Source organism: Suricata suricatta, chromosome 7, assembly GCF_006229205.1.
Source record: "Suricata suricatta isolate VVHF042 chromosome 7, meerkat_22Aug2017_6uvM2_HiC, whole genome shotgun sequence".
Classification (NCBI taxonomy): domain Eukaryota; kingdom Metazoa; phylum Chordata; class Mammalia; order Carnivora; family Herpestidae; genus Suricata; species Suricata suricatta.
In genome coordinates, this window is record NC_043706.1 from 109,925,602 (window position 1) to 109,992,240 (window position 66,639).

At 38.9% G+C, this 66,639-nt stretch overlaps 2 protein-coding genes across 2 annotated transcripts in view; both read right to left on the bottom strand.

Moving 5' to 3' along the window:
* KIAA0408 (KIAA0408 ortholog) overlaps positions 1-2,618 on the bottom strand; it is a 12,372-nt gene extending 9,754 nt beyond the window's left edge. Inside the window, exon 1 of the mRNA XM_029945005.1 lies at positions 2,468-2,618. Coding sequence (XP_029800865.1) covers positions 2,468-2,602 — 135 coding nt within the window. The 5' untranslated portion in view covers positions 2,603-2,618. The remainder of the gene's footprint in view (positions 1-2,467) is intronic.
* A 19,055-nt stretch (positions 2,619-21,673) lies between these two features.
* Positions 21,674-58,726, bottom strand: SOGA3 (SOGA family member 3). Its single transcript, XM_029945004.1, has 6 exons — positions 57,558-58,726; positions 56,881-57,105; positions 54,686-54,844; positions 30,153-30,224; positions 23,227-24,402; positions 21,674-21,809 (listed from the first exon to the last, which is right to left on the bottom strand). The coding sequence occupies exons 1-6, from the start codon at positions 58,647-58,649 to the stop codon at positions 21,699-21,701; spliced, it is 2,835 nt and encodes a 944-aa protein (XP_029800864.1). The 5' UTR covers positions 58,650-58,726; the 3' UTR covers positions 21,674-21,698.
* Between the last annotated feature and the right edge of the window lie 7,913 nt (positions 58,727-66,639).

Consider the following 66,639-nt stretch of genomic DNA (forward strand, 5'->3'; position numbering starts at 1 on the left):
CCAGATTTCAAATAATTCAAGTATATACATAGCAAATGATTTTGCAATAGCAAATGGTTTTGCAATAAAGAGCAAATGCAATGACTGTGGTTAGTGGCAAAGAATCATTAGCATCTTAATACGCAATGGTGGACCCTCTCACTAGAAGATATCACTTGGTGGCCTGCTTTGAAGGCTCAGTTGGCTCAGTCAGTTAAGTGGTTAAGCATCAGATTTCAGCTCAGGTCATGCTCTCACAGTCCGTGAGTTCAAGCCCTGCATCAGGCTCTGTGTAGCCTCTGTGCAGAGGGATTCTGTGTTTCCCTCTCTCTCTGTCCCTCCCTCACTAGTGCTCTGTCTCTCTCTCTCTCAAAACTAAACTAAAAATGTGAAAAACTTTTAATAAAATAAAAAGATATCACTTGGTTACATGTGCACATTTGGGAATCTACAATTCTCTAGTACATGACTTAATAACTTGTGTCTGAATTAATACACAGAACTTAGTGATATATGTTAAACAAATACAGTCTGTTATGCTTGTGGCATGTTATATAATTTTTTCAAGTGTTGATGTTTAATTTTAGTTTTAAAAAATGTCTTGATTCTCTGTGACATGTGAAAATACTGAAAATACTTTCCTCGTCTTCACCAAAATATTTTTACCCTCATTTGTAGCCTGTAAGATGGGTATATAGGTTTTTTGAGTAGGCTACACACCCAGCGCAGAGCCCAAACTCATTATCCTGAGATCAAGACCTGAGCCAAGATCAAGAGTTGGCTGCCCAACCGACAGAGGCACCCAGGCACTCCAAGATGGGTGTATTAAAAAGTACATTCTCACAGGTTACAAAGCTGGAAGTAGAAGAATATATATCAGTATGATAAGGGGAGTACAATGTTAGTATTCAGGTATTAAAAAGCATTGTCTATGGGTCTTCTGGGGTAAGCACATTATCCAAACATATTCCCAGTACTGGAACTGATACTTCAGGCAGCAAGATATAAATAGCTTACAGTTACTCTTCACGATAAAGAAAAAAATATTACTGCTTTCTATCTTCTTGATGCAGAAAGGAACAGCATTTCTAAAAAGTATCATCCTATGTTTAAAATATATTTAATGCCTGCTAATCAAAAAGGGTAATATTTACCATAGATAAAATTTACAGAGTTGTCAGAATGACCATTTAACTTTAAAATATCTAGCCAGACAGCAGATTATTTTAGCTACATGGCTTAAACAATTGACTAGACTAGTCCCGACTCCTTCCATCCTTTTCACTTTGATGATAGAATTACCTGAGTGTTACTCATTGGCCTTCTAAACCTTTGGGAACCAATGTCCCAGGACTTCGGGTTTTTGTTTGGGATTTTGGATTCTGACTTGACTTAGACATCTCCTTGTTGATGCAATCTTGGTCTTTGGGTAAAGGAGTTAAGAGAGTAAGTAGAACACATTTTCTAAACTTTAGAGGTGTGAGCAGGGGCGTCTCCTTATAATATAAACATGCACTACCTACCTGCTTTCTCAGTTCTGTGTTAGAGGAGCAGTTCAATAGCTACTCTTTTTAATTTTTCCTCCTAGCATGTCAATTTATATTTTATTTACAACCAATTACATGGCTGCTAATGAAAACAAATTTGCACTATAAACACATAAAGCATCAGCTTTGATTGCCTGTGAACAAAGGCCAAAGTGTCTGTTAAAAATAATCACTTTGGCAATGTGCACAAATCATATTATATCATGGATGTCACTAGAAGAAAGCAAGATAAGCATAAATAATTTTCAGTTGAAACAAGCTTAAAAGTACATCAGTGTAAATACTTAAAGGAAATATTCCAGGGCCAACAAGCTGAGGGATGGTTAATGGTGATAAAATGGCTATTTGTAGCAGACTCATGGCACGTCGTTTTTCATAACCCTTTTCCTAACAAATGTGCCAATAAATGTGGCACATTTTGTCAGAATAAATATCATGTCTACTGCCATTTTCTGTTTGACATACGACACTCCTTTTGATTATACTAAATTATCTAATATGTATTTTTCTTTAGTAGATATCATTCATAAATCATTTCAGGAAAGATCTGTATTTTAATCCTCCATTGTGATTTTGCTAATACACATTTTACCAAATATGCTTTTCTTAGATTTTCCTCCTGGACCCTGTGTTTGAAAACTCATGCAAAATACATACCTCGCTTTTGATACCAAGGCACTTTAGTCAGGAAATAATAAATTGATATACTTTAGAATGACATATTAAGTTCTTAATTTTCATGCAGGGCTATAAAAAAACATAGTCCCTTGGATACCACTGGATAAGGTTTGCTATTTTTGATCTCGCAATTGTCATTGAGACATGCATCCCTCAGGCAAAATAAGGAAAATAGAAATAGTTTCCAATACAACACAAATTTGAAACAGCATTTTCATTCTCAGCTTTAAGTTTCAATATATTCAAAACAAATCAACTTGTACCTCTTCTATCTTCTTCTGCATGATTTTCCATTGACTCTCCCATTCCTTTCTTTCATTGTCAAACTGGTCCAGTAATTCCATCTTTTCCTTGTGCCAGTTAGTCTCTGTGTTCTCCCATTGCTTATGCAGGTCCATGGCAACCGTGTGAGTGTTAGTGAAGGGGTATTTCTGCTTGTCTCTGCCTTCTTAACTGTTTCTTGGAAGCTTGGAGTTGTTTTACGTGACGCAGTCTCACTTGCCTTTAAAATAAAGCCTAATATAAACATAACAAGTAAGAGTTCCAAATCCATTTGCTTTCTGAAAACGCGTTATCATTTTATTAAGAGCCATCACATAAACAAACTGTAGGAAAACTATCCTTAAAAGAAGAGAGGAGATGATTAACAATCTGCTTAAAACAGACTAGCACAGTCAAAACGTAAGTATTGTCCAAAGACTTTTTTCCCCTTTCTGAAATCAGACAGCAAAATTAAATACATACATGAAATGTAAGCATTCTTTTAACTAACTATCTGATCTAAAGTTGGAATTTTTTGTGTGACTAAGAGTGGTCGTATGAAATTCAACTGTATGGTTATTATCTACACAACCGTGGTAGATTCTACTGCAACAGAATTACTCCTGTTCTGATGCAACCAGGTTATATGTTTCTACAATTTAAAGTCCTAGAACGGGCTGGACTACAATGTCAATTTTATATTCAGAGAGTTCAAGCCCTTTCCAAATGGGATTATTGTATTAATAAGAAACCTGAGTTGGGACTGATGTATCAGCAAAAACAAAAAAGACAAACTAAATCATAAAAATATCTTTATTATTTTACTTCATCAAGTAATATGCAAAAAAAGCAAAGTTATCCTGGGAGCCACATGTTAAAATTTATCTCTACTTTTCTTCTAATGATTATATACTCAAATCTGTTTAGGCTACGGAATACAAAGCACTGAAAAAAAACAGTTTGCTCATTTTGCAAGGATATCCTTGATCACATTAAGCAGTGATTGAAATAGATTTCTAACATTTAGGGTATGTGTATTTAGTGCTTGAAGACGCGATTTAAAATACCATGTTGGTAACTCTGTTATGTATGAGTCATCTAAAATTTCTGAGATTTAGTTTATTTATGTTAAAATGGAAGATACAGGGTTGTTAGAAAGATTAAATGACATATGGCATACAAGATAGTTTGAAAATTTTAAACATCTTCCCTATTTTTTACTTAAAAAATATTGGTCTGATTTCTACTAAAAATAAGTTTTACTAAGAAAGTCATATGGGGTGCCTGGCTGGCTGGGTCAATGGATCAGGCGACTCTTGATCTTGGGGTCATGAGTTCAAGTTAGGTGTAGAGAGAGTACTTAAAAAGAAAAAAAGAAAGATGTAGACCTTTATTACTGGGTAGAAAAGCATATTTAAAATGTTTAAAACACCATCTAAGATAATCACGTCTACTAAAAGTCTGTATCTTCAGGTTTCTAGGCCATGACCAAAATGTGTTAATTTACCAGGTGGCGGTTTATGCTAATTATGAGGAAAGTGCCCCCGGGGCATACCTGCCTGGATGCTGGTGCTACGGAATGAAGCCAACACAACCAGTCAGCAAGCCCCAGTTTTTGGTGCCGAAGATGACAGCATATTTCGTGTCTCAAATATAAGATAAACATTGAAGATTAATTTTACTTTTATCATACTGTTTTGAACATGCATATGCATGCAAACTGTTCCAAATATAGTTTTGAGCTGCAATCTATCAATGAATTATAAGAGACTAATAAGGATAAAAAATGTCAGTGCTATATGAGGGCTCCACTTTCAAAAACAGCCTAAAAATATTGAGATCTGCATTGTTATTCTTCTCTTAAACTATTTCCCAGAGATACTTTGGTCCTTTCAACCTACTTCTTGGACACAATACTATGATTAACCCAGTCAAAAATAAGTAATTTCAGATTTAGCCACTTGAGATGCTTTTGTCTCATCTTATCCACTTAGCCATGCTCTTTTTCTAATCTCATTTTCTATCTTCTCTGTCATCCTTCCTTCCTTTGGCTACCTCCCACACCAATGAGCCAGGGCCCAAATGTACTTGCCATTGCCAAAGCAAGTTGCCCAAAATAAATGCATCAATGCCCAAAATGAAGATAGTAAAGAATATACATGATTTTGTTTTCTGCTTGTTTTGGAGACTCTGTCATTAATCTTGATTACCTAGTAATCTTTTAAGTTCATATAATAACTATATTCACAGGAAATGTAAGCAGCGCTTATTTTTAGACTGGTAGACTGCTTTAAAACTATATGTAATTAACTGTGAGCTGAAACTATCTTGCTCACTCGCAGGTCCTTAACACTAGGACTTCTTAGGAAGGGTGGAGTGAGTGGTTTAAGACCTCAAGAGATGGTTGGAAATGAACCAAGGAAATCATAGGAAAAAAACATAGTTCTTTCAAGCTAGCTGGAAAAAAGGTGCTATGACTGTCCATGTTTCATCCTATCTTTAAGCACTGGAAATGTTCAGAAATCATTATAAAGTTTCCCCTACAGTTAGTTATGCAACAAATGGCTCCAATTTTTCTTTCAATTGCTAACTCTTCTAGAACCACTTCCAGGCCAGGGTTAAAAGACTTAAAAGATGCCAGGGGCACCTGTGTGGCTCAGTCGGTTAAGCGTCCGGCTTCAGCTCAGGTCATGATCCCATGGTTTGTGAGTTTGAGCCCTGTGTAGGGCTCTGTGCTGACAGCTCAGAGCCTGGAGCCTGTTATGGATTCTGTCTCCCTCTCTTTCTGCCCCTCCCCCACTCATGCTCTGTTTTTCTGTCTCAATAATAAATAAACATAAAATATTTTTAAAAAAAGAGTTAAAAGACGCCAGACTCTTCCTCCCTTCTTTTCTTTTTCTTCTTCTTCTTTTTAAACCTACTTGAAGATCTTCCAGGAAAACTCTAACTCAGACTTGCTCCCTGTAACAGCACTATACATGAACCCAGGTAATGTTTCCACAGCAGACGGAATCCTGCACGTAACTGCAAAGAGCCACTCATCACTTGCTATGGGGAAGAGCCAATCCACAGAGCTTCCCCTTTCCAGGGCCAGACCCATATCTAGTGCCAGGACATGTAATGGTTATGGGTCAAAACCAAGCCTTTGAAAGAAAATTCCTATAGAGCAATATCTGTGCCAATTTTTGTGGGAAGATTTATTTTGCCTTCCTAGCATCTATATTTCTTCATAAATATCAAGTATAATATGACTGAATTTATTGCTTTCTCTTCCAAAAATAAAATGGGGTCCATAGCGTCATTGTGAGGATTACATGAACAAAAGAGAGAATGCTTAATAAAACTCTCACTTCATTTTAAATCATAGTAGGTGTCCAATAAATGCCTGTTCCTTGGTTTCTCCCTTCTGTCCTTCACTTTTTTTTTCTTCCCTCCCTCCTTCCTTGCCTTCAATTATCCTTCTTTATGTTTTCTTCTCTGAAATAAAACTGAAGATTTTCACCTTTATTTAGTTAGAAAAAATTAATAGAAGCAAATCTAATTGTGAGAACTCTCATGCTTTCAATGACTTTTGTTTGCTCTTGTTATTTTTCGAGTATTTTTGGATACATGGCAAGTTGAATAGTCAGAAAATTTTTTATTGTTAGTAAAGATTTGGATAGATAAATCTACATAAAACTGTTATTATAATTTTCCTTAAAAATTAAAAAAATCAACTAGTGGGGCAACTTTGGGGAGACATAACGCTCTATGATGAAAAGTTATGGGGTAAAGTGGTCCAGCAGATTCTAAAACTCAATACAAAAGTTCCCTTTGTTCCTAGATGTCATTGTTTTTTGCCCACAGATATTGGCATCTATGTGGGAGAGAAGGAAAGATTTCTGCTGTTTGCATCCTTGCCTGTGTCTCTATCAATTCGCCCCATGCATAATTTCATTCAGGATAAAAATTTATTAGAGGAACTGTAAATGGGAAGAGTGAGCTGCAGGACTTAGTCACACACACTTTCTTCTCTCAACAACTCCACAGCAGCAGTATGCCTTTTGTGTAATCTACTTCCAAGCTCCTGAGGGGAAAGGCAGAATCGCTGGGGTGTGAGTAGGTTGCAAGAGTACAGTGATCTGAGGAAGATAGTTCTGCGCTACCTTGTGCCCTACTAGCAAGCAGCATTTAAGAGCAATGCAGTCTCACAATGAATTGTTTTAATTTCCCAATTAGTCTCAGTTTGGTCATGGGAACATTTCTACGGGAGCTGACTCTCGCTACTTCTCCGTTCTGAGATTTTTGTTCAGGGTATTTGTTTCTCGCTCTCCTATCTCCTTTTTCTAAACATACTAATTTTCATATCACCGAAGATTTTTCATTTGTAGAAGGTTACAAATGAAGGTAGGCACGCTTTGCACAGTGGTACAGGAAATCTGACAATTCCTAGAGGAATTATTGGTCCTGGAAATGCTTTGCTTCTTCTTAACTTTGAGGGATTAGGAGTTTCCTTGTCTATATCCACCAGAGTTATCACCATTTGCCTCCAAGGTTTTCTATTCTTGAGCTCTTTTTCCAGGCTATCAATCATTTGCATCATTTCAGCTAATTAACACACCTATTCCTTGCCTATTGTTTCACTAGCAAATGCGTCTTTCCAAAGACAACCACGACTTGATTTGATTGCAAGGCAAAAAAGGAATACTTTTTAAAGTGCTATTTCCTGCTATTTCAACATGTTCTTCATGTTCCAACAGGGTCAAAGAGATATTATTACATAAGTGTCTGAAGAAATACTCTTTGCCTTCTCATTTTATTACCTTCTTCTTTCTTGTTTTTCCCCCCAGTTATACACTCAAACTATAAAACATCCAAAATTATAGGTGTACTGATTTTACTTATTATGAAAGAAATGCTTTGAAAGAGACTTTAAGTATCTAAAATTAATTCACTTAAACAATAGGAGATATAGTGGTAAGGCTCACTTTTAAATACAGATTTGTCAGTTATGAATGGCACACACTTACACTAAAATTACAGAAACACTACTCATATAGTGAGCGAACCATCATCTTGAATGAACTCCATTTATTTTTCATTGTCATTTTCAAATACCAATAATCACATGGATTTTGAACTTTACTCATAAATGTAGGATGTGTTCATCCTAATGAAAAACAGCATTCTAATAAATATATTTAGTGAAATCCTACAGTAGGCAAAGGGTTGTTCAAAGTACTGAGAAGCAGAACCAGTGTTTGAAAAACAGTTTCAGAGGGCGGATGTCATTGTCAGTCCAGAGTTGAGAAATCCACTCACTGCAGCTGGACCTTCTCTTCCCCAGGCATCAGTAAAATCCGTTATGCACCCCGCCCCGCTGTTTGTAAAGCTCAGACACAGACACAGAAACAGTCAGAAGTTGAAATAATCCTACATTTAAACAGTGCCCATAGTTTAAAACATGTCAGCATTAGCCCCTCTATATTTTGCCACAATGAATCACCCGATTTCAAAAGGTTAGGAAGAAACCTACCTTTCAGCTCTGGAAAGAAATCTTATAGATGTTCCACCATTGGCCAATCTAGCAATGGAAGGATAGCTAGTTGTTTTTTGTTTCTTAAGACAAAATCTCAGCTCGGTGAATTTTGCTTCTTTGCAGGAAATGGGAATGCGAAATACGTCCAACCATGCAACAGAGCGGTACTGACAAGTCCCTTTGAAACCTTCACTTCTTTCACAAATCAAGAAGCTGCTCGGCTCAGTGTCACAGCAGCAGCTGAGACTCCTGTGACGTCAGTTACTTGGAGGCGGCCTTCAGACCACTCTTCCAACCAGAGCTCTGTAACCTTAGAGCAGCTCATACTCTGGGTAAACAACTCCAGGTCCAGGACATTTTTAGCTTTTATAATGGAGCCCAGTCTTTTCAAACTTCCCAAAAGGGCTGGTGTCAATAGCACACAATGACAATGGCCAATTTTACATTTTATTTGAAAAAGTCAACTCCTTTTTTATAGTCAAGAATTATTTCCTTGCATACCCCTCTCTTTCCCTTTTTCAGCAACAATCAGAATGCACTCTTTAGTGCCTTGAGAAGTTGGAGTCTGGATGTGGCATAACATATGCAACAATCTTATATACATACACATATAATACATATATATACATACATATATATAATATTTAAGCTCCAAAGATTTGTGAAAAACATATCAAACGTCTGTCCTTAAATAAAGTAGGAGTGGGACATATATAAAGAACAGCCTCATACCCTTTGTGTTTCTATGACAGCTGGTCATCTGTATCTACAACCAATGTGATGTCTTTCTGCCAGAAAAAAATCAGAGACAATGGAGGAGAAGAACACTTATTTTGGGAGGAAAAAAGCCAATGAGATACCCATGTGTTTGTTTCCAATTGAGGTGTACCGCAACCCGAGAATACGGAGAGGCTCCCTCAACTATTGCCAAATCGACGTCTTCTGGAAATGCCAGGGAAGATGCCTCTCTCCAGCAGCATCTGCGGGTTGCTTGTGAACTAGAACATGCATCCATCTGCTCGTGTTTGGTTTAACTGAGTTAAAGAAAGTGTCTAAACTACTTTTGTGTCTATTTTAGCAAATAAGCCATTTAAAGGTTTAAATACTAAGGTCTTATCCTCACGTCTGAAGAATTTCCTCTGTGTGATCATTAAAATGTTACATATTCGCTTTGACATTATTTTTGCCCACTTCCAGATGAATATATTTCATAAGGACCTCAATTAGTTATAGTAACCTGCCCATGGTAGTACTTTAGTACCTATAGTACAACTGAAGGAAATCATGCTCTGTTTTTTGAAAGCCTGGCATCATAATTTCAAAAGTAGTTAACAGTAATAGCTATAGCAATAATAGTGGTTACTCATGGAGAGACAGCTCTCTGCAAAACTCTGGGCTAAGTACTCGGAATACATCTTTATCCTAGTTCACCCTCATAGCAAATATATCTGTTGATATTATTACCCTGATCTTATTGATAAAACCATGGCTCAGAGATGTCAAGTATCTTGCTAAGTTCGTAGAAAAACACCCATGTGGAGGAATAGGACTTGGAACCATTTTTTTTCCTTTTCTGTTTAAATTTTTAAAAATGTATTTATTTGTTTTGAGGGGAGGGGCAGAGAGGAGAGACAGAATCCCAACTATGCTCCACACCATTGACACAGAGCCCGATGCAGGGCTTGAACTCACAAACTGTAAGATCATGACTTGAGCTTAGATCAAGAGTGAGATAGCTACAGATAGCCACCCAGACACCCCGGGACTGGGTTTTTTAACTGAAGACACAAGAATTTTGTCACAGACGTCTTGGTTTCAATTCTATTGCCACCCCTTATCTGTGTGACTTTTCAAGTGTGTTTCTTCTGTAAAGGGAGAATTATATTTACTTTATGAGGTTGTTGTGAGAGTAGGAGGGGTACTTTTAGTGACAAGCACACAAAAAATGTTGTCTGATTTCTGCCTCTATCCTTACCAGGACAGGAGGATAATCCTGAGGTGAGGCAAGGGATTGCCTTAAAGCACCTCTACGGAATTATCTAATAACCTTGTTCCCCCTACACTCTTTTCCATTCCAAACCTCTTAATTTCCATGAGTCCTTTGTGATTTGAATCAAGACTTTTCTAAATCCTATCAGAACTTCAGATAATATGTGGCAAAGTATGGGAGAAATGATGTTGGGCTATACTCTATAGTATCACTCAATAGTACCTATTCCGGTGGCTCCTCTCATGGAAGCTTCAGTAATTATTTATTGCAGGTGCTTTTCTCTGCTTCTTGTCATGGTAAAGCCGACCTTAAGTTATACAGAACCAAAAACTAAGGAGAGACTTTGACAAGAATATCACTCCAAGTATATCATTTATTTTAGTATTTACCAATTCTTTCTGTTGGATAATTTTTTTTTGTATGCAGTAGCTTCTGGGTATGTTATATATCCAGAAATTGAAAGCATACAAAGGCAAGAAGTATTCAGTTCAGGTGCTTTTGAATGTTTCCACTAAAACTTTTAAGAAAACTTTGAGGGGCGCCTGGGTGGCTCAGTCGGTTAGGCCTCCGGCTTCGGCTCAGGTCAGATCTCACGTTCGTGGGTTCGAGCCCCGCGTCGGGCTCTGTGCTGACAGCTAGCTCAGAGCCTGGAGCCTGCTTCTGATTCTGTGTTTCCTTCTCTCTGCCCCTCCCCCTCTCATGCTCTGTCTCTGTCTGTGTCAAAAATAAATAAAACATAAAAAAAAAATTAAAAAAAAAAAGAAAACTTTGAGAAACATTCCTACTGGTATGCATGTAAAAGGAATGGATTAGATGCTGGTGTATTCAGCCCTTGAGTGATATTCAGATACCTTGAAGTGCCTGACATTTTCAAGCAGCTGTCAGAATGGCTGAAAACATTAAGGCAAAAATGCGATTTGTTGTATAATCTAGATTTACTTTTAAACCAGTTCAATATTTATGCCTTCAGATATGAAACTGGCCCAAATAATTGCTCTGTATATTGGAGAGAATTTGGAAGAATCATGCATATCTGGTGACATACTGATCCTATTTCAAAGTATAGCTAATAGATAAAGACATGCATAAAATAATACTTAATGTAAAGTAAATGCAGCAACATGAGCTACTTCAAGAAACATAAAAGAAAGTTCTGAAAAGGATTTGAAAAGGTCTACATGCATAATGATATTAGGCCACAAACTATAAGAGTTTGGAAAGGGTGAAAGAAGAATATTGAGTACATACATGTTTCTAGATGCAGGTGTTTCCAGATTTAGAGAAATTTAGAGCCAGAAAGAACCTCTGAAATCATCCAGTCAACCCTCTCATTTTATAGCTGAGGAAAGAGGCCCTGACGTTAAGTCATCTGCTCAAGGTCACAGGTCCTAGCAATGCCAGGAAAAGAATTCTGGTCTTCTCATTCTTGGTGGAGTGCCCTGACATTTAAAATTCCAAGGAGTTCAACGGAAGGGAACAGAACCAAAGGACAGGGGGCTGTGGCATAAGAGGTTGAATTCTGGCCTTGTCAACTTTTAAATATAGTTTTCTGCTACATCCATATGAGGGAGATCACATTTCATCTTCCAAGTACAACATAGGAATCAAATAGCAGAGTATTTACCTTGATGACTGCTTCTCTAAAGAGGCCTGTGTCCTGAGACAATATAAATCTTGTGTCAAAATGCAAAGACAAATGGATTTTATTTAGTGGTTGAAGGAAATCTGGGGATAAACACTACAATTTTGCCTTTAGCAGGTCAGTACACATTTAATTTATAGTTTGCATCTAAGTGATGATCTTGAAGCATCACAAAGCAGTTATTTATTTAATCTCTTTATGCTGTGACAACCATGGCTGTATATGAGGCTGGGTGGCTTCTGATTTCTTGCTTGTATAGTTTTTTCTGTCCCTTTTCTTTTTCTCTTGAACCATATGTATCAGTTGAAAGGGTACTGTGCTTCTACTTTCCTTGGCAAGGAGATGGAAAAAATTGGAAAAGAGGTGACTTTGAAACACCAAAGTCATTCTCATGCATATTAAAATTTAGAGGTTCTTATACAGGTGATATATTTAAAATAATCCTTCCTTCTAGAATAATGCATGTTTTGCAATTTTCATATACTTTATGATACAGGATCTTAGTTGCTTAGCAGGACTCTCTTGACTCTTAAATTATCTTCCATTCCTAGGGAGAGGTCTTGGGCACTCCAATTAGCATTCCATGTAACAAATATGTGTGAAAACCAACTCTGGGCTAGGTATACTGTTGGACCCTGAGTCCCAGAAGAAGAAGAAGACAAATCCTTGTTCACAGCAAGCTCTGTCAACTCTGAGGACTCCCGAGATGTAACCTGTGGCATTGCCTGCCCACATTCTGAGCAGCTCACGACCTTGAAATAAACTCACAGGCACAAGCAAAGAGACTCTCCGGGTAGTCCCCATTCCGTCAAGGTGACCACGGACTTGTAGTCTGACAGACTTGCAATCACTCAGAGAATTATTTTTTTAAAAATTATAAAAGCTGGAACTTGCCCTCAGACGTTTGGAATCAGGCCATCCAGGGATGAGGCTAGTTTCTTAATTTTTATAAAGTTCTACAGCTAATTCTGTCAAACTTGGTCCTGTGTTATTTTAGTCCTAGAATGTCAGAGTTTGGATTTTGTGTTAGCAACAGAAATATAATTTTGACTTACAAGAGTCTGTTTTGGTTTATAAAATTATGAGAGTCACACTCAGAGTATTTATTACCCATGAAAGTTAACATATTTAGATTGTTGCGTTTTGGTGAATGTGCTTATTTCCCCTGTGCCAGAATCATGGGTTGCTGGCTCTCTCTTCTATTCTGAGGGCTGGTGGCATGTCAACAGAGTTTTTAGCCAAGAAGATCGTCGTGGGGCTCATGTACAGGCATTTCCAGATGACAGAAATATTCAAAAGAAACAGTTTTAAACTATCTGTTCTTTTTAAGTACTGGTCTGTATTCTGAAGAAAGAAAATAATAAAAACTTTTAGACGTATGGGCTATTTAAAACTAGAGATAAATCTTGCTTACTGTTATCAGATCAGTTTTTAGAACCTCATTATATTATTTCCAGATTCTAGAGTTGGGAGATTTTGATAACGATGACAACAAAATCTAAATAATAAAGGGACTGACTACTCTAGGGCTACCTCTTATTCTAGAAAAGGGCCTTGGGAACACCAGTCCACCACAAGAGGGCTGTCCTGAGTCACTTCTCACAGGGAGGAAGTTCTGGCAGTAATGTGGGCTGGGAGACACCACTTAGCAAGTATAATTTGAAGATAGAGCACTAAGTCCCAACTCTCTCTTCTTTCCTCACCCGCTTTCTCTGTGAATTGCTAGACCCCTATATCTTCTCCATAAATGTTCAATTTATCATTATTAGGTGGCAGCACTATATTTCCCGTTTGTGATTGTCTAATAAAACTTCATTGACAAAGGAAGCAGTTACTATAGCTAAATCACAGGAGGGACTGGAAGGAACAAACAAATATAGGTAAGCTTTGACTGGAGTCTGGGAGAAGAGTCTGTTTCACGAGACAAGGAGTGGGGAGACAGACAGAAGGTCAGAAGAGCAAGCTGTATAGATGGGTGCCCAGGTGAAAAGAAATGTGACATTATGGTGTGGGAAGGCTACAGTAAAAAATCTAAAGATAGGGGTATAGACAGGGAGGCTGAAAGCCCCAGTTCAGTGCAGCCTTCCCCCCACCCAATCAGAGCTTTCTACAGAGCCCCCAAACCCACGGCCCACACCAAGGCCTCTCAGTAAGTCCACATGAGATAAAAACACTGTACCCGCAAGGCAGCGCTTGCCCTGACACTATATTCTTTCGTTGATGTTGTTGCCACTGAAATATTTCACACAGGAAGAGTCCCACGACTTCATTCTTCTCTATTTTGAGTTTACCCTGCGTGTCTGAATCTCTCCACTTTCTACAAATATCAGTACTTCAAACAAATAGCTACTTATGAACAAATTATATTCCTTCTAAGGTGAGGACATGAGTTTTGGTCTCCTGAAAAGCTTTCTACCTCAAGGCTGAAGGATCCTTACTTTCTATCAACCACCTCCTTTGGCTGTTTCACCGTGGCTTTTCTCCCTACCTGGAATCTAAGCAGTTAGAGTAGTGCTTAGACCCTCCACGCAGGGGCCCTGGGGCCTCAGCAGATATGCAATTCCTTTCAAGTACAGGAGCTCAGATTCCCGGGAGCCACCTAAAATCCAGAGTACAATAATTTTGCTCACTTGTTAATATCTCCCTCTGAAGTTCTAAATGACTGACTGAAGCTGACATCTCTGTTGTTCTATTTAAAAAGCCGAGTTGTTTTATCTACCCAGGAATTAATGCTACAGAGGAGATGAGATGGATTGTGCAAAAGTTGCACATGTTCATGAAGAAGAAAAAAGGGAATTATAAAGTAGATGCTAAATGAAGTTTTCTGACTTTAAGAAATAATAGACTCTATAAGTCTCTTTCAAAAAATAAAGCTCTTGGGCACCTGGGTGGCTCAGTCGACTGAGTGTCCAACTTCAGCTCAGGTCATGATCTCACAGTTCGTGGGTTCAAGCCCGGCATTGGGATCTGTGCTGACAGCTCAGAGCCTGGAGCCTGTTTCAGATTCTGTGTCTCCTTCTCTCTCTGACCCTCCCCTGCTCACGCTGACTCTCTGTCTCTCAAAAATAAATTTAAAAAATTTTAAAAATTAAAAAAAAAACCAAGCTCTTAAATTCTCTTTCCTTACTAAATCATTTTAAGCCAGTAGGCAAACTGATGCACTTCTCTCTGCTCCTCATGCCCTCTTAATTGTCAATGCGTAGGTTAAGGCAGGTACTTGCAACATGAACTTAAAAGAGCTAACGTGCTGACTTTCAAGGTAAATTATGTTGGACAACTTCAGAGGGAAACAAATGCTTTTTGGCAGTCTTTGATAATTGCTTAATGCATCTTGTTTGTTAACATACATATTTAAGCAACTCACTCAAAACACTCAGAAGGTAATAGAGAAAATAAAGAACACACTTTTTTTTTTAGAATCAATCATTTCCAGAGCTCTATCTTTGGAGTATGCAGGATAAAAACTCCTGAAATAGTTGCTTCATTTCTTTTTTTTTTTTTTAAGTTTATTTATTTTGGGAGACAGAGAGAGAGAGAGAGCATGAGCAGGGGAGGAGCAGAGAAAGAGGGAGATAGAAAGAGTCCCACGTAGGCTCTGAACATCAGCACAGAGCCCTACACGGGGCTCAAACTCATGAACCATGAGATCATGACCTGAGCGGAAACCAAGAATCAGACGATTAATTGACTGAGCCACCCAGATGTCCCGTTGAACCATTTCTTAATATTGCTGAGGCATCTGCATTTTATGCAGTGACTTAGGGTTCTAAACTTTTCTAAAAGGTTCTAATTTAAAAATTTTTGTTATCCTCCATATTTAATATTTAATATTTATTTTGGTACAAGATAAAAACTTTTAATCATTTGCTTAATATATCTCAAAATACACTAATAGCTTAAAAGAAAAATAATCAAAACAAAAGCAAAATATTATGCACTGAGCTTAAATTTTGGTTTAGACAAACATTCAAAGAAACATTCTAAAACACAAGTCAATAAAGTAACATGAATATTTTTAAAAGGCTGAATAACTGCTAAAATCACTAATTAGATATCCTTATATCACAGTAAAATTTATACTTATAAGATTTTGAGATTTTATTTTCAGATATTGAGTTTTGATGGCACTCTATTTTGAAAAATAGCTATAGAAAAACAAACAATTATGAACTAAAAGCCTTTTGTAATTTTAACAATAAAACTGAACAATCAGGAAATTCAACATATTTAAGTTCATTAAGTACAAATATCTGAGATATGCAATAAGGCTCTTTGGGACAACACAGCCAGGCTTAACAATGGGCAGTGAAAGGTGGAAATTTCTGAAGTTCCTCTCTATTTATTTTTAAGTGGAGGTCACACCTGCTGCTCCGATTCTCTGATCACGTGAAGTTCTAACAGTACTCAAACGTTGTTCCTGGAAGTGTTTAAAAATTAACTCAGAACTTCACTAGGAAAGCCGAAGAGTTATTTTAAAACTGAGAGTGAGTATTATGAGTGAGTGACTCTAAGCAGAGAAGACATGGGTTGAAATGTATTAAATTCCATGGAAAGGATCTTGAAAGACTCTAGGATTCTGAACCAACTTGCAGAAGAGCCAACATTTAAAACATCTACCACCACTTCCCCTTCTCCCACTGATCACACAAAAGTACTACTACTGAGAAGCATTTAGTATGTTATTATTTTCCCTACAGAGGTTTTCCTGTCATGTCCAGGCCAGAAAGCTTTCTTACCCTGTCCGAGTTTCCCTTTGAAATCCCACAAGGACCTATACATGAAAGGTTAATCTAATCAAAATATGGATGCAATCACTTCCCCGCCCAAAGCTACTTCAAAATTATAGAGAATCAAAATGATCTTTCATTAGACCTGATTGGTTTATAACTAGAGTTCAAACAGTAGTGTCTTTACAAATACTAGTTTTGAACTGTACCAAATTCCAGTAGTTTAATGACCAGTCAACTTTTCTCATTTTCTGATATCATTCTCCACCACATTCTCTTCAATCCTTACATTCAGTGAGAGCATCTGACCCGAAGCATGGCTACCAGATAGAAGTGGGCTGTAGTTCTACTGGAATTCAGCTATGAACACTCCAATATGTGGAGTTCAGACTTAGCCACCAAACTGACATTGGCTGGCACCTGATTAAATAACCGTATCCCACTCTACCACACGAATTGAAGTGAAGGTTGGAGAATGCAGGCCAATACACATTCCAGGCTCAGCACTGAATTTTCCTTTGTTTTATGAGTTTGAGTAGTTGTGCTTAAAAATAGCCAGCTAAATTTTTTCCTTAAATCCAGGCCAAATTACCAAAGACACTCCTTTCTACTCCCAAGAATGTGCATGCAAGGGAATTTTCTACAATAAGGTTTGCTTGTTTGAATTTATCTTCAGTGTAATGTTTAAAAAGCACAGCTTTTACAAACAGCAAAGAATTCCTTTTCTCAATAATTGGGGGACTTTTTCTGTTGATGAACAAAGCCTGGATGTTGCTCTTTTAGACTGGCTTTGCACAACAAACATAAAGCAAGTAACTGTATCAAAAGGGAAGGGAAAAAGATACAGGGGACTTTCTTTCTGAGGTCTTGGGTACTATCTTGGTTAAGTTCTCTTCCCATACCCATGTCCTGTGATGCACCATAGATGGTGGGCGCCTGCAGCATAGCCTGTTGTTCCAGGGAGAAGGCAGCAAAACACAAGGTCACCTTGTGCCTGCTGGCGATTTGCTAAGACCACTTCCCAAATACTGGCCCCCAGCAGTCTGGTGAGATAGAGGCAGGTCTGAATTCCCTGATGCTGGATGCAGCTTTCATTGTACACTACCGTGTGGCAGAGGTGTGTGCTTACACACAGCCACAAACTGGAAAGTAGGCTATGCAGCCTGTGGGGCAGAGCTGTCAAGAGTCTCCCTGGATGGAATTGGACCGTATGGTAAAGTTGCTTCATTAACTTCAGAGAAGCTGTCAGAGTGACCCCAATTTCCTGAGATTCTGTGAGCAGTAGCCAAGTCAGTTCTGTTTCCCCTCATCAATATCTTTCTGGCGTTCCATGTATGGAGGGCCTGGATGGAGTTCAAGATTCTCATAAAATTCTTCTATAAAACTAATGCTTTCAAAGTTCGTAGGTAAGATTAATATCCCTGTTGCTAGAATGACTTTAACTCCTAATGGAGATCTAAAGATAAGGCTGGTGTTTTGATCAGCACAGACCTCTTTCGGTTAGCCTCTCCTTTCTTATTCAGGCCACAAGGTATTGTTGAGATATTATGCAGCACCCCTGTTTTTATTTATTTAATGGTATCATTCCATCCAAGAATGTCTCAGGGTTTTATTGCTTTTGGGGGAAAATCTAACATGTTATCAAGTGTCCAAAATAAATTGCAACCATGAGCCTTTTTGTTTTTACACTTCAGTACATGTTAGAATTAGCTGTTTACATATCTGTCCTGGTCAGTCAACTAATAAAAAGTGCTAAAAGAGTAAACCAAACGTCACTTTATACCTCACAGCCATCACATTACAATGTTTGTTAAACAAAGGATCTATGCTCTGTATTTCTGCTGCATTATTGCGTCTCTTGTGTATGCTTTCTCATCTTGGTTTGGATGAAGAGCCACTTGGCACCCATCATTCCCAGAGCATTTGTAGTGCACCACATGGGAAGCTCTGTGGCAGAGATAACTGTATAAAAATCCATAAAATGGTAGATGGCCAGGGTGTATGTGTGGGGTCATCTTGAGGCGTTAATGGAGTGTGTGCATGTGCCTATGTCTTCAGGTGTGTGCATGACCCTGCACACACACACACTGCTTATCGGGGTTCTCCTTTCTGTCATCTATTATTCCTATTTGTCTATTCTGATTATGTGTGTTGATATTGAGAACATGCACTAAAAGAAGAGTTTTCTAACACTGCACCAGTGTGGAATCAGAACCGTTTTGTCATTAGAGGCAAAGGCAAATAATGAAACTTCAAGGTTTACTGAAACCTAGACAACTTTTGAGTCTATATAGTTGGTATCACATAGTTTACTATAGCTGTAGTTTAGTCTGTGTGAAATAACTCAAACTATCTCAAGAAATGCCTCTTCAGGGTTTAAGAAAATACAAATGCCTGGACTCAAAAATTCAGTTTCAGTTAGTGAGGTAGGGCCTCAATTTAGAAACATACCAGGAATTCTGATGTACAGCTAGGACTGAAAACCACTGATCTAGATACTGAGTTCTTGATTCTTCTTCTCATGATAAAGTTAAAATTCTCAAACCTGCTTCTTAAAGCCACACAGGGTAGTCACTATCCATGATACTTCTGAAGTGAACATGTGGACTGCATATCATGCTTCATTAGAGGGACAATATTATCAATTTGTGTGGGACAATTATTTGAGATTATGACTCCTTTCATCTTACTAGAGCTTCCTCATCATTGTTTCCTTCCTCATCATTGTAACAACTTTTTAACACCTCCATTAACCACCAAATATTCCCTAAGTACCTAAGAATCATTGTTTTGATGGCTATATCTGGCTTCAAAGGCAATAAACAAAATGCCAAAATGGTCCCTCTGAGATGACAGACTTGAGGCCTATCAAGGATGTAACAGACAGACGTAGATTTTTAAAGTGGTTGCTTTCACTAGGATATTTTATATTTTTACATAAATACTATGGGTGCCTGAGTGGCTCAGTTGGGTAACCGGTTGACTTCACCTCAGGTCATGATCTCTCAGTTGGTGGTTCTAGCACCTTGTCTGATTCTGTGCTGAGAGCTCAGAGCCTGGAGCCAGCTTCAGATATTGTGTCTCTCTTTCTCTCTGCCCCTCAGCACAGAGCCTGATCCAAGGCTCGAACTCACTAACCATGAGATCATGACCTGAGAAGAAGCTGGGCAGTTAACTGACTGAGGCGTCCAGGCGCCCCATCTACCTGGGCTTTTGAATCTCTAAGATGAAAATCTCTCACAAGTACATAGTGACAGATTCTAACTGTTGGCTAACTACTCCTCACTCCAGATCTCTCTTCCTTCCAGAACAAAATGAAATATAAACCAAAAAGAAATTTAAAAACATGGAAATTAAGAGCAGTTATTTTTTAATATAATTTTGCACTTTACAGAATTAAATGAAATTTAACATACAATTTTCAGTTCTCAATAAATGTTAGCTGTTATTTGTTATCATCATCCAATTATTTGATTTTTAAAGTAAGACATATTTATGTTCTCTTTCAGAATCATATAGATAAAGGGCTAGGAGGAGGCTCTGACCAGATCTGGTAAAACTATTTCATGCAAATGGATAAACTTCACTGTTAGAAAGCTCTCTGAAGGAGGTCCTTTTCTTCAACTTACTATTTATTTTAATTTAAGATTTTTGTTGCCTATTCTGTAAGTTTAAAAAATACATATTCATATATTTTTCTTTTTTTATTGGTTACTTAATGTTTATTTTTGAAGGAGAGAGAAAGACAGACCATGAGCTGGAGAAGAGCAGAGAGAGAGGGAAACACAGAATCCAAACTGGGCTCCAGGCTCTGAGTGGTCAGCACAGAGTCCAATGCGGGGCTTGAACTCACGAGCCATGAGAGCATGACCTGAGCCGGAGTTGGACACTTAACCATCTGACCCACCCAGGAGCCCCTATCCATGTATTTTTAAAAGGATGTGTTTTTTTTTTCTTTTTTTTCTCCCCCCCTTCCCTTTTCTCTTATTTTTTCTTCTCAAACTTTTATTTAAATTCTAGTTAGTTAACATACAATGCAATATTGGTTTGGGGGGTAGAATTCAGTGATTCATCACTTTCACACAACACCCAGTGCTCATCATAACAAGTGTCATCACCCATCTAAGTCATCCCCTACCCACTTCCTTCCTTCAACTCCCAGTTTGTTTCCTTCTTTCTTCCCCCACCCGCCATATGTTCATCTGTTTTGTTTCTTAAATTCCACATATGAGTGAAATCATACAGTATTTGCCCTTCTTTGACAGACTTATTTTGCTTGGCATAATACATTCTAGTTCCATCCATGTCATTGCAAATGGCAAGATTTCATCCTTTTTGTTGGCAGAATAATAGTCCATTGTGTATATATACCATCTCTTCTTCATCCATTCATCAGTCAGTGGACATTTGCACCCCAATGTTCATAAGCAGCATTATCAATAATAACCAAACTACAGAAAGAGCCCGTGTCCACTGACTGATGAATGAATAGCAGCAGTTAATTTAAACTGAATTGTCAATCTTTGTCAAGTCTTTTTTTTCTACTTCTTTTTTATTTTTAAATTAATACTCAAAGGGAAATGGAGGTACTGGGGGATGAGGATTCAAGAGATTTTTAAAACCATCTATTAGAGAGGACAGAACTCCAGGCAACACAGCTAATCAGCAACAAATGTCCCAGCATAATAGGTAAAGGCAGAAATGGCTCTTTGGATTGGAGCTGATTAAATGAAGTAGGATGGCTAAAACCATCTTCTTAATTCACTAAGGCCTGATCCATGCTCATGCTTCCCGAACACATCTTTTTAGACAGACTAGCACAGTATTGCAATAAATTGTAGAGTTTCTGTGATGGTCACATTTCATTTGTTCACCATAGTTTTCATTGCCATGTACTAGATATCAAAACTATGTCGTTCGTCTGAGAGAATCTAGCAAAGTACTTTATAAATCTTTCTATATTTTGAAATGTGACCAACTCTTAGATGTCTAGGTTTTCAATTATCATAATAATCAACTACTGAGAAATAACTGACAGACTGACTCAATTTTTACAACCATTCGTACAATTATTTATCAGGAAGAGTACAGCTTAATATGCAAAAGAAAGAAGCAAATATTAAAGTGATTTATATTAAAAAGTCGCAATTACTTCCTTACCTGAAATACTTTTATGCTTGGGCTTCTTATTGAATTTGGTAGTGGTAAGAGGTGTCTTTTTAAAGAAATAAGCAGTCTTCAGTGTTTTTATAGCATTGATTACTACAGAAATTATACTTCTTTTACTTCTTGTCTTGAAGGGTGAACAAAATAAACAAACTGAAAATACTACAATGAATGGTAAATGATGAAAGATTTACAGTACAAAAAACAGTGTAAAAAGGAAGACAAGTTTAAATATTGTTGTGTAAGAAAGTGATGAAAATAATACAAGAATGAGAATAAGTAAAATGATAGGCTGGAACATCTGGGAAGGTAAATGCGGAGACAAAGAGAAGAGTTAATTAATAATAATTTTTAAAATTTAAATTTATATTAACTAATCTAAGCATTCATTCAATTTAAGATGAAGAAGAACCCTCCCTTAAGTCTAGATTTACAAAATCTGAAACCTATTATTATTATACACAGTGCTTTCTCCCACTCTCATCTCTATGTTTTTCCCCCTGAGGGTATATCTGAAAATCCACATGCTCAACGGATTCAAAATTCTGCTACAAAGAAACTAAAAACCAACTATTTGACATAATTAGAAAAAAAGATAAGCCTTAACATTTCAAAATCCAACAAGTTTTATCATAAAACTTTTTTTTTCATAGCAAAGCAGAGCAACATGCAAGGTAAATAAGCAGTAGGGTTGCAATTGTTCTAGTCGTGACTAACAGGCAGTTAATTTAATGTCATGCTTTGGTGCATAGATTGATTTTTGAGTGTAAATGTCACGTGTCTTAAAAGCCATGCATGCTCTTGTATTTCAGTGGCTTCTCGGATGGATACGGGACAGGAGGCTTGCCAGAGAGGTAGCACTACCTGTTATGTTTCACAGATTCTCTCTTATGTGGTTAATTCTGACAAAATGCATGGGTCTTTGGCCACCATACCTGGCTAGAGCAGCTCAGTCCAATTCATCAGTTGTGCCTCTACAAATTAGGATGAAGGAAAAATGCTGGTTTTCCCTGTTTGGGAATAGTTATTACTATTTCTTTGAATTAGTGTTGCATTAAAACTAAGGTATAACACTCCTTCCCCAGTCCTGAGATTCTCAGCTAGAGAGCTGGCAGTGATGGTTTTCTAGAAATAAGGATCATGTTACCACCATTTGTGGTAAAGGGGTGGCTTCGGTTTGTTCCTTTGGGTGGGGCTCTAGACACACTATCACCTCTCCTTACTGCTGGTTTGGACATCTGTCCGTAGTTATACAATGATCCCGGATATTCAGTAATTAAAAAAAAAAATTTAACTCAAATTGAATCTTGGTTCAAAACCTGCAAAACTACAGTTGAAGATTCCCGCTTGGGATCTTCTTGCAGCTCGATCAATTAGAATCAGTAGACTAGTACTGAACATGTTGACAAATAACGATGTAGCTTAAACATCCTTTAATCTTTACACAAAAACCGAGGGGGTGTGTGTGCACATTTCCTTTTTAAACACAACAGAGGGGAGGTCGTGACTAAGTGACTGGGTTATGAAAACCTGAGGCCTGAAGAAGGACAGCGTGAAAGAACAGGTGTGCTGTGGAGCCACCAAGCCCAGCGAGGCCCTGAGCAGTGGCTTCCCTAACGCGGGGCATGGAGGCCGGTGCGCGGAGACACCCCGCCAGGGGCCACGAATCCGCGCACCTGCCTCGCCGTCGCCGTGGCTCGCAATAGGCAGAACTGTACCTGACTCACGGATATGGGCTCCTCGGCCCCGCGGTCTTCCGCAGACTTGGGCACCTCGAGGCGGTCGATGAAGGTCTGCAGCTCCTTGCGGAAAGCCTTCATCTGCGCGTTGATGCGGTAGAGCAGCTCGTGCTCACGGATGCGGCTGCCGTCGTCCTCCTCATCCATCAGTCCGAACAGGTCCCCGTTGGCCACGTAGATGCGGGCCTCGGTGATGATGGTGCTGGTGTCGGCGATGAGCCGGTCGATGGTCTTGCCCAGGCGCTCGGCCTCCGAGCGGATGTCCTTCATCTGCTGCCGGTCTGAGAAGCTCTTGGGCCAGGGCCCCGGCGCGGGGTAGAAGGAGCGGGTGGGCGTCAGGCAGCGGATGTTGCGCACCTCCTCCGAGTCGCTCTCGCCGCCGATGGGCCCTTCGCGCTTGCGGTGCGGCGGCCGCGAGTCGTCGTCGCTCTCCTTCTTGCCCGCGTCGCTCTCGGCGTCGCTGTCGCGGGGGCTGCCGCGGATGCCCAGGTGCGAGGCCAGGTCGTAGCGCTGCATGTTGGACATGAGCACGCGGTTCTCGTACTGCAGCTGCATGACCTTCCCGCTGAGCTCGTTGATCTGCAGGCGAGCCGCCTTCAGCTCCTCCTGCAGAGCCTCCGTCTTGGCGCTGTCGTGGTGCCGCGCGCTGTCGTGGCCGCCCGACTTGTACTTGTACTTGTTGAGCTCCGCAGTGATGCGCTTGTTCTGCTCCTCCAGGTCGGCCACGTTCCGCCGCAGCAGCTCCGTCTCGTCCTCCACCAGCTGCAGGTGCTGCCGCAGCTCCGACAGGGATTCGCTCTGCTCCCTCATGAGGGGGTTGGCGGAGCCATTGAAGTCGTCCCCCCTCAGGTCGTCTAGTTCGGCCTTCAGGCCCCTGTTCTCCACCTCCAGTTCGACGATTTTCCTGCCCAGGATGTTGGCTTCTTCCTCCACCAGTCGCAGCCGCAGCTTGAGCTCGGCCTCCCTGGTGCTTGGAGGGCCCCCAGCTTCTCCTTTGGGCAAAGGACTGTCCAGATCTCCATAAAAGGATCTGTACTTCTGAAGTTCGTGCTCGAATCTATCCTTTTCTTTATCAATCTTGGCCATCTTCTTTCTCATCAAAGCAGCTTCTTCCTTCACGAACTGCAGCTGGCATTTTAGATCTTCATTGTCCTCCTCATTTGGGAAAAAGAAGGGAAGAGGATAGATCATTTTTATGTAAATCAAGAAAACAAAAAGGACACCTGCAAAAATAATGGCTTTTTCTTGTCATTGAGATTCAATGAGAGAGAGACAAAGCGAGAGAGAGAAAAGTAGCTGCTGTATATTTCCTACAAATCTTTTAAATTATTTGGCATATAAAAAATTAGGACAATATCACATCCTGAAAACAAAAAGAGAAGGAAATATAAAAAGAGAAAAACTGTGGTCATCACTGTTCAGAGATTATCATATGTTGTAACTGCACACAACTGTTGGGCTGTCATTCCAATGTTTGTTTTGCATGTTTTACATGATTTCAATTCCCCGGTCTATAATAAATGTGAAACCTATTCCCTGGAAGGCACATAGACTGAACATTCACTTAGTGCCACTTTACTGAGCACTGACTCTCAGCCATTTTCTGTAAAGTTCTTTATACATGTGACCTAAGTTAATGTTTAGCGTAAACTTAGTAATAGGGATTCCTTGAAATACTTGGTTTAAAGGTGTTCAACAACTTGTTCAAGGTTACAGAACTAATAAGTGGCAAAAGACAAAGGTGAAATTTGAATTCATTTCTGCCTGACTCTCACTCTAAAAGATCAAAGAGTGCAATCTCTTCTTCCATCTTTATTCAAAGCAGAATTGCCTTTGAAAGGCTTTAAAGTAAGGACATTTTAACACCAGCATTGCACATCCAAGGAGAAACTGGACAGTGTTTCATCCAGATCACCGTAAAAGTAAGATGTATTCCCTTCCGTCTGAAATGAATAAAATTGGTTCTGTCTGGTAAATAGATGGTGGCACAGATCCTATAGAAGCTCTTCTCACAATTCTCAGGAAAACCTGCAAACCTTAATCACTAACTAAGTTGAAAAGTACAAACAAAAAAAAAAGTGGAAATCAACTTGCTTAGAGCTAATATCAAAGTACATTTGTCCACGGACACACTTCCCAAAGGCAATTTCCCAAAGCTCTCTTTTAAGTATATACTTTGGGTCACTTATGTAACTTCTGTGGGTTTTGTTTTCCTCGTTTTTAAGCGGAAATAAAAAGGCCTTCCTTGCCCCGCCATGAGTCAGCTGTGTTTGAGATGAGTTGTGCTGAAGTAGCAGCAACCACTGGAGGTGAGGATAGTAAGCTTCTGCCAGAGATGCTCATTAAATGTGGCCCACGGCCTTTGAGATGAAAGAGATGGAGAGCAGGGCACTGGTCTCCTGTCCTCCCATCGACTAATGAGATTAGTACAGAAGGGTTGAGAGCTGCTGAGTGTGCAGAGCCTGACCATCACATTCTTTATATTGTTATACCCTGACATCAGTCCTATGCGGAGGGTGATTTAGGTAGGTCTACCTTATAGATGAGGCAGATGAGTTTCAGAGAGGTTTGTTAAATCGGTAGAGCACAAGTTAATAAGTGACAGAGCACATCCGTATTCTGGAAGATTCCAAAACTTATTCTTTCCACTGTATCTGTCACTTTTAGAAAAGCAGAGGAAAATTCAGACAGTGGGGTAGAATTTTAAAAAAATTAGATGTGTTGGCTTATACAGTTTCCTCTAGAAGAGGTTTGGAAGAGAGGACAGAAGCAAAGAGAAAAGACATGAGAGAACTCCAGGAGCACAGCAAGAGAGAAGGATGAGAATGTATGTCATAGGAAGAGCTGACATGAGAATCCTTTCACAATGGAAGACAGAAGCTTCTTGCAAGAGACTATGTGTTGGGCCCTCATACTAATTTAAGTGAGGATAAAAGCAAGGACACATGACAATGTTTAATAGCACATCAACAGGAGGAGCAAAGAGAATCCTGATGTTTCCAATGTAGGTGTCTTGATGGCTCAGGCTGCTAATAACAGGGATAGCAAATGAGCAAAGAGGAGCAGGTGTGAAGAAGATAGGTCTGAGTGTATTAAACTGCTGTCTTTCAGGTGTGTCAGTGGAGGGACATTTAATGGAAACATCTATCAACAGACAAGTGGAATTTCAGGCCCAGGATTACAAAGATTACACTTCTGGCCCTGCTGAGAGTTCAGGTCCAAAGGGGAGCACAAGAGAATGAGATGGTGTACAGGTGATGGTTGAAGCTACGGCAGTGGCTTTGAAAGCAACCAAAGAGAGGAAGAAGAGAAAGACACAGAAAAATGGTTAAAGGTTTAACAGGGGCAGGAGAGTCAAATATCATGTAAGAGTTTGAAACAATGTTTGACTAGAAAGGTGATGCCGCAATATGCTTATCAAATATGCTTTTATATAGGCTAGGCTTTGTTAGGAAGTAAGAGTAGGGGAGACTGGGGAGTTAGGTTGGGCTACATGTATGATAGAACTCGTCAATTGCAAGGGAAGCCATTTATTTGCTAGTAAAAAAAAAGTAAAATGCTACAGTTTGAAGCCAACCAAAACAGCAGTGGATGTGATATAAGTCACAGATTGGAGCACAGTAATATTTCACTAGGCTATATTAAGCAAGTATAAAAGAGAAGGATATCTGATTTCTGTATATGTAAGCTCTCCTGCCCAAAAGAATGACAACATAAATATTAAGACTTGGACATGTTAAGACACAGTGACTATGAGGGAAAGAGAATTATGGGCATGATAGTTATTATTTTTTATTTGTTTAAAAAGAAATCTTTACAAGATACAAAATGATAGTTTCTGCAATGCTTCAAACTTAAGAACGCTGTATGCTAATATGCCCTCCATGCTCAAACTGTAACCTAACTATTGTAGCTGCATTTGCAACAGAGCATGGAAATACTGTATATGAATGCTGAAAATGTTCAATCAGAGATGGTATGGAAAGTGTCTGGTTGACAAAAACTGAGCAGTACATGCTTGCTCCTACTTTCCACAGTGAGCGTTAAGCAAGAAACATTATAATGCTCTGAAATGAGAAGCACGTTGTCTCTTATTTTTGTGTATGTTAAAGACATACTCTTTTTTTTTTAAGTTTATTTATTTTGAGGCAGAGGCAGGGCAGAGTGAGAGAGAGAGAATCCCAAGCAGAGTTTGCTCTGTCAGCATGGAACCTGACACAGGGCTCAAGGTGACGAACCATGAGATCATGACCTGAACTGAAATCAAGAGTTGGATGCTTAGCCAACTGAACCACCCAAGCACCCCAGGATTCCCTCTTATGAAGATATAAATGACCTCTGAAGAAGGGGAACATAAAGATGATGAGGGGCCAAAGAAGTGAGAGGAGTCTGGTTTTCACTTAGCCACTACATTACACTCTAAATGAATGACATGCATTAGACTCATTTAATTTGTACAACAATGCTCTATTATGATCCAGTTTTATAGATGAGGAAACAAAGGCATCGAAAGAATAAGTAACTCATCAAAGGCCATACAGCTAGCGGGCTACTGTTCTTAGTTGTTATGCAATACCATTTCTCAGTAAATAAAGTCACTGTGCTACTGAAGGAATATGTAAATAATGCATTAAAGAAGCTGAAGCAAATAAAAATGAAGAACAAAGCTGTACAAACAATAGTAGGTTGAACCATATGAAATTGCTCCGGTCAAAATCACAGCATGTTGACAATTTCATTTGGCTCAACCTAGAAAAAGGGGACAAAGAAGTGTTCAAAAGTGCATATTGAACATGTTGCAGTGTCAGACACTAGACACTGACAAATCAAAGATGAATAACATGACCCATGACTACAGTCTGCCCTGGCTAAGTATGGGAGATGAATATGTAAACAAGCATTACAATAGAATAGGATGCTTGCGGTAGGTAATCTGAGAATCAATGGTCCTCAACCTTGACTGAGCAACAGAATGATCTGTGACAACTTTATAATTGAGATCTCCCACCCGAGACAGTCCCGATCAATCTGCTGGGGTGAATTTTTGAAAAACTACAGGTAATAATCTCTGAAAATAAATGAACTGGAAACACTAGCAGGAACTTCAAAGGCCACAACAGCATACTTAGAAATTTCCCAGGCATTTGGGCCATGACCTAAAAACTGGTGGACTACAATGTTTCTTGAACGCTGTAAGGTCCCAGGTCCCACTAAGAAACTGATGAAGGCTGTGGATGTCTTTTGCAGAAAGGTGCCCATGTGCACATGGAGTGGGAGGGTCATAGAGTTAGAAACAAACAGTTACGCATTCCTGGATGAGAGAGTATGGTTGAAAAAATAAATACACTTTAACACAGGAAGTATAAGAATAGGCCAAAGGTGAGTTTTTAAAAAAGTAAACTGCTGATTAAAGCTGCCTTAGGATTTGAGAACAGGGAGAATATAGCCACTTCTCCTTCACTGAGGTGGAGAGAACTGATGGCAACACGTGAAATGCTCCAGAGCAAAATACATAGAGACAGGTGGCTAAAGACAGAGCGGGAAAGCTGTAGTGACAGAGCGTATTTGCATTTATTAAGGAACCCATGAGAAAGATAGAAAATGGAGTAATGATCTTGGCGTGAGACTCTTTGGGATTTTTGAACTGCTGAAGTCTATTAATGTCCTTGTGCAAGAACCAGGAGGAAAATTAACCAAGAACAGAGCAGGAAGAGAAAGGAAAAGGGAAGATAAACATTTAATATGCTGTGCTTTAAAAAAGTTGAGATGAGCCTTTTCAAATTTTGGATGTTTACACATTGCTTCAGTTAAAATTATTATCTAATGAGAAAATGTCTTGTAAGAGTTTTATGTTTTATTAAAAAATTTTTAATGTCTATTTTTGAGACAGAGAGAAACACAGAGAGACAGAGTGTGAGCAAGTAAGGGGCAGAGAGAGAGGGAGATGCAGAATCCAAAGCAGGCTCCAGGCTCTGAGCTGTCAGCACAGAGCCCGACGCGGGGCTCAAACTCACAAAGTGTGAGATCATGACCTGAGCCAAAGTCTGATGACCAACTGACTGAGCCACCCAGGCGCCCCAAGAATTTTAAAAAGATATGCTATAGTATGAGACCCCAACTTACGCATTTAGAAGTCAATGACTAGCCAAGTGTTTTTGGAGAGCCATCGTGTCATTTCTGCCCCCAAATATTTCCCCTTCTGTTTTAATCTCCTTCATTACATCCATCAGTACCTTCTGCTCAACCTGAAAGCAGAGCTGGTGTCTTTACTGTGGCTGTGTTTCTAAATTCTTTACAAGCCCATTTTGAATATATTTTATTTTTAAGTAAATCAACGCCCAATGTGGAGTTTAAACCCACAACCCTGAGATAGGAGTCTCACGCCCCACTGAATGAGCTAGCCAGATGCCCCTGAATACATATTTTAAGTTTTATTTTTATTTCTTCACTTCCTTTTTTTTTTTTTTTTTTTTTTGCTTCTCTAATCACTAGGATAGAGAATTACTTCCTTCTGGAGCTCTCATCACCAGGCTCTTCTCCCCTCACCATTCCTTTCTTTACTCACTCCTAATGCTATAGGAACACCCATTCTATTGACTTTATTAATTATGAATGAAGAAGATTAGCACCATGCATACATTTCTCAAATATAGCAACACATAAGGTACTAATGGCCTTTTGCTGTGTGCTTATTGCCGTGTGCTTAATATGACGTTAGTTAGTATTAGCATTATAAACAGTGATACTGAATGCTTTATATTTCCTGTATCTACAGCTACATAGTGGATGTAAACTTTCTTTTGCATGAGTGTATCTGGCTGCTATGTCCACTTATAGATGAAGCTCATTATGATGTACATTTACATAATATTTGATGTACTAGTTGAAATTTTATTTCCACATACCTCTGTGGGAGTCTGTTGAGTCTTTTTTTCAGATTTTGGCAAATCTTTGCTTCCTCTTCTTTTTAGGGATAGCTGAAACAAAGCATGGGTATATTTAGTTTGGTAAACAATCATTTTAACTCAACTTTATGTCTTCAAGTGTCTAATGTCATATGACCAAACAAAGCCAAATAAAAAGTGTTAGTTCAATAATTATAAAGGAGGAAGAAACACCAAACCAGATAGGTTTCAATATATTTTTTCTCTGGACTGGGATACACTTCACAGTAGAAGAGTAAGTGGCAATCATCTAAATAATGTGAGGAAGGGCAGGACACCTACTGTGGGGCTGCAGAGAACAACCCAGATAAAATTTAGACTGATGACCCAATATGCGATATATTCCAAATAAAAGCAAATCCTTGTTAGCATTCTACATCACCAATGGGGGGGAAAAAAGGAATAGGGTATTTCCGGTTGAAGGCAGGTTTCTATAAGCGAATTAAAAAAAACTATTAGTGGGTTTAGGTAGAATTTGAACAATTTTACTTTCTCCTCACCACACTTGCCTGCTCTCTCCTCCTCTCTCTCTTTCTCTCTCAAAGTAAATACATAAATTGCAAAAAAAAAAATACGGAGCAGGCTGAGCAGCAATTAGCTGCAGCTGATTGGTGCAATACAGAAATGTGGGCTTTTTCTAGAGAAGCTAGAAATCTGGATTTTGTATTGGTTGGCCCTAATTGAAATTCTGACACACAATACTTTGTAGATAAAAAAAAATACATATCTAGTACCAAATCTTTTCATGGACCAGCAATATATGATCTTTGGTAGTCTGTTCCATTTCTCAGCACCAATATAACAAGGAGGGTCCTTCTGTATAAATAATAATCTGTATGTATGAATACTTACCTTATACCTAATATTGTAGTGGACATTCAGAGATCAATTAAATAGTACACTTATCATCAGAAAGCTCAGAATATACCATGAGAGACAGAGAAGCAAACAATTATCATACCAGTTGGTAAATGCCATGCTTCAGGTTCTGTGAAGCAGGGGCTTTGTCTTACCATGGCATCACCACTATCAGAATAGTACTTGGCCACATGGCAGATATTGGGAAAAATATTTGCTGAACTAATGAATGAATATAAAATATGAGGTCGTGAGGTCAAAGAGGAGGATGGGTGTATAAAGTGAATATAAAGGTAGGAAAGGCTTCTCAATAGAGGAGGCTTCATGAAATTTGCAAAGAACTTCAAATTACACTTTTTTCCATGTTTATTTCTAACCCATATCCAGTGTTAAATGGAGGCATATGTTCAGGCCCAGAAGGCAGAGGAATGCATTACTGCAACTGTTTTCATTCAGTATGAAATTTAAGCTACAGAGCCAAATGAATGGCCTGTGTGCTTTTTTCTACTTCTTTACAGAAAGATGTTCTCTACGTTGCTTGTAAAATTTTAGAAACAAAAGCTGTGGGGACTGATTCACCATAACCAAGAGTGGTTTAGAAACCAATCAACAAAAACAGTCCCAAGAAAACCCAAGAATACAGCAAGCTGAACTAGGGGTTTAAAGGGGCTACCTCCAAAGAGGCACTTGAATTTACTTTATTAAATATTTACTGAATACTTTTATTTTTAATATATTTTATTATACATTTATCGAGTGCCTACTAATGTACTTCATAAGCCACCTGTGGTACAACAATAAAACCAACATAGTCACTGCTCATCATGAGGTTCCCAATTTACCTGGCAAATGGTCTTTTTGGTCTGTAATTTAAAACAGTGTGATGAAAGCAATGATAATGTAAAGATAATATTAACTGGCATTGATTGAACGCCAATTCATGTCAAACACTTTACATACATTATCTCAATTAATTCTTGAAACATCCCTCAATTTAAAAGGCTCTCCAGGTGATCCTGATGCATGATAAAGTTTGAAAAGCACTAGTCTGAAATCATTGCTTGATAATTAGCCAAAACAGTTTTGACCCAAGTCTTTTTGATCTCTATTATACTAGATCATAAGGAGAAAGGCTTAAGCAATTCTGGGGAAGAGATGGTGTGGAGAGCTAAGGATAATTTCCAGAAAGAAGTAACATCTTATTGCAAATCTGGAAGATGAGGAGTAAGCCAGTCAGAGACAGAGAAGACAGGAAAGGGAAGGGCAAATGCATTCCATGTGGAAAAATCATTTCTGGGACACAGTTCAGTAGGTCTGTCACAAAATATAAGGAGAGAAAATGATGGTGATGGCATGAGTCAGATCTTGAAGGTTACTGAATAGGGTTGTTTCAAGCAAAAAGTGTCCATAACCAGAGTGTCACAGGAGAAATATATACACACAAAAGTAGAAGTTCAAATGGACATGAGGTAAAGGGCCATCATGGAAGGGAAATGGGGTGGGGGTATGTTCTAATTCTGAGAGCTTTTTATGAGAGGTCTTTCTTTTTTCATTCACTCCATGGGTATTTGTTGGGTTCTGGCATATAGATGATACTATATAATTATAGAAATACGATTGAGCCATATTTCATTCTCCTCCCCATCAAACAGCTAACATTATGATGGTTAAAAGCATGCAGATAATTAACTAAAACAGTAGACAGAATCAAATAAGGGCAATAAATGAAGAACAAAGGACTGAGAGGACAAAGCAGCAGCTATGATTCCAGATCTGCAGAAACCAGAGGAAATCATCGAAGACAGTAGGCTGATCTTGGAAGGATGTACCAAAGGTCAATAAACATAAAGCCAAATAAAAGAAGAAGCAAAGAGTCAGAAGAATAGTATGCCTTCATAGATGCACTGCCTTTCTGACAAAAAATAATGGAGGTAGAGACACTACAGAGGTGAGACAGGCAAAAGAAGACACTTAAAGGGCTGAGGTCAGCCTGTGGAGCTGAGAAATTTAGACTTTATCCTGTGGGCAATGTTAAAATGAGCCCTCTAAATTAATATAAGAGACATGCTGAAACCAGGCCATCATTTCCTAAGAGGCGTTTTCTATTTTACTTTTATTTGAATATCACTCAAGCAAGGTGTCAAACCCGAAGCTCTGAAAAAAGATTTCTCCCCGAATAAAGGTACACTGCCTTTATGGCGCCTCCAGGTCAAGTACTTTTAAGTATCACATTTAAATGTTCAATAAATATTTCATCTTCTTCTGATATTCCAGCAAGTTTTTATTAACTTTCTGACTCCAATAAAATATAGATGAGATTCATTTGGATAGGGAAATTTGGAGAAATAATAGAAGTGCAGTCTCTTTCTTGTGAGTATACATTTTCATCATCTCCTTATCATCCCGCTGCACCTGCATGAACTAAATCTGGGCACTTCTTCAGCGAAGCAGTTTGGGATGCTAGAACTAAATCTCACATTTCCATCTTTGCTTTCAAAGTAAGCACTTCTGACGGTTCTCTAGATAAATATGTTGAAAACATGTCTTGCCCATGTCTTAATTCTTTGCATTCCCTGCCCCAACTAGTCCAAAAGAAGTTGCTGTTCTTTTTATCCATGTGAAGGTCAAGAACTCAAGAGTTTTTACGAAAATACATGATTGCACAGCAATGATATAAAATGGACTGTTTGTGTTCTAAACAAAGAATTGTTTGTTTTGAGACTGCCCTTTTTCCTCAGTTGAAAATTTGGTCCACCTCTTAATAAGCATCTTGATGTTTTCAGCAATGAAACAACCTCTCTGAAATGGCACTGAAAGACATGATATGTATAAAAGTCTCCTATGTGTTTGATAAAATTAAAGAGATCCATTTGTGCAGTGAAATCAAGAAAGAAACTGTAACTGTATTAATATGTAGGATTATTGAGTGCTAAATGTGTGCCATGCACATTTCTAATTGCTTAATATGTAAGTACTTATTTGATCTTGCAACAGTCTTAGGAATTTGGCACCATTATCTGAAGCACACCAAGGAAAAATCATCAGCTAATAAGTGTTTGAATCCTGAGGTAAGTTATCCAGCTTCAGAATTCTTGTTCTGAACAATTACATTACAACGTTTCTCCTAAGGAGGAAAAATACAGGGTGATATTATTTCTGAGCATACTCTTCTCTGTGCTAGTCTACCACTGCTGCATGGGCTTGGGGCACTAGTTTACATACATTACACACAATCAACGTGTTTTTCTATTTTCAACGCAGGGGTCACCAGAAGTGACATACACACTCATTGGTTCTCACAGTCATCCTATAAATATTTGTGACTTATGGGCAACACTGGGAAGGAGACATGGAGATTCCCAACTTAAGAGTGGAGGGAAACTAAAGAGGCAAGAATGGGCTCTGCTATCGTCTGAATACTTATGTCCCCTCCAAATTTTTATGTTGAAATCCTCATGTCCAATGTGATGGTATTTGGAGATGGGACCTTTGGGAGGTGCTCTGGTCAGAGCGGGGAGCCCTCATGGGTGGGATTAGTGTCCTTACCAAAAGAGACCCAGGGAGTTCCCCAGCCCTTTCTGTCTAGTGAGTGTACAGTCTGCAACCCAGGAGAGGGCCCTCACCTGGCCATGTAGGCACCCTGGTCTCAGACTTCCAAGATCCAGAACTGTGAGAAATAAATTTCTGTTGAGCCACCCAGCATTTGGTGCTTTGTTATAGCAGCGCAGATGGACTAAGACAGGCTTCAACCCATTTTGAAGGGGAACAGGAGAGACTCTAGAAGTCTTCCTCCTTCTGTCCTGTTATATCCTTGATGCCTAAGGAGCGCCTGGAAGAGGACGGGCTGGCAAGAGTTCCCAGAGATCTTTCTCACAAACACATTCTCCACTGTCTCCCTTAAGAGGCTAAATCAGGATCCCAAGCTCTACTATGACAGGATCTTGGGGCCTAAAGGGAATATGGGTGAAGGAGACGAGCTAGGATTATCAGGTCGTGCCATTCTGTGCAAAATCTTCTAGCAGTTTTCCATCTCCCTCAGAATCAGAGCCATGCTTTATTAAAGACACAGGAGACCTCAGGTACACATTGGATTTATCCCGGTAATGTTTTAAAAAGACATCACCAGACTTCAACCACGACCAATTACAATATGTAAATGTTAGGCTCAGGCGTTTTTTTCTCAAAGTTCCCACAGTGAGTACAGTATGCTCCGAGAATCACTGTTCTGTTCCGCGCAGCCACTGTGCCACCTCCTCCAAACAAGCTCTTGGGCCTCATGTGCCGCCACACTCCTCCCCTGCTTTCCTCCCTCTGGTGTCACCAACATCCTTGAGGTTCCTCAAGCATGCCATGCATGCTCCAAATAGGGGCCTTTCCTCCGCCTACAACACTCTTCCTTCCTACAAGCCCATACCCACCCCACCAACTCCTTTGCGGTCCCTACTCAGAGACCTTCCCCAACCATTTCATCCAAAATGACAAATAACTCCACACAGAATACCTGCTCTACTCTCTTGATCCATGCACTGCTTGTCATCCTAACCCCGCTTTATCTTTCTCCAGAGCTCCTTTCACCACTGACGTGTGTATTTGATTCATGCCTGTCTCCCGATTCTGCAGTGTGAGCTCCACCCACGCAGGAACTTTGTAACGTCCCTTATAGCTCCCGCGTTACAAACACACCTGGTACACAGGACCTGCTCAGACAGTACTGACTGAATACAGAAATCACCACTCGACCTTGTTTCTTACTCAGATTTGTCTTTGAAGCATTCTAATCCAAGAAGCTGGCAGAAGGTTAAAACAAAGAAATAAAAGTCCATTTTAAAAGTTCCATTTAGAGCTGTAAAAATAAAAGTATCTCAAACTTTTCAACAGAAAAAAACCTAAAGAACAAAAAAAAATGAGCTGAAAAGTATTTCAAAAGGGACAAAAGGGACATTCAATATACCTTCACTGAGCTCTAATACTTTTCTTGATTTTTACCAATCCCATTTTCCCCCATGTCAAAAATGAAGATTTTGGGTCTCAAATTCATTCCATAGAGGATATTTGGTACCAACATTCTTTGGTGGGCTATCGGATTTTATGGCTTTTACTCAGCAGCTCCTCTCACACAGTTTGTTTTCTGGTGGTGGCCTTCAAAGTCTCCAGAGCCTTGGCTTCAAGCCCAGGTCACAGGGACTCTGCTCTAAGTGCCCTTCTTTGCTCTCGCTCATGGAGGGTCCAAGTCAGTAACTCCCCCAACTCTTTTCCTTTCCCTCACCTTGGAGAAACACCAATGTGATTATTCTGATGTGAACTAGGTTATTATATAGGTGATTATAACTAAGTTATTTTCCGTATTAATGTAACTCACCAAGGGTTTACAAAAAATAGTCTGGAAATTGTCAGCATAAAGGCACCTAACCTTTGGGTTCCAACCACGGCCTGTTATACATTAGACATAAGACTTTTATTAGTGATTAAGGTTTTCTGCAGTAAGACTGTTTACAAAACTAGTTGTATTTCTTCCTTTCCAGTAGGCAGTCCAGTTGAAATGTGCCCCATTAAGAGGCAGAGTCTCTTTCTGTGCTTCTTCAAAGAGAGCTGGACGTGGAACTTGATTGAAGTAATAAAATATGGTGGGAATAAAATGTGGTAGGAAAGGTGATATTCCAGTTCTGACGCTACCTTCAAGAGATGCTGCATACTTCTGCTCACTCTGTCTTGGACACATGGTGCCCCATGTGACAAGTCTGGGTGGGATAGTTTGCTGGATGGGAGGACTCACATGGCCTAGTTATTCCCATTGACCTGGACAACAGCCAGCAAACTTCCAGATGCAGAGCCTCTCAGCTGACAGTCAGCTGACCAAAAGTAGATGCCCAGACCCAACTGAGACCAAAATAATCCATATAGAGGATCACAGAATCATGTAAATAAACGACTGTTGTTTTAAGTCACTAATTTTGGGGATAGTCTGTTACACAGCAAAAGTGGATACATTTATTAACTATGTTTTACCAGTGGAATTGAAAAAGGCCCAGTTGATATTTATGGGGAAAAAAAAATCCCTTATTCAAATTCCAGAAAAGCAAAAGGCCCATGTAAAAAGTCAAGAAAAGGAGTTGAAGGGAGTTATCAAACATAGGAAAAAAATAAAACTCAATGTACTTTCCTTGTTTTATTTTCCCCCTGCCTTTGCCAATATTTTGATTCCATAAAGTATTTTTTTAATAAAACTGAGCTTTAAATGAATTGTTATAAAAGGTCACCTTTCAGTTCTAAATTGCAGACAGTTTTTTTAAATATAAGTAGGTGTTCACTTAGCACCAAATGCGTGATATGACTTAAAAGCCAATAAAGTTTATCCTAACACTCAAGCTTATTATGGAGTCTGGCTCTGCACTTTTCTGGAGTATTTCTTCCATTTGAACATAGCTTTTAGTCTTTCTTTTCAGGAAGAAGTGATGTATACACATTTAAAGTGCTTCCCTAGATCTAGGTTTCTTAAATATAACTGTCAATTCTCCTTTAGCTTTATCAAATTTTGATTGTTCTTGTTTGTATAGCTTTCCCAGGCACAGGAAGAAAAATAACTTTAATTTTACAAGACTTCGTCCTTAAGTCAATTTACAGAATTATAACAACGAATTTAAAGGACCTATACCCAGACAATCCTCAACTGTGATGCGAGGATGTGATTTTGCAAATTTCTAATGTTAGTTAAGAACAGCAGAATTCAGAAAAGAGCAGATGGAGGAGAGAGGAAAAGAAAGTCATCATTAATTCATCTATTTCAAGAAACAACCTTGGAAGATTCAGGAAAGGAAATTGATCAACAGTTTGATCAACAAATCTGGGATTTGTTCCCAGAAGGCACTAATAAATAAAAAAAGCTGTGAGATTTTCATCCTTAGGAAAGAGAACGGATCCCCTTCTGGATGTTGACACAGAGGTACATGTCACAGAGAGGTAGATCTGGCATACAGAAGTGTGTATCACGGAAGCTGAGCCCCAGATCTGCAGGAATAAATCAACTCTCTTCTGCCAGGAGGTCATCTCCTTTTCTGTCCTACAAGCCCAGGGCCCATTCCTATCTTCTGAGTTATGAAGCTTCCAAACCTTGTGTTTTTGTTTGTTTGCTTTTTGCTGTTGATTGTTTTACCTCTAGTGAATGCCTAAATAAATGCTTTTAAAAGCTGAAAAAGCTCCTTTTCTTGCTCTTGTAAAACCTCAAACCAGTGCCAGATTTTTCTTAGTTATTTTATTTTTAAGTAAAAGAATCCAATAAATTTTCTTTTCCTTGACTCCTCCACCCTTCTCCTTTGTGCATCGATAGCAGAGGTCAGGGTGACTAGAGAGTTGTACAGATTCTTTATTGCTAGGGAATATTAGTGAGTGAACTTTGTAGAGCACACGATCAAGCCAGGCTACCAATGAAAGAGAAAAAATTTTAATCTTTTTGCTCTAAAATTTTTGGAATTTATTGCCAATTTTTAAAATGCGGACAATTTACATTTTAAAAATCAAGATTTCCAGTTGTGCTTGAAAACTTTGAAGGTCTGGTAAAGTTAGGTCTGATTACGGCACGGCATTGCTGGGTTGGAACTAAACAGTTAGACATACAATACAATATCCACTTTGCTCCATCACTCTTAACGAAGACAGCTTCTCTCATTTACATAACCTGCTGGGCCCCCTAGTGATAGTGGAATGTTCAAACTCTGACCTCGACCACTACCTTGCCCAAGAAAAGCAATCTTCCATGCAACACGCTACAGGAATCCTTTATGTACCATCTAGTCTTTGCTTGTGCTTTTCCAGGAGCTGGCTCCTACACGAGGCAGGCAAGTCAATCCCTTCACAAATGGCTGTATTTGATCCCAAATCTACTTAAATTAAAAATCACTTAAAGTGATTCACAGAATAAATCTACCTTATCTGCTATATTAAATCACATGTCAAGTATTTTCTTCTTTGGGTTATATATATATGTACACACACACAAACACACACATATATATAGCATACATATATACATATATACTGCATATATATGTACATATATATACACATACACATATATACACACAGTCCCCAGTTTATTTATTTGTGAGAGAGAGGGAGAGACAGAGTGTGAGCAGGGGAGGGGCAGAGAGAGAGGGAGACACAGAATCCAAAGCAGGCCTCAGGCTCTGAGCTGTCAGCACAGAGCCCCACTCAGAGCTTGAACCCACAAACCGCAAAATCATGACCTGAACCGAAGCTGGACACTTAACCGACTGAGCTGGCTCAATGAAACTCCCTAAGCCTCTTTTTTTGTAAATAACTATGAATATATTTTTATCCTTTTGTATTTGTGTAAATTTAAAAAAATCACATTGTAGGACATCCACATTTATTCATATACATTTCATCTTATTAATGTGCACTCTCTTATGTTGACATCATTCTGATTGTCTTTGCCTGTATCTTTCTTGATTGCTACTAAGAAGGATTCTGCTTAGATATGCTTTAGAGTATAATAGATATTTACCAGAGACATAGTGTAAATAACTTGAAAACAATTGGCATAAGAAGAAAGACTGAGTTAAAAAAAAAAAAGGAAGAAAGACTGAGTTTATTTCTTGTAATAAATTTATGAAAACATGAAAATATTTATGAATAAAGCTGACAATCACGGTCTTGTAGTCTCTATCATGTGCCAATAAAAATAAAAATCATGAATAAAGAGTTTTCTCGGTAAATCTTAAATGGATTAAAAGAAAAATCTCGTTTCCGTGGTTTAATTCAGTGATATGAACTATTTCTGGGAAGTGACCCTTTTCTATTTTTAAGGACAGAGAAAGTAAGGGCAGAAGTAATTGGTTTAATAAAAAAAAAAAAAAAGGCACAGAGTATATTTTAAAAGGCAAAAAACCTGAACCCAAGCTCTTAAAATCAAATAACACACCCATGGAGTGTGTTTTGTGTGTATGTGTATGTTCGCATTCATAGAGCAAATGAGCACTGAGTATGTGTGCATGTCTATGTGCATATGCAAATATATGTATATATGTGTTGGAACACACATGTGTACATGTGTATGTGGTTGAGACCCTGGAAGGAATTTCAGCATATCTTAAACACTGCTCAGTGGATTCTAAAACACAGGGAGAAAGAGAATCTCTGCAACCCCTATCTATACACCAAACACACAATTTGAAATCTATTATAAATATCACTAGAGAACACATACTCATTGAAATGTTACAATCTGATTTTACTTCATATTGAGAGGTATTGTAGTATCCATTGGAAGTGGATTATATTTGACCAAATCAGTCAGTTCATTTCAAAGTAATTTTGGAATAAATAGGCAATCACTAAATTTCTGAAATTTGAATTTGAACAAAAACAAGGGCCATATTCTGGGCTAAGTAAATTTACTTACTCCCTTGATGTAATCCTAAGTATACACGCAATGTGGGCACACATCTTTTTTAGACATGTGAGCAACTTAACAGCTACACATATAGTAGTGCCATTATAAATAATAAATAAGTACCTGGGGGAAATACATGCATGAATATAAGAGCATGAGATATAAATAGAATAAAAATAAAACATTCCATATATTAAGGAAGTTATGGATAGAAATCACAGATGAACCAGATTCATTTCCTAAGGTATTTTTTAACTCTTTTTTCTCACGTTTGTTTCTTTATTTTTGAAAGAAAGACAGCACAAGTGGGGGAGGGAGAGAGAGAGAGAGAGAGAGAGAGAGAGAGAGAGAGATGCTTAACAGACTAAGTCACCCACGTGCCCCCTAAGGTATTATTTTTTTAAAGAAAACTTACCATTTACATTGTAGGTCAATAGAAAGAATTTTGGGTGAATATAGGGGCATCTTGGCGGCTCAGTTGTTTAAGCAGCTGACTTAGGCTCAGGTCATGATCTTGGAGTTCATGGGTTCAAGCCTGTGGGTTCAAGCCCCACATCGGGCTATCTGCTGTCAGCATGGAGCCTGCTTTGGATGCTCTCTCCCTTTCCATTCCCCTCCCTCCCCTCCTCTTTTACCTCCCTCTCTCAAAAATAAATAAAACAATGGGGTGCCTGAGTGGCTCAGTTGGTTAAGCATCAGACTTTGGCTCAAGTCATGATCTTGCAGTCAGTGGGTTTGAGCCCCGCGTTGGGCTCTGTGCTGACAGTTCAGAGCCTAAAGCCTGCTTTGGATTCTGTGTCTCCCTCTCTCTCTGCTCATTCTGTCTCTCTCTCTCAAAAATAAATAAACATAAAAAAATTTTAAATGAATAAATAAATAAAACATTAAAAAAAGAAAGAAAGAATTTTGGTCAAATATAATATGAAGTTATCACTTTCTCCCTATTAAGTATACTTAACACAAAGATAAAAATATAGATGCAGTAACACTGGAAACTAAGGTTAAGAGTCAAGTACTTTCCAGAATCTGAAAAAAATTTCCTTCAACAGTAACAACAGTGGAATTCCACAAAGTAACATAATGTATCTTATGTGTAACCTTTACTGTCTGAAACAGACCTGGAAATGCTGACCAAGCAAAATCAAACATCTCTGTTTCTTAAAAGGTTAAACACAAGTTTGCCATATGACTCAGCAATTCCACTTTTAGGTATATACCCAAGAGGAATGAAAACCTGTATTCACGTAAGGATTTACACACGAATATTGTTAGAAGCATTATTCATAACAGCTCAACCCAAATGTGCATCTACTGGTGAATGGATAAGTAAAACATGGTGTCCATACAATATAATACTATTCAGCAAATTTTTAAAAAAACAATGGGATACCTGGGTGGCTCAGCCAGTTAAGCATCTGACTGTTGGTTTCCGCTCAGGTCATGATCTCACAGATTCGAGTTCGAGCCCCGTGTCAGGCTCTGTGCTGACAGTGCAGACAGAGGCTGCTTGGGATTCTCTTTGTCCCTCCCACTCTGCCCTTCCCTTGCTCTGTCTTGCTCTCTCTCTCTCTCTCTCTCTTTCTCAAAATATGTAAATAAACTTAAAAAAGGAACACACTACTGATATATGATATGACATGGATGTGTCTCAAAAACATTATGTGAAGTGAAAGAAGCCAAATGTAATAAACATATGTTATATGATTCCATTTATATGAAATGTCTAGAAAAGGCAGATGGATAGATATTAGAAGCAGATTCATGGTTACCTGGAGTTGCAAGAGGGAGGGAAGGAATGGGGTTTAACAGTATGTGGGTATGAGACACATTAAGAGGTAACGAAAATGTTCTAAAATGAATTTATTGTAGTAATTGCATGACTTGAAAAATGTACTCAGAGATCCCTCAACTGCATAGCTGAATGGGTTGTTTATATGATATGTAAAGCCCGCCTCAATAAGTTACTAAAAAGCAGACGCCGAGGCAGCCAGCACTCTATATCCCAGCCCTCTTTTCTCCAGTACACGCACTAATACTGTACAGAGATTGCTTTATCATGTTTTTGGAGAAAGGGCCCGGCTCATTTGCAGCCGCTCTCAGGTTGTTAAAAGTCCACTACTCCAATACTCTAATACTGTAGCAGGGAAAGAGCTAGATGATTGTGCAATAAATCATTAGCTCTATTATTTTCCTATCCAGGGCTTCCTGGGTAGAAACACAGACAGAAAAGCCCTGAGAACACCCAAATTGGGGTTTATTTTTCACATACCAAAAGTCAGAAAAGAACAACTACAAGATGCTTCAAATTTTTCTAAGATTCAGATTTTCTTCATAGTCAGCATGCCTGAGTGCTGCCGGAGTAGACTTCCTCACATTCCTTCAGAAAAGGCTGGAACTAGATAAATGTTTACCAGCTGCCAGACATTGGTTTGGAGCTGAGCATATCAAGTAGTGCTATGGCTCTGGGCCTGAAAGCGAGCAGTGAGGAACCAAGCAAAAAGCACACAGTGAGTGTCTTGAGCCAACACTGAATTTAAAAAGAAAGTTTGACATCCAATGATATTTTCTAAAAAGAAAAAGAAGTGGAAAAAGAGATGAAAGTGCATTGGACAAAGGCATTTTGGGGCGGGGGATGGGGTGGGGGGGGGAGGATAATCTTTTCAACAACCGGTGGAGCGATTGGAGATCCAGATGCAAAAAGATGAATTTAGATGCCCAATTCACACCATTCACAACAGTTAACTCAAAACGGATCACAGGCCTGCAGGTAATAGCCCAAAGTAGTAAAACTCTTAGAAAAATAGCAGAGTCATTTCCTGTAGGTTACACACAGATTTCTTAGATATAACACCAAAAGCATAAATGATATAAGAAAAATTCATAAATTGGACTTTATCAAAATAAAAAGCTTTTGCACTGCAGACGGCATCATAAAGAAAGTGAAAAGACAAACAACACAGAAAACATTGCACATCATACATCTGATAAAAGATTTGTATCCAGAATACATGAAGTTTATATTAAAACTCAATAATAAGTAGACAATCCAATTAGAATGAACAAAAAAATTAAATAGACATTACACTAAAGAGGATACATGAATGGAACACAAGCACAGGAAAAGAGGTTCCACATTATTAGGGAAACACAAATTTAAGCCACAATGACATACCACATAAATAAACCTTGAGAGAAGAGCTTTAATAAGAAAGATAGACAATAAGGGTTGGCAAGGATGTTGACGAATTGAACCCTTCTCCTTTGCTGGTAAAAATATAAAATGATGCAGCCACTTTGGAAAACAGTTTGGAAGTTTCTTTAAAAGGTCAAACAAACATAATTTCACTGGGTGACCCATAAATTCTCTTAGATATCTACCCAAGAGAAACCAAAACACAGGTCCACACAAAACCTTTATGTGAATGTTCACAGTAGCATTATTCATAAAAATGGGGGGAACACCGTAATGTTCATAGACTGATAAATGGATACGTGTGTGTCTACATATATATTCAAATATTATTTGGAAATAAAAAAGGAATGAAGTATTGATACACACAAGGATTAGTCGAAAAACATTAAGCTAAGTGAAAAAAGCCAGATGCAAAAGGCCAAAACTTGTACAATTACAATATAATGAAATATTCAGAAAATACAAAGCTACAGATTTACAAAGCAGATTAGTGCTTGATTGGGGTTAGGAGTGAAAACAGGAGATGACTGCAAGTGAGCACTATAGATCTTTTTGGGGGGTGTTTGAAATGTTCAAAAACCTTATTACAGAGACGGTTCCACAGCTCTGTACATTTACTGAAAGCATTAAATTCTATGCCTAAAATGAATTTATGGTATGTAAATTATATTTCAATGAAGCTGTATACAATAAAGTGTATTGGAGGAAACTACAAAAAGGTATTCAGCTAAAGAGAAAGGGAGAAAAACAAAAATATATGTCTAAAAACCATTTACTCTGGAAAACAGAAGGTAACTTTAAGAATACTGTATCCTTAATAAGATAATGAACATGGCCTCTGTGAGCTAAAAATGAAAGATCATAGGGGATATTAAGATCTGAAGAATAGGAAGGTGTTGGGAATAAGAAAATTCACAGAGGAGACTCAACTTCAATGCAAGATTCCAATTTTGTACTGGCGTCTTCAAAGAGCACAAATGACATATCAGAAAATTAACTCACTGATACTGAGAACAAACTTGAGAAACTGTCCAAAACCACAGGTGAAAAGGACAAAAAGAAGGTGAAAGAATGAAAAGATAGTCATAAGGGGTCTAAAGTGAAAAAAATGCGAAGAAGAGAAAATAGAGTATGTGTGATTGACAAGCTTACACAACACGGAAGTTCCTCTAAGATAATTAATAAAAAAGTGCTAATTTTCAGATTAAAGAGTCTGCAAAGACCATCACCTAGTTGTGTCCTGGCAATGTTTTTGAACTGGTTTTCTCCTTAGCTCTCCAGACTCATTATTGCCCCTTCTCTGTCCTGCTCTGTGCTTCAGGAGGCTGCCCTGGCATACATTTCGGCCCAGGCTCCCTTCCCTGCCACATGTCTTCTAGTTGAGTTTGCCCAATGGAAGGCACTGGCAGAAGTGCTGAGCAATGGAGGGTAGGAGGAGAGATAGTTCACAGTATCTCTCCTCACTCCCTCACTTTGTCAACACCATATCTTAGGAGCAGCTAAGAACCCTCCAGAGGACAACTCCCATGGGAGGGGGGGTCCTCCTCCACAGTTCCAGCTTTCACCGGCCCCTGTAACATCATTTCCTTAGCAGTGTTGTTATATCTAGAGGTGGTGATGGTTTCCATGTGTTGCCAGTCTTCTCTGAATGCTTTACCAGCCCAAATTAAGAGCATGTTCCCTTAGTCCTGCCCACACCACTGTGAGTAATCCTATTCACATGCTCCATCTACTGGAGGATCCTGATTGATAGGACGGGTAAAGAAAAAAAATCCATAAATATGTAGAGAGAAAACAATCTGACCTACAAAGAAATCAAAGTCAGACTGATCTCCTATTTCTTCACTCCAAAACAAATGCCACAACATAATGGAGCAGAATATATAATGTGAAAAGAAAAATTTTTTGCTCAGTAATGCCATCTTGTCATTCCTGTGTGAGGTCAAAAGTACAAAGCTCAGAAAGTCTAACCTCTACAAACTTTTCTCGTTTAAAAAAAAGTCAAGATCATTATCTAATCAATTCAAGATTATTTAAAACAGGTTTCAGAAATGTAGTTGTAGTTTAAAATTATTGGTAGTTAAGTATTGAAACTGAATATATATTGTTTGGGTTACATAAGAAGCATATTCTCTAAATTCAAACTATATACTATAACAATAAATAATAGTAACAGTCTTAGTTTATAATCCTATGTTAAATTAACAAAGGCCAGAGGTAATCCAAGGGTTTGAGTTAACTGAAATAATTCTTAATTTCTTGTTTTATTCTTGATTTTGGTAGTTGAGAAAGTTGAGAATCATATATGTATTACAAAAAAAAAAAAACCCACCTCAAAAAACCCTTAAGGTTAATACTAATGGAATTAAAAATAGAATAACTACCTTCCAAATCATTACAGAACATAATTATTCCATTTTTAAAAAATTTTTAATGTTTTTTAAAAATTTATTTTTGATACATAGAGAAACAGAGCATGAGAGGGGGAAGGGCAGAGAGAGAAGGAGACACAGAACCAGAAGCAGGCTCCAGGCTCTGAGCTAGCTGTCAGCACAGAGCCCGACGTGGGGCTCGAACCCATGAACGCGAGATCTGACCTGAGCCGAAGCTGGAGGCCCAACCGACTGAGCCACCCAGGTGCCCCAATTATTCCATTTTAAATGTAGCCATATTTTTAAAGAAATGAAACTGATAGCTGTATTTTATCCTTGAAAAACAATACTTTACATAAAACAGATCCTCTTGCATACATACCGGTGGCTATCATTTGGTAAAGTTCAATGTAAATCTTTTCTTCCATATGCAAGGGGGTGGTGGATACAACCACATGCTAACATAGTAGCCACTCATTATGCACGTGAATTCAATAATCAGTTGGGCTGTCTAGTTATTTCTGCAATTATTCAAGGCTGCTGGCCAATGTAATGGTAAGATTGCTTACTTTGTGAAAGAAAGAAAAAATAATATAGTTAATTTTATTAAGCACTTACCACTATGATTAATTGGCTAGACAAATTGGAAATAACTGAGCTAGCCAGCAGATGAATATATAATACTTTGAATTTTTAATTTTAAGCACTTCTGAGTTGAATCACGCTGAATATAAATGGCTCCATTAATGAAATATATTAAGTATAAAATGGAAAATATCAGGAGAGAAACTAAATGACATCTTTAAATATCATCTTCAAATGTCATTCACCATCTTGATAAAGATCAGTTTAACTGACCCTGAAATGTAAAAAACGGAATTAGAATGGAGACATCAAATAAGTGATTGTATTTCCATTAAAATGCAATGAAGTCTAAAATCTTCAAGATATAACTGAATTTTCAATTTTGAAAATACTTCCTAATATACAGTGAAATAGCATGGTATATTTACTCCAATGTGACACAAGAATTGGAAAACAAAGGAACCAAATAAATTCTAATGTAAGAGCTAAAGATGAGCTCCGCTGACAGCAATCATATCTTCCTAACACCTCTTCTCATGGCTATACATTTCTGGTTTTTGTACCTATAACGGTCTCTGTGTGTGAAATAGAAATGCAGTTCTTCAATTCAGATAGCATAGGATTCAGTTGTGGAGTTACTAAAATGCACAAAGCAATCTAAAGTATCTTGAACCTGAATACAATAGCCCTCCTCTCTCCGTTAAGATGTTTCTGTTTAAGAAAAATATTTATAGAGCAGCAAAGGGAGGAGAGACAATTATCCAGACAAATAAGCAGTCAGCTTTGTTGGCGAGTGCAGGAGCAGAGTGTATAGCTGCTTTGTTTGCACTTCCCTTGAAACCTCTGCAAATGTGAGGTACTGGATGGTAAAGCAGTAAGGACTACTTTGTGGAAAAGGGAACAGGATACGTAGAGGTTAGAACGGCTCTACAGTCAAGTGACCTAAAAGGTGAACTTCACGGTCATACACATTCATGGGGAAAGAGAAAGAAAAAGTGTTTCTAAGCCCACTGTAGAAGATTTAGACTCTTGGATAAGTCTAAAATTTCACTCTCATGGATTTAATCATTCTCTGTAAGAGTTAAGTCTTAATCAGCTCATCTAGAACTATGTGATAACAAGAAGATCTGACATCTATACAACTTTATGGTTTATAAAGCATTCCACACATACATACTATCTTCTGTGGTCCTTGTGAATGGGTTGGAGAGGGAAAATATTTATTTTCCTTTAAGAGGTGATTAAATTGAGAGTCAGCTATTAAGAGACTTAGCTGACATAACACAGGTATTAAGTCTATACAGAAAGAAGAAACCACATCAACAGACCCGAAAACATGTTTTTTAGCCCTGTGGTCCCAGTTTCTTTGTTCTCTCCAAAGATTTCTGTGAGATAAAATAGAGTTTTTCTTTAGACACCATGGAAGTCCTTGCTCCATGCATTTTCTAAATGTGGGCTAGAGGTTCAGGACTTGGAGATTCTAGGAGAACTGAGATCCCTAAAGAAGGCAGGTCATTTGTGGGTCAGGAAGATAGAAGTGGCTATGCAGGGGGAACTCTGAGTTCCAGTAGTGTGGTGCACAGCATTGGCCAGTGGAGACCATGGGCTTGGAGGCTGGTGGACCAGTATGGACCCTGCCAGCTTACTAGTGATATTAGCTTTGTTAAGCCTTGAATGTTTATCTCTAAAATGGAACTATTAACAACATAATTATACAGATACTATCTAGCACAGCGATTGGCACTCAAAAATGGTAGCTGTTGAACTATGACAGCCCTGGGGTAATTTTCCTTATCTCTCCAGTCAAATTAACTGCTAAATTGATTATCCCAACACTGAAGATTTAAAGCAAATAAATAGTTGGACTGTCTTGGGAGTGACAAGACCTGCAGCCTTCTCTTACTCTCTAAACCTGCATTTCATACTGCACACCACATGATACAGAAGTCAGACACAGAGCTGAGGTCTAGGGTGTCAGAGCCGTCCTCTGGTTTTTGAGCTCCTGTCTTCATTTCCCATCCTGAGAAGCCCATGAGACCTTATTTTAGGGGAGATTTGTTTCTGGAGAATAACTGGGGTTTGGGAGAAGCAAGGTAGAGGACTAGAAGTTTCTAAGAGACAGTAGTATCAAGAGATCTCTAGTTCTGGGAGCAGGGTGGGTCTGGAGCTCTTTTGTTTCATGTTTGTATTGCACTAAGCACCACAGAAAAAGCCTAGTTTCCGAGTCAGAGCTCTTGTTCTCGCCACAAAATATGGCTTGACACACCTCTCCTAACTACATTCTCTCATTCAAAATTATTTATTGTTTACCAACTTTGTGTCAACAACTTCTGTTTGTTGTGGACACGATGATGAATAAGACAAGATTTGGTTCTTTCTCCCGGGGGTTCACAGTCTAGAGTGGGAAAAAGATAATACAGATTAAATATGGAATAACGGTTGTTATAATATTACAGAAAATGCGGTCTGACTACGTGCCAGGCACTGAAGTGGATGTTGAGGGTGCCACAGTGAACAAGACAGGCATTGGCCTTATCTACTTAGAGTTTTCCCTTTTGAGACGATGAATATCAAAGCGTTCAGTATATGTGTAAATATTGTCAAAGTACACCTTCTATAAGGCAATCGTTTCTATCAGAAAGTAATTAACTCCAGGTCAGAAACTACCCCATGGTTACACTAACTGTTATCTTGTTATACATACTATATATACTCAATAAATGTTTGCTAAATTAAAGTCAGATCAAAGAGTTGCTGAGACAGAGAGTAGATGCTATTTTCTCCACCATTAGAAGCATAACTCTTATCAGGCAGCCAAGGAGTGGTAGGGAGTTGTGTTAATTACGGCCCCCAAACCTACAGGCACCACAGGAACCAGTTAAGTCACAACTACACCCATCAGAGTCCCTTAAAGAAAAGACTAGGTTGTTTGATGGGGGTCCGTTCAACGTTAGGTTTTGTCTGTTCACCTGGCACATTACTTTTTGCTTTTAATTTAGTCTGTATTATTCTTGCCTGTGTTATTCAACAAACTACTGCCTCTGAGAAGATGGTACTAAAGTAATAGTGTTAAATTGATGCATTTAAAAATATTTATGGCAATTTGATTTAAAAATCCATGATTGTTCTTCTAGTTTTTAAATTATAACTACCAGAAGCAGGGTAAAAATATTAGAATGCCAAAGAAATTCTCCCTTAAAGGGCTGTGTGTTTGCTGATTTAATACTCAGCATTTCTTTTTTGCACTTTATAACTTAGATAAATATGTCCTATCAAAACCAAGTAAAGTTGGGTAATGAATACTCAGTTCATTATTTTATATAAGAAAAAAATAGGCAGTGGTAAATGTTCAAGACAAGCAATTGTTTATTAAAGTGTTTTGTCTGTAAAGAGAGTCTGAGCAGATATATTCTTTAAAAAACAGAGAGAGACTACTGTTGAAATTTATGGTACTAATTATTTCTGTGTTCTAGAATGAGAGTTCATTGTAATAGATAGGGTATATTAACCAAGTGCACAGAAAATAAAAGTCCCAAGATAGATAGTGCTATTGCAGTAGGCAAGTTAAGAGCCCTCTAGAGCAAACACCGGAGAAGTTAAGAAAATTACTTTAAGACTTGCATGAAGTTAAGGGACGAAATAACACAGAGTATAGACTCTTAAATAAAAAAGATCAGATAAACATTTATCATCATCATCTCAGTTAGTCTTTTTTCCTTTCCTCAACTGTCTGTCATCAATGTTTTCCCAAGTGTCAGATCTTAAAGGTGATATGAGAGGACCTCTCCCTTCTGAAGAGCAGTGTTTCAAAGCTCTCAAAGCAAAGATTCTTTCTACAGCAGAAGGACTTCACACGAAGGGCAGTGACCTTCAATTAACTATGGCAGAGACCTACTCCACACAGATTCCTCCATATCCTTCCTCACTGTATGCTATTTGTGCATTAACCTGTTCTGCCATTCAAATGGCAAGCTAGTCATAGTTTCCATGAAATAACTTTTGCAAAAACCAGTCTCTGTTTGTGATGCTGAAAGACCATCATTTTTGCCAGGTTATATAAAAGAAAGCCATTTTTCTACTGCAAGAGAGCATAGTGCTGTAGATATCAACATTTTGTAATCGGATGAGGATACCATTAAGATTCTAAGGAACCATCCTAAGAGGTCCCTCTTGTTTGCATTTGGCAGAATGTCAACTGTTTCAATACAAGCAATGAGTTGCAGTAGATTCAACTAATTACGTCTATCCTGCCTGTACTCAACTCTTCGTATCCCCTAATGCCTACTCCATACTCTCAGAGGAAGAAGATAAGCAGATGGATGTGAGCTGCACAGGACCTTGTGCAACCACTAGCCTTGAGAGTAATTGGTCAACACCCTTGAAGCCAATTAAACTCATAGTAAATGGTTTCCAAACTCCAGCAGATGGCCTATTGGTCCCAGCTGTGCTGTTCCACGTCTATAGGACTCCATGTAAGAAACTAAAAACTGGGAGTTAGAAGATTGCTTCTCTCTAGTATATTCTACCTACCATTTTGTAATTTACTCCATAACTTTTGTCTTTTCTTCATAATGCAAAGCTTGGCCTGATTCTATTTTCTCCACTGATTAGAAGGCCATAAAGGAATGACAGTGGTGTGGTTAACCCTATCCAAGGACTTGAATATGTTTTCATTTTACAACCAACGAAGCAGATGATTAACTGAAGCTGCCACCATCATACAGAGGCCAAGCCAGGCTTCAAACTCACAGCTCCTATCCCACAAAGTGAGCCACTTATTATTGCAACTCAGTTTCAATATTGATCTTCTTGGAAGATAACAAAGTTACCATTATAAAAATCTCATTTTAATGAAACACTTTTGATTTCCAACTAAAACTACCTTTTCTGTTCCTGACACTCTTCTAGACACTATGAATGTCAATCTCAAATAAGTGATTACAGAACTTTCCTGCCAGAGTATTTCCATTTTTCCTTTATTATGTTTAGAATCCCCCAGATCTTTATCTTCCACTCTCTTGTCCTTTCTCTCCATTTCTATTTTTTCCCCCAACTGCCACCCACCTTCTCAAACTATGAATGCTAGTTTAGAGCCTATCTTTTTAATAAAAGGTTACTTTAAATGCTGACATCCTGAATGTATGTTCCTACATTCCTTATGCTTTTATTGTTGTAGTTTCCACTTAGGTATTGGAGTTTGGCTTTTATAACTCCAAGGAGAATGTGAATTTCCTTTTTGGCATGAACATATATCCACATCCTTGGTGCTGTGAGAGTGAAAATCCTGAAGAGTGAGAATCAAATCAGAGTGAGAGCCCTGAAGGAGGAAATAGTTATAGGGGAGAGTGTAGGGAACAGAATCAAGGAAGTGTATTTTTATAATGATTCTCCTAAGGACCTTCTCAGGTTCCAGCCCTTTTTCTTGGTGTCCAGATTATTTTGGCTTTATTTACAATGGGAGAGATCCCATCTGTCAGGCTAATGGACAGTAATCTATAGGCATTTTCCACTTTTCTGGACACAGAATGATATCAGAAAGCTCTTTTCCCATTCTTAAATCCAACTTTCCAGAAATTCACTTAAAAAACATTTACATGATATGAAATCACAAAATATTCTTTTATTCCTAGTCATCAAATAAAGTTTGTTCAGATTTGAAACCTAATGGAACTGACCATGAACTTTCTCTTTGCTTGCTGATAAGAAGAAAGAACTTTCTCTTTCCTTTGTTTAATTCCTATGGTTATGGGTTGAATTGTGTCTGCTCAATTCACATGCTGAAGCTGTAACCTTAAGTACATCAGAATGTGACCTTATCTGGAGATAGGGTCTTTACAGATGCAATCAATCTACATTGTACAACCTAAAATTAGGTAGATCATAATCTACAATGACTGGTGCCAGAAAAGAGGAAGTTTGGACAGAGATGGCTATAGGGAAAATGCAGTGTGAACGTGAAGATGGCCATCTACAAGCCAAGAAAAGAGGCCTGGAACAGATCTTTCCTGCACGGCCCTCAGAAGGAGTAAACCCTACCTTCACCTTGATTTTGGACTTCCAGCTTCCAGAACAGTGAGAAAAAAGATTTCAATTGTTTACACCACACAGTCGTGTTTTGGTATGGCAACCCTAGCAAACTAACACAGCCACCTACTTCACTAATTTCCTGGAAATTAAACTTTTATTTTTGACACACTTCAACTCTACATTATTGTTTAAGAAACATATACTTGTACCTACATCATTTTATATTTGATCTCTTAACTTCAGGAAAAAAATCCATGCTATTCCTTAAAGATAGTGACCTAAATTTCATGATAAAAGTCATGATAGCTGCAGGAGATGTTGAGAATCATTAAAACAACATTTTACAACTGAATAAACTGAGGCGAGTTACAAGCCTTTTAAAATCAACAGGTTGGTTACTGGTAAAGATAGTCACATGACTCCCAGCTTTCATATTGGAGCACACAGCCATCCTTAGGAATTAGCCAAGAATTACATATCATTAAAAGAGTTTTTCCCTAATTTGTCATGTTAAAAATGTTTAAATCAGGATAATATAATAAGTAGAAACTTAGATCACAAAATAATTTACCCCACTGAAACGATTTTCTACAAATTACTGGCATTTTTTTAAAGCTTTTCTTTGGAGAGAGAGAGAGAGAGAGAGAGAGAGAGAAAAGAGAGAGAGAGAGTGGGGGAGACGCAGTGAGAGAAGGAGAGAGAGAATTTCAAGCAGGTTCCTCACTGCCAGCACAGAGCCTGACTCAGTGCTGCATCCCACGAACCCATAAGATCATGACCTTAGCCAAGATCAAGAGTCAGTCATTTAACCCACTGAGCCATACAGGCATCTTCTTGACACATATTCTCAATCAGACTTGATATTTTCACTGTTACACGGTAAATACATTTTTATACCATTTTGTAATAAGTATACCAATGAAAGGTGCAATATCTCATTTAGTCCACAGAAAGATTAGGATTTTCATTTAAATTCTGCATAGTTAAGCAGAAGAAAATATCCAGAAGACCACATGAGAATTAGCTAATGCTCAATAATAGCTTCCACAAATGCACTGTACATTCTCAGGAAGTTTTCAAAGAATATTATTTTAATTCAAATTGCTACTTATCACAAAGCTAATTACTTCTTGATAAATCTTTTCTGTATCTTTTCTCCTCCAATTTACTTCCTTTGATAGTAGTTTTGTTCTTTCAGAAGATCTAGGGGAAACATGGTAGAAACTCCAAATATCTGATGTGGAAAAGAACTCTTGACTCTTCTACACCAAAGAGGAAGAACTAAGATGAATTGGTTAAGGTTACAATGAAATAGATTTCAAGTCAAAACAAAGAAAACCTTTAAACAGAGCTATGCTGTGACATAATTGGATACTGCAAAACATCTTAAAGTTTAGTCACTGGTGATGTTCTAAGCATTAGATTACTCGGGGGCTTTGTTATAAAGAGGATTCAAGCAATGATTCAATTTAATTCAATTAGATTCAATGGTTTTTATGGCCTTTTCACCCCCAAAGTCTGTGGTTCTATGAACTCAGTAGTGATCACAGGACTAGCTCTTCCTCTCAACTAACACAAGGCTTACTTAGTCCTTCATACTTTTGACATCCTGTGTGTCTGGTACAGCTGGGTAATTTCTTCAACACAACTTTAGATGACAGGATGAAATCTCAGTCAGGCTCATATATTTCACACAAGAGGCAGGCCTGAGGTCAGTTTTCTTTTGCTAATTATCGATTAGTATGAAATCATGTAACTGTTAGTATATTGGGGGAGAATAATAAACTGTTCAATAATCATTAAAAAACAATCATTTTAACAGTCATTTTAGTCCCGGGGATCCTTTTCTAAAATGCTACATATATATGGGGGGACCTGGGTGGCTCAATTGGTTAGGCGTCAGACTCTTGATTTCGGCTCAGGTCATGATCTCATGGGTCCTTCCCCCTCCCTTGCTCACACTCCCTCTCTCTCATCCTCTCAGAATAAATAAATAAAAAATAAAGAACAAATATATATGTTGTATGCCATGAGATAATCAAATACTAACCTCCTTCATTTTTTCCAGTTCATTCTGTAAAGCTTGCTTCGCAATCTCAACTTCTATAAGCTGTTGCCTCAGTTTTTCATTTTCATCTTCTGTTGTGGTTCGCTTTTCCTCCACATTTTCCAATTCATGGTGAAGTCTCACAGATACATCCTTTGCAACCTAAATTATTTTAACATAAAATACAGTTAAAGACAATACAATAAGTGAGCTAAAGTTATTCTCACATTACAAGTACTAAAAGCCAATACACAAATAGTTTCTACAATATACTGGGCATCTTTCCAGATGCTTTACATAGAAGTCATCACATATAAAAACTACTTAACCCTCACAATCCCATGGTATAAGTACTATTATTATTCCTATTTCACAGATGAGGAAAATGAGTCTCAGAGATGTGAAGTAATATGCTCAAGGTCACACAGCTAACAAGTGCTCAGGTAGTCTAGCTCTTCACTCTGCTCCCTCAACCTCTGCACTACACCAGGTAATAGATGTTTAATTGTGTTTTATCATGTGTAGAGAAATTTCATATATCTCTTCTAATTCTACAACAAAACAAGATGATTCCTTTATCACTCATTTTAAAAACTCATTTAAAAATGAGGGTGCCTGGGTGGCTCAGTCAGTTAAGCATCTGACAGTTAAATTGGTTAAGCTCAGGACATGATCCTGTGGTTCGTGAGTTTTGAGCCCCATGTCGTTGGGCTCTGTGCTGACAGCTCAGAGCCTAGAGCCTGCTTTGGATTCTGTGCCTCCCTCTCTCTTTGCCCCTCCCCTGCTGATGCTCTGCCTCTCTGTCTCTCTCTCTTTAAAAAAATGAGTAAACATTAAAAAAATTTTTAAAAGACTAGAAAACAAAGTTTTCACAGGTGGGGAATGGGGCCTGAATTTTGATCCTATAATATCAGGTGCTTACTTTTAGGAAACATGTCAGTTCTTGAGATTAAGGATTTTTTGTTTGTTTGTTTTTACAGTATACATGTTTGCCTTTTGTTTTGAGATTATCTTGGAAATTTTAGGGTTTAGAACAAAATCGTATAGTGTAGTGTGATGTAGTGGCTCAGGACACAGACTGGACAGGGAGACAGCCTGGCCACTTATTAGCCTATTTCCAGGATTAGGGGCCGGGGACTTAAAACCTCTGTAAAAGGTTCAGCTTCCATACAAGATGATGGTATTACTAATCCCAACCTCAAGGGTGCTTTTTTTTTCTTTTTCCTTTTTTTTTTTTTTAAAATCTTGAGCTAACATTTAGATATATAACTGAATGTTAATGTATATAAAAGTGCTTCCCACTGTGCTTGGTGCACAGTGAGCACTTAACAAATGTTAGGAAAAGGGAAAAAAAAGAAATAATACAATGATTTTCACTAAATGCTTTCTCACAGCTTTCTTTAAAACAAATATAAGATAATTACACTTTTTTAATTTATCTTGATGAGGTTAAAATAATTAAGTTTAATTGTCCAAGGTTATGAAGATAACGTTGGGTTTGCATTGTCAATGGATCTGACTACAGTCAAACTGAACTGAACAGACCACATCTACTTAAAAAACTAATTTCAAGGTTAAATTTCTCCACTGGGGGAAATTCCAAAGGAACAACTTCACATTAAAAACGAAGTTCTTTCGTTTACTGCACTCTTTACTTCTCCAAGAGGGGCGGTACGTTGGACAGATTTCCTTTCAGGGAGTTAGCAAAGTGGTGAATATAGAACCGAAGGAGGTTAGGGAGACTTGCAGAGAGAAACCTTAACTCTAATAAAGTCTCAATGCTATTCCTATTCTGGGCTTTAATTCCTCTCTCTGCAGGAGTCTACATCCCGCTGCTCTCCATTTCACCTGGCATTTACTTGGAAGACAGCCTCTGGAGGCCAGATCGACGCCAGAGTCTGTGCATTGCCACGCCCGCGTTTCTGCCGCGGGGAGGCGCCCTCTCCCACCATCTCTGGAAGAAACCCCGTTACTCCCTAGAAAGCTCACAGAGCTCGCTCTCCGCGAGGCATTCCACACACACTAGACCCCTCAGACCCACTGGTCTGTTCTTCCCCTTCCACTGCCCGGAACCTGATAATTCGCAGTCAGTGCTGCGAAACTCCGTGTCTTTGTCAATGACCACCGAGGACCTTTCATAGCAAAGAGGTCCCTACTGGCTGCCCCTGCCCCGCGCTCCCAGCCCCGGCGTTGCAGACCTTGAGGTCCTGCTCCAGGCTGCGCAACAGCTCCCCGTCGATTTCCCCGGTCTGTGCGTAGCGGAGCCTTTTGCGCTCGGCTTTGCGGAGGCGGTACTGCAGGATCCGGCAGTTTTTGTTGGCTCTCTCCAACTCGTGGCGCATTTCCTGCAGTTGACAGGCATCCTCCTCGAAGAAAGTGTCCCTCATCTCGTCCATCTCGGTCCTCAGCTCATCAATCTCGTTCTGGGGCGGTGACAGGCCGCGGGTCAAAATTAACCTCGCCCCCCGCCACTCGGACATGTACCACGTACAACCCATGCCAACTCCAAATTCTGTTTTATTGCCCCCTCTCCATAAGACAGGAGTAACAGCTGCACGAAGAAACTATGAAAACGGGCCTTCTTTGGGCCTTCTCTAGCTCTCCTACTCAACCTCTCTCCATGAGAAAGTGGGACAACCCATGATAATTACAGAAATGAAGGACCAAATCTGGATTTAAATTAAACCTAGAGTTACTGATCTTGGGCTGCATTAAATCTGGAAAAGGCCTGGGAACCCCTTCCTCTCATTTCCTGTTCCCTACCAGCTTTAAGGCTTTCTAACAGGTTAACAGCCTTTCACCCTCTCGGGACACGCCCTAATCCTCAGAGGCCCACGCCTCCCCTCCCCCAGCCCGATTCCCCCACTCTTCTCACCTTGAGAGTCTCATTCTCTTCTCGCAGCTTCTCCATTTCCTCTTGCATTTCTTCCTGCTCCTGGAGCTGCTGCGGGTGCGGCTGCGACGAAGGAGGCGCCGCCGCCTGCATGCCCCCTCCAGTTGCGCTGCCCTCTGCGCTCTGCTGGGGGCCCTCCGCTGCCGCCGCCATTGGGGAGACGGAAGGGACTGCAAGAGGCTCACAAATGGCAGGGGCGCCAGAGACCGGGGAGCTACGGGTGCTGCTGCCTCCGTTCTTAGTGTGCATCTGAGCCGCGGCTGCCGCCGCTGCCGCCCGCTCTTTCTTGAGGTGGAACTGGATGAGCTCAGACTGCAGACATCCTTCCTTCCAGTAGCTCCCTCCGCCACCGCTGCCGCCCCCGACAACACCGCTTCCGGAGTTTCTGCTGCCGGGGCCTAGGGTTTTGCCCGCAGAGGAGGATGGCGAAGCGGAGCCCCCCTCCCCGCCGCTGCCGCCCCTCTGCTGAGCTCGTACGCCTTTCCCTCGCCAGCCCCTGGGCGGCGGCGGCGGCTGCGGAGCGCCCCCCTCCCTTTCCCCGGAGCCACTGCCGGCTCCTCCTCCTTCCCCACCCCCTCCTCCTCCTTCCCCGAGCGGAGGGGGTTCCCCGAGTTTAGCGGACACGGGCTCTAGCTCCCGGGGAGGATCCTCCGTCGGTCCAGGCCTCCTGCCGCCCACGGGGGCCAGGGTCGCCGCGGGGACCGCTTCAGCACCAGCCGCGAGATGGACAGCTCCCGGCCCGGCCCCTTTGGGCGCCAGGGGCGCAGCCTTCTCAGCCCCGCCTCCGCCTGCTCGGGCGCTGGCCTGAGGCACCGAGCGGCTCCCGGTCTTGATGCCTTGCTGCTGCTGCTGCTGCTGCAGTCGAACTGAATTGAGTTTAGTGCCAGTCCCCACGGGGGACCGGGTGGTCGCGGTTGTCTGTCGGACCGAATTGTCCCTTAGTCTTGCAGGTGACTGTGCACGCTGCTGCTTTCTGCTGCTGCCCTCTGGGTGCATGCGAGCCTCAGTGGCAGAGGTGGCGGCAGAAGCTGTAGCTGTGGCAGGGGCAGCGCCCCCCGTCGGTGGCTGACTCATGGCGGTCTAGGAAGAATCTATCAGATGAAATTTAGAATGGTCCATCACCAGATCATTCTCATTCTCTTCCCTCCTCAAGTCCGCCAACTTTCCTTTCTAATCTGGGATAGAAACAAAAGAAGGGAAATACACAACATGTCTGCAAAGTTACAGAGCAAAGGGTGATTTCCCTATAAAAAAGAAGCCCTAGAAAATAATGAGATTTGAAAAGCGCTTAATAGAAACCTCGAGTTTAGGAATAGGGTGCAGAATTGTCGATTCTCATTTTGCCCAGGGAGGCTCCATCTCCCTTTAATCCCCTCTCAGTAAAATGGTGATGATCTGAGAGCAGCTTAAGGTAACATTCTCATGGTAGCTGGTTCTGGCAACAGTGAGACATGGTTCAGAAAGGAATTGGTAGAAAGGGAGCTTTGGGTGGGGTGGGGGAGGGAAAGGTTAAGGGATAAAGTCAGGCAGAAGCTTCAGAAGGAAAAGGAGATGTCCACATGATAGAGGTGAATAGCCTTTTTTTTAACTTTAGATTTCTTCCTTATTTAATCTGTATTTTAAAGCCTAGTTTAGCAGAGAATGTTTTATTTAATTACTATTTTCAATTAGAGGAAGAGGGTTATGATGTAGGTTTTTAGAGAAAATTTTCTGGGGATACATGGTACTTTCCTCAGGCACCTTTAGCTCTTCAGGTTGTTCTTGGTTAGAGAAATGCACCCATTTTCCTTTAGACTAGAACTAAACTAAAAGTAATGAATGACTTTAAATCAACTTCAGTTTCAAGAAAGTAATGACATTGAGAATCCCCTCTATGGTTTAGTTATTAGTATCCCTAAGTATTCTTCTTTAAGCTTTGGTAAATAATTTTAAAAAATATTTTTTGAAAAGATTCATTGGTGGCTCTGCACAATTTCTTACATTATAGGTGATGACGTCTACATGTATTCAAATTTTACAGTTTTTGTGAGTCATTTTAGTTTTAAGTGTAATTGTTAGATAGAAAATATTTTCATTCTTAAGCATCTTGTTACATGTTATATATCATAGATAATATACTTTTAAAGTGCCCAGTTCCTCCCTGGAGCCAAATTCTGAGACATAATGGCCCTGCACCCCAAGAAACTTGGTGCATCCTTACTCATGGTGGCAAGATAAACCGTCATTGTATATTCTTCCAAGACAAATCCATCACTGGCTTTTAAAATCTGGAAAATAGCAAGCCATTGCCTCCTGGGTTCTTCTCCCTAGTAATCCAGCTACCTGGTTAGTCAGTTTGGTGCTTTGTCCTTAGAACTATCCTCTCTCTCTAACACATTGAAAAGGGTATGACTAGGCAAAAAGTTGTGCTTTAAAATTTTTTCTTCTATTAGGAGAGAAGATGCTTGCTAGTTACTTTACTAGCATTATTCCCGTTATTGTCTATTGTAAGTATCATAACTTAGACAAAATGCAGCAATTTCTCATTTTATGAAGAAATATTATTGGAAGTTTCCTTCTCCACCTGCCTTCTTTTTTTCAGGATCTCCTTTCAACTCAATTTGAAAAATAATAGTGAACAAAGAGAACATTAGGGGGAGAAAAGTTATCCACCAACTTATTTTCTATATGTTCTCTGGAGCCTCATACTCCTAGAATGTCTGGCCTAGTTCATTGTCATGGGTCACACTAATATGGACCACCTAAACAAGTTATATTGTCATGCAACCTTATTTTTGTTTTGTATTAGGCATAATCACTCTCGAGGTGAGAGCCACCAGACAACGTTTAAACTCGGTTCCCAGACAACTTTAACCCAGGAGAAAGCTCAGGTTCCTGGAACTGGTCTCCCACAATCAAAGGTACCATGCTGTCACGTGGTTTTCACAAAGTGACAAGACGCTGTGCCCCTTTAAGGCGTCCCCCGTGAAAATAGCCGACCACGCAACCCCGGATGGGCACAGACCAACAATTTTAATCTCAAATTTTATCTGCCTACTGACCCTCCCCATCTCTCATCCCCGTCCCTTTAGAAATCCAGAACTGCTCACTTCTCAGCAGACGCGATGTTTCGAAGTTGATGCAAATCAACAGCGCTTTCCTTCTGATCCTCCGGAGACCTCAGGGTTTATTTTATGTCTTTTAAAGACAACGAGAGCTTAACTTCGTGGTATTATATGCGACTTTCTGGCTGAGCACGACTTTGGGCCGTATCGCCCCAGTTCCACACCCAATTCTCCAGACAATGGCGTTAACGTGCAGACCCCAGAGCCGGTCGCTTCCCGCGGCTGGTGACTCGGTTGGAGCTGCGGCTCCGAGCAGGCGAGTAGGCGAGCAGGCGAACACGAGAGGTACCAAGCCGTGCCAGACGCTCCCCAGGAAGTGCACTGATATTCATGAGCTGACCTCACCGGACTGGGCAGGGGAGAGGGCGGGATTGCAAGGGAGGGTAGCTTAGAAGTAACCAAAGAGAGGCTACTTTCAAGAGGAAAGAGAAGAAGGCGGGGACGGGCCGGGGGCGGAAGATAGTAGGGGAGGTGGCAGGAAGACATAAAGGCCGGGGCCACACCCGAGATGGAAGATCCGTGGCTGCACTCAAAGTCCGTGCTGCGCTCTCAAATCCCGTACTTGGCAGAAGATTCCCAAACGGCTCGAAATAGGATGCATTGGTTTTCTGCAAAGCTTTGTCCTTCGGCCGATCAATCTCCATCAATTATTAACTTGAGCTGTTTTCTCAAGGAGGCGTATTCGAACAGCCTTCCGGGCGTGACTGACGTCTCCCGATGCAGCTGCGAGGAGCTGGCGGGCGGCTGCTGGGAGTTCTCTTTGTTCGCTCACTTTAATTCTCGTCGAGCTTTCCACGCGGTGCACCTCCCCACCCCCAGCCCGGGCGGAGTCATCACACATCGCCTCCCCGAGTAGATAATGGTGGCTAGACCTACCGTCCCACAGACAAAGGGCTCTTGTGATGCCTCGACCAATTTAGTGCAAACCGACTAAATATCGCTGTACAGAGATTGGGTTTGCCCTCGCTATATTTCCTTCTCTCCTTTATTAACTTCTAATTTCAACTCTGAATACAAGGAGTAATTGCTAGAATCCATAATTTTTATAGCAGTGGTTAACGGGAATCGTCTAATGTGTTTATAAAATAGGAGATTAAAGGAAATTCATGGGGAAAGGAGGGAATTCAAAATATATGTCTTTACAATGTACACTTATCCATACTGTTCCACAGTAATATTTTTTAAATCCGACTGGAAATTTTTCTTTCTTCCAGTTTTGGGGGGGGGGGGATGGTGGTGGTGGTGACATGAAAGTCTCCCTCCTACCTCAAAGGATTCCTTCGTGAACTTGGTGATTCTGATCTTCAAGGAGAATAAAAGTAAACAATGCTTTAGAAAGGGTATTTTGTATTTTAAAATTTTCTCATATTCATATGTGATTTTGTAGGTAAAAGGAGCTCAATATATCAAACTAATAATTTTTATGCTAACATGAATTTTAGTATAAGAGATTTTATTTTCTAAGTATAATATCTAGCACTAAAAATAAAATAAAAACAATTTAGGAGTAGTTTGCATACAAGTAACATAATTACAGCAAAATAAAAAGATGTTCAAGTCCTGGTGATATGTATCTCCAGCCATCTATAAGACAAATATAGTATCAGGACAAAAACATTCATGTATTCATCTGCTCTAGAATAGACAAGGCTTGGTGTATGCTGGGCACTGTCCGAGGTGCTAAGTCTGCAAAGATTAAGCAGAAATACTTCCTGTCTGCGGAGGCTTGAGCACTTTGAAGGGAATTAGGATAATTTCCATATAGTCCTTTGAGTGCTTTTTGAAAGTGGAAATGCAATATCTGTGACATATATAATGAATAGCTCATACCTCAGTTATAGTACCAAGTATAAAGAAGAAAAATAAAAATAAAATAAAATCACAATGTATTTGGAATTTATAGTAGACAATTTGTCATTAGGGACCGAAACTTGAGTTGTAATTTCCTTAAGAAATACCAAGATCCACAGGTCTCATTCAACTAAAGTGGATAAATTGGATACAAATATTTTTTCAGATTAATCTTTATAAATAAAATAATGATATCATTAAACATTTTTAATGTTTATTTTTGAAAGAAAAAGAGAGAAAGAGAGAGAGAAAGAAAATGAGTAGAGGAGGAGCAGAGAATGAGGGAGACACAGAAACCAAATTTGAGCTGTCAGCACAGAGCCCGACACAGGGCTCTAACTCATGGACCATGAGATCATGACCTGAGCCGAAGTCAAGGGCTTAACCGACTAAGCCACCCAGGCAACCCAGTGAAGGTAATTATTATCACAGTGCATGGGACATGTACTAATCCTAACAAATTATAAGTGATAGTTACTATGTGCCTGGCACTGTAAGCTATCAGCAAATATTAACTATTATTGTTCATATTTCAGAATATTATTACATTAGTTACATGAATTCTCCCATTCTTGAATTTCTTAGAAACATTTGGTTAGTCTTGGATTATTTTATAATTGTCCATCCAAGCAAATGTGATATTATATGTTAACTATAATTCTATTAAAAATTAATTGTAAATGTAGTAAATATTTTCAAATAATACTCTTGTTTCTTTCTTTATCTCTAGCAGGTACAGGGGCTGGATTTTTATTGGTAGACTTCAAGTGACAGAAAAAAAGGTGATATTTTAAGATCCATCCTGTTTTTAGAAAGTAATTTACCTTGGAGATGTGCCATTGTCCTGACCTTTACTGACATATGTATGCAGTCACAAGCCACATTTGCTCTCTGGACTACATTTCAGATAATGATTTGTGAATTATAGACTCCTTGGGTTGTAAACATCATGATTCATATTTTTCTGTCTACACAGACTATCCACAGCTATCATATGTTGTGTTTAGTCTAATTTCTATTCTACAATTTCTCAAAGTAATGTTGTATCTTAACATTGTGACCAAAAACTAGTAGTTTAATTCATATCTTGGATACAGGCTGCTTTGTGGATGGCAGAAATTGCTACTCTGCTATGAATGCTTTAGTTGCTCATGTATTTGCTGTTGTGTAAGTTTGCAGTTAAGTATTGCATACCCAAAATTCTGTTGCATTACTTCTATAAATGCTCATGAATATTCACCCTTGGTAATTCAAACCAGTGTCTAGGCAACCCATCATAGCCAAAATACTGTCAGATGTCTAATTTCAACATAGCCCCATTTTCAATCTTAATCACAGTGGAAATTTTTATTAAGTCTGCTATTATTATGCAGATGCTATACATATTTAAGAATACAAAATAGATTTCCCCTAATATAAATATCATTATTTTTATAACAATGTTTTCATAACTCTTTATCTCACCCCTAAATACTTCTTCATCAATAATTAAACTGACTTAATATAAATATAGTAGGCTATTTCTCATTAGGCCAAACCAAAAGAATGGTATCCTTAGTTACCTTATACTTCACTAGAAAATTTTAGTACAAGTTTTTCTTTTTTACTTCCTACCTTGCTGTCTAAAAAAAGTATCTCTGCACAGACAAAACTGAGGGAAGATTCTACTAATGGTAAATCGATTTACTCTTTTTTATATTATTACATTCTGACTATTTGTTAAATAAGCTGCAAAAGTAATATTTTACCATTTATTTGACCCAGTTTTAGGAAAATAAGCAAAATGCCACCTACATTTTATATTCTAGTATCCAGTTTTTTTGTTGTTGTTCTTAAATGTCAGTGAAGTTTTTATTCAGTATCTAGTTACTAACATTTTGGATATTATAACATGCTACGCAAAACTCAGGGCATTCTTTTATTTGATGAGCTTAGATTGCTTTGACTTGATTTATTCTTTACTCAATTATATTTATTGTACATAAATGTTCACTCAGACGTACTCAATTTAATGTTATATAAAGAGGGTTTATTTAAATGAGGTTATTTATAAGATGTAGATTGAATGTAAAAGAGCCTATAATGATACTTCAATAACTTGGGGTTGAATACCCGGTGGAGCTATCAGCACACTTTGTAAAAATATTAATTTACCATTGGCAATAGTATTAAAAAGATAAAGAAACAGAGTGGTCATTGGAACCCAGAAAAAAAGAATTTTGTGTAGAGCATGCCACTTGAGAACAGTGATTTTTTTTTCTTTTTAGAGAGAGAAAGAGAGCATGAACAGGGGAGACAGGCAGAGGGACAGAGAGAATATTGAGTAGGTTCCACACTCAACAGGACCCCAATTCCACAGGGCCCAATCCCACAACACTGGGATCATGACCAGAGCTGAAATCAAGCTCAACCAACTCAGCCACCCAGGTGCTCTTCCCACCCTCTCCCCTTTTATTCTTTTTAGAAGAGAACAGTGATTTTTCTATTGGGTGACATAGTCAGCTCATGATGACCTCACTCTCCTCATTGCCTCTGGTCTCCTTCTGGGGCTCTCTGTTGGTTGAACCAATTAAAGCCAGAAGCCTGTAGAAGTATTTGATGTGTTCCACTCATGCCTGCCTCTCTTGGTTGGAGAGCAAATTCAAAGGAGTCAAATATTAGATGCTTAACACAGTAAAATAAGTCAGAGGAAGATAAATGTCATATGATTTCATTTGTACATGGAATCTAAATAACAAAATAAACAAAACAGAAATTAGTCATAAATAGAACAAACTGGTGGTTGCCAGAGGGGGAAGAGGGGAAATAGGCAAAATAGGTGAAGGGGATTGAGATGTATAAACTTCTAGGTATAAAATTTGGGGCACCTGGGTGGCTCAGTCTGTTAAGCATTCAGCTTCAGCTCAGGTCATGATCTCATGGTTTGTGAGTTCGAGCCCCACATCAGGCTCTGTGCTGACAGCTCAGAGCCTGAAGCCTGCTTCAGTTTCTGTGTTTCCCTCCCTCTCCCCTGCTTGTGCTCTGTCTCTCTCTCTCAAAAATAAATAAACATTAAATAAATAAAAAGTCACAGGAATGAAAAGTACAGCATTGGGAATATAGTCAATGATACTATAATAATTTTGTATGGTAAAAGATGGGAACTACACTAATCATAGTGAGCACTTCATCATGTATGTAATTGTCAAATCACTAATGCTGAATACCTGAAACTAATCTAATGTTAATATACCAGCTATACTTCAATTAAAATAAAAAAAGATATCCAGCACAATAAGCAACAATATGATCAAGAACTCAGACTTTAAAATTACTGTTTCTCAAAAAATAAAATAAAATAAAATTACTGTTTCTCACAGACTCATATTTTTCATATACGATAGAAATCTTAAAATTCCCATTTTCAGAAAAATCATACATTTTGAGATATTTCTTTCAATACTGGTAATGAATTTTCTCTCTGGTCATTTTCATTGGAATTGCATATTAATAAACTGAAGGTTATAACTTTTATGATATTATTTTTACCTTTATGCTAACTTAGTGCATCTTTTTATTTAATTAGATTGTCTTTCTGAATATGAATAATTTTTTTGTTTTCCCAAATTCTTACATGCTTTGTTAGAGTTGTTCCTAAGGATTTGATACTTTTTTTTGTATTTATTTTTTTTATTTCTTTTTTTTACTTTATTATTATTATTTTTTAGAATATAACACATTTTTTTAACATATGCAATTATTTTCCATCATTTACAATACAGTAGTTACAATAACACTCCAAATAGATAAGCAAAGTAAAAAATCAGAACCCCCACTTCTATTTCATGTAATTAGACTTATACAGAAATTAGAAGGTTAAGTAACAACTAGTTAATCACCTAATTTCGCAGCTATCTGAAGTGGCAATCGTTATATAGCAGCTTATCTATGATACATTCAAGATAAATGATACAATTTATTACTTGCTCATAAGCTAAAACACAGCCTGCATAATACCTTTCCTTAAATTCCACCTCTATACTACAATATACTTGAGGTCCATGCAAAAAAGTAGCTACCTTTTATATAGGAAATGGATGATTAAGTCTTTGGTGTTGTAAAAGCAACTT

Excerpts from the sequence above, each read along its gene's own strand:
- SOGA3 (XM_029945004.1), bottom strand. The coding sequence starts at position 58,649 with ATGAGTCAGCCACCGACGGGGGGCGCTGCCCCTGCCACAGCTACAGCT. Across the intron at positions 54,845-56,880 it reads GCCTGGAGCAGGACCTCAAG|GTTGCAAAGGATGTATCTGT; the intron begins GTCTGCAACGCC and ends AAAATAATTTAG. Across the intron at positions 24,403-30,152 it reads CTCAACAGACTCCCACAGAG|GAGGACAATGAAGATCTAAA; the intron begins GTATGTGGAAAT and ends TTCCCAAATGAG.